At 43.6% G+C, this 72,089-nt stretch overlaps 2 long non-coding RNA genes across 4 annotated transcripts; both read left to right on the top strand.

Annotated features, from left to right (window-relative positions):
* The first annotated feature begins 40,655 nt into the window (after window positions 1–40,655).
* On the top strand, window positions 40,656–63,798 carry LOC130282086 (uncharacterized). 3 transcript variants are annotated; one of them, XR_008846241.1, is made up of 4 exons: window positions 40,656–40,750; window positions 62,453–62,535; window positions 63,128–63,183; window positions 63,745–63,798. It is a non-coding gene; the product is annotated as an uncharacterized LOC130282086 (long non-coding RNA). The 3 variants fall into 3 exon arrangements; XR_008846242.1 differs by lacking the exon at window positions 40,656–40,750 and adding an exon at window positions 41,014–41,148; XR_008846243.1 differs by lacking the exon at window positions 40,656–40,750 and adding an exon at window positions 59,216–59,289.
* Window positions 63,799–65,782: 1,984 nt separating this feature from the next.
* Window positions 65,783–67,115, top strand: LOC130282085 (uncharacterized). Its single transcript, XR_008846240.1, has 3 exons — window positions 65,783–66,004; window positions 66,085–66,244; window positions 66,321–67,115. It is a non-coding gene; the product is annotated as an uncharacterized LOC130282085 (long non-coding RNA).
* Window positions 67,116–72,089: the final 4,974 nt, after the last annotated feature.

Below are 72,089 nucleotides of genomic sequence, written 5' to 3'. Positions count from 1 at the left end.
AGGTTTTAGCTCCCTCCTGCCGTATGCGCTCCCGTATGGGACAAAACGTAGTGTGGACCCAGCCTTACAATAAAGCTGCAAAGAATAGTGCTGGATCTACTGCTTCTTTGTTCTCCTATAGTGTATAGCAGTATTATATTTAGAGGATACAGTGTCTGGCAGGTTTATAATAATACTTGTTTTCATATAGAGGATGAGAATGCGCTGACATAGTGAGGAGTCATCTGGGCATCACATTCTACAGACAGAAGTTTTAGCTCTACCAAGCAGTATGTACCATCTGAATTAGATAAGGGAAGACTATAAAGAAGACGTCACCTGTAGTCACTGATATCATTGTGTATTCTCATCACTATGTCCTATCAAAGCTGGAGTCACTTGTCAGTTCTAGTGTTGCTTGCGAATATTCACGATGTGAATTTTATTCTCGAATATCGCATATTCGCGAATATAGCACTATATATTCGTAATTACGAATATTCGCTTTTTTTTTTTCACAGTACACATCATAGTGATCACCCCTCTCTGCTTCTAGCTTGTGTGCTGTAAAGAAGGCACTAATACTACTGTGTGAGACTGGCGTGCAAATTTTTGCATATGCAAATTTTTGTATATGCGAATTTTCGCATATGCTAATTTTCACATACGCGAATTTTCGCATATGCGAAAATAAAATGCGAATATTACGAATATTCGTCCATATATTCGCGAATTCGAATTTGACCTATGCCGATCAACACTAGTCAGTTCCACAGTTATGATGAGTGAAACTACAACTCCCAGCATAACCTTACCACTGCATAAAGGGGTACTCTACTGGAAAAAAAAAATTTTTAATCAACTGGTGCTACAAAGTTAAACAGATTTATAAATTACTTCTACTTAAAAATCTTAATCCTTCCAGTACTTATCAGCTGCTGTACAAGGGATTCACAGGAATTTCTTTTCTTTTTTTAATTTATTTTCTGTCTGACCACAGTGCTCTGTGCTGACACCTCTGTCCATGTAAAGAACTGTCCATAGTAGGAGCAAATCCCCATTGCAAACCTATCCTGCTCTGGACATTTCCTAACATGGACAGACAGAGCACTGTGGACAGACTGGAAAGAACTACACAACTTCCTGTGGAGAATACAACAGCTTATAAGTACTGTAAGGATTAAGATTTTAAATTGAAGTAATTTAAAAATCTGCTTAACTTTCTGGCACCAGTTGATATAAAAGTAAATATTTTCCAGTGGAGTACCCCTTTAACCCCTTAAGGACCGGAGGTTTTTCCGTTTTTGCATTTTCGTTTTTTGCTCCTTGCCTTTAAAAAATCATAACTCTTTCAAATTTACACCTAAAAATCCATATGATGGCTTATTTTTTGCGCCACCAATTCTACTTTGTAATGACTTCAGTCATTTTGCCCAAAAATCTATGGTGAAGCGGGAAAAAAAATCATTGTGCGACAAAATTGAAAAAAAAAACGCTGTTTTGTAACTTTTGGGGGCTTCCGTTTCTACGTAGTACATTTTTCGGTAAAAATGACACCTGATATGTATTCTCTAGGTCCATACAATTAAAATGATACCCTACTTATATAGGTTTGATTTTGTCGGACTTTTGGAAAAAATCATAACTACATGCAGGAAAATTAATACGTTTAAAATTGTCATCTTCTGACCCCTATAACTTTTTTATTTTTCCGTGTATGGGGCGGTATGAGGGCTCATTTTTTGCGCCGTGATCTGAAGTTTTTAACGGTACCATTTTTGCATTGATAGGACTTATTGATCACTTTTTATTCATTTTTAAATGATATAAAAAGTGACCAAAAATGCACTATTTTGGACTTTGGAATTTTTTTGCGCGCACGCCATTGACCGAGCGGTTTAATTAATGATATATTTTTATAATTCGGACATTTCCGCACGCGGTGATACCACATATGTTTATTTTTATTTTTATTTACACTGTGTTTTTTTTTTCATTGGAAAACGGGGGTGATTCAAACTTTTAATAGGGGAGGAGTTAAATGATCTTTATTCACTTTTTTTTTTCACTTTTTTTTTGCAGTGTTATAGGTCCCATAGGGACCTATAACACTGCACACACTGATCTTCTATGTTGATCACTGGTTTCTCATAAGAAACCAGTGATCAACGATTCTGCCGCATGACTGCTCATGCCTGGATCTCAGGCACTGAGCAGTCATTCGGCGATCGGACAGCGAGGAGGCAGGAAGGGGCCCTCCCGCTGTCCTGTCAGCTGTTCGGGATGCCGCGATTAGCCGCGGCTATCCCGAACAGCTCGACTGAGCTAGCCGGGAACTTTCACTTTCACTTTTAGCCGCGCGGCTCAGCTTTGAGCGCGCGGCTAAAGGGTTAATAGCGCGCGGCGCCGCGATCGGCGCTGCGCGCTATTAGAGGCGGGTCCCGGCTTCACTATGACGCCGGGCCCGCCATGATATGACGCGGGGTTACTGTGTAACCCCGCGTTATATCAGAAGAGCAGGACCAATGACGTACCGGTACGTCATTGGTCCTTAAGGGGTTAAGTAATTCTGGGAGCTGTATATTTAAATGGTGAAAACTTCTTTAACACTTTCCCATTTTGTGGCAACTGGTATATCTGATTATTATACTGGAATTTCTCACAATGCAGGCTAAAAACTTACTGAGGGGGGGGGGGGGAGGTATGGGGTGACACCATTTTCTACCGCACCGGGTGACACCAACCCTAGCAACGCCACTGAATCCCTAAGCACTCTGCAAGATCACCGGACCTTATCTATCCCCTAAATCCGGTCGGATCTTCGCAATTAACAATAAATTCTGAGACTTATATCAAAAGTCAAGGTCCGCAACAACTGTCAGTCACTGAAGTGTATGGAGATTGTATTGATGAGACTGTTACTGTTCATTGGATGTACCGCAAGTCTTTAAGTAAAGTTTATCCATGTTCAAGTTCAACTACCTTGTGGACCTTCAGTCATTTTATGCATGCACCTATTGTTACTGGGAAGGTCGGCGATAGGCCGGAGAATTACCTCAGCATACTAGCCCTCAGCCTGGCGTCACGAACAATAGGGTTTACCTTAACCCCTGATATACTAAAGCAAAACCCTGACTACACTACCACTACCCCAGAGGCCTACCACAAAGCCTTTTTGGCGTCGCACGAACAGGATTCGGGTGTGTGCCTACTACAGTTGCCACTAGTGAAAGTGTACCCCCCCCAGAAAACGAACTTTATTCATGTACTGTGACTTATACTCCGGAGTAAGGGGTTGCGCACACGGTGCTGTGTGGAGGAAGTGCGAATGTAAAGTAGAGCGGAGCTACAAGCTGTGAAAGGAAGAACTGAAATTAGCGCGGGGCCGCCCTGCGCATGTGATCCAGAGACCCCGCCCACCGAAGCCCTCGGTGCCACGGCGGCCATTTTGTTGGAGTCCAGTGCCGGAAACCAACAGAGAGAGAGAGTTCAGCACGGGAAAAGGCGCAGAGTGCAACAACGGGTTGGAAGCTGTAAGGAACCGGAACAGTACGGGACTCTGAGACACCAGATTGCCGAATTGAAGTCCTATATAGAGTCACTTCAGCTGCCGACCAACGCACTCAAATTTCAATTGAAAGCTATTGAGTTTCAAGTCACCGATCTCAAATTTGAAATCTACGCTCTCATGTTCCAGATTAGAGAACAACTGCGTATCTCCTTGGGACCTAGGAATTCAAGATCTATTTAAAGGACCAGCATACCAAATACAGAGATGTCAGAACCTGCAGCGCCACAGTCCCCATCTGAACAGCACGGGGGCAATGCTCCAGTGACCCCACCAATGGGGTCTCCACCCCAAGTCAGGAGGGTGTTGCCGCCTTCAACAGCACGTTCTACCTCACAAAGACGTGCTCTACCTGTGATCCCAGCAAGACCTCCATCACAGGCGGAGCAGGACCCAGCAAGTCCACCTCCAGTCTCTCCCTATGTGTTGGGAGCACCTGTCTTCTTGGGGAACTCTGTGCTTCCCACCTACAATGGTGACCCTTTTATATTGAGAGACTTTAAAGAAAAGTTCTACAGCCTCTTTGGATTTCATGCATTACCCCCTCATTAACAGATACAGCTGCTTCTGGGACAGCTCCAGGGACCCGCCTTGGAGGAACTTCGCACCTGGCCGGCGGCTGATAAAGCTACAGTGGGACAGATTTTTGAAGGACTTTCTCAAGTGTTTGAATCTCCCTCTCCCTCGGAAGTACGCCTCAGACTATATGAACGGAGTCAGAAGCCAGGTGAGACTCTCCAAGCATGTGCAGTAGCTTTCCAGAGCGCGTTAGAGGCGGTACAGAAGTTGGACGACATCACGCCCGATCAGGACAATCGGGTACTGATGGACTGTTTTATAGAAGGGGCACTGAACAAATGGGACAAGGCCCAACTTAGGATGCTGGCTGTGCAAAATCCCGACATAGCTTTCCCAGCTTTTAAGAGACTAGCAGTTAAAGTGATAGAGTCAGGACCTCAGACAGAGGAGGCTAGTGTTCCCGCTACAGAATCTCCGGGGCCCTTGCCCCAGCCACATGTCCCTTCTCAGCCTGCCCTGCCAACAACTTCTTCTAGCCCTTGGACATCTGACCTACAAGACATCAAACAGGACATTGAGCAATTAGCCAAGGCCTTTAAAGAAATGGCTGTACGGCCATATCTTTCTTGATCTGCAACACCACCACCTAAGAAAGCTGACCCCCGCCCTGCTGATCCCCCTAATACCCTTCCTGTGAGACCACCTGGGAGTCAGAGACCTGTCTGTAGTTATTGTAACAAGAATGGACACTGGAAGAGCCAATGTTGGGCTTTAAACGGGCGTCCCCTGGGGTCGAGGACCCCACCTCAGGAGTAGCGGCTGAAGGTCCAGAATCAACCAGCAACAAGAAGGGACTGTCTATGTATGTAGCTTCTTGTCCATATGTACGGGTGATAGTTGAAGGTATCCGCTTAAAAGCTGTTAGATACGGGGTCTCAGGTGTCCACTATTCCGCAGGGGGTTTTCTATAAGTATTGGGGCCCAGAAAGGTTGTGTGAACCTCAGGAAGCGGAGTTTAGAGTGATTGCAGGGAACGGGAAACCAGTACCCAGGCCATGCTACTGGGAGCCCACAGTGCAGGTGGGAAAAGCATGTGTTAGAAAGGCAGGGTGTGATTGTCACCAATGTTAGGGATGAAGGGGCAGCTGATTTCATCTTAGGCATGAATATTATGAGGCACTGTTTTGATGATATTGTCTGTGCACTGCATGCATCTCTCCCTCACTTGTCACCCCCAGGCCGGCGAGCTGCCCAACACCACCTCAAAATCCTCCAAGCAGAACAGAAGTTCGTGAATTATCAAGGAGAAATCTGTTGAGTAAGAATTCAAGATATACGAGCCGTTAGTCTACAGCCGCAGATGGAGACAGTTATTTGGTGCCGTGCCCGACCCGGGGTGAAAAATCAAGATTATCAAGCGCTCTTGGAACCCCTTCTACTTGAAGATTGTCCCTTTGTGCAAGCCGCTAGAAGCCAGGTAACAGTACGCAATGGGAAGGTTCCGGTGAGACTTATTAGCCTCTCTAAAGTTGCCGTCCGACTACCCAAGTATACCCCGGTGGCTACCCTTCACCATTTAGATGTTAGAGATGTGGTCTCGAAGTCACAAGTGGCTCAACGAGGACCTGACCAGAATCCTGTGGAACCTTGGTGGAGCCAACTACAAATAGGAGGTGAAGATACCCCCAAGGAACAGGTGGAAGGAGTCATCCAGGTAGCTAAGAGATATCAAGAAGCTTTCAGCAAGTTCCCCACAGACTTTGGTAGGACCACCATGATCAAACAAAGGATTCTCACTGGGGACAGTCCACCCATTAAGGAGAGACATTGCCCTGTGGCTCCTGGGATGTATCAGACCATAAAGAAAATGCTCGTGGAGATGAAAGAAGCTGATGTCATCCAGGAAAGCCAGAGTCCTTTGTCTGCACCTTTGGTCCTGGTGAAGAAAAAAGATGGGACTATCCGCTTCTGCGTGGACTACCGGAAGTTGAACGGCATAACACATAAGGATGCCTATCCTCTCCCCCGTATTGAAGAATCCTTGACTGCATTGGGGTCTGCCGCCTACTTTTTCACACTGGATATGACGAGTGGTTACTGGCAGGTGCCAACGGCGGAAGAGGATAGAGAGAAGACCGCATTTGTGACCCCCATGGGTCTCTTCGAGTTCAAAAGTATGCCCTTTGGACTGTGCAATGCACCGGCTACTTTCCAACACTTAATGGAGTGATGCTTGGGGCATCTTAACTTCCAGAGTGTTCTGTTGTATTTAGATGACGTCATTGTCTATTCCCGGGCATATCAGGAACACCTGGATCACCTGAAAGAAGTTTTCCAAGTCCTTATCCAACATGGTCTCAAGGTTAAATCTTCCAGATGTCACTTGCTAAAGCCACAAGTACACTATCTGGGACATGTCATCAGTGCTCAAGGAGTCCAGCCTGATCCAGACAAAGTGAGTGCTGTGAAAGAGTGGCCTACACCCTGGACGGTACGAGACGTCCAAAGTTTCCTGGGATTTGCTGGTTATTACGCTTCATCCCCCATTTTGCTCAAATTGCTGGACCCTTAACCGAGTTACTGAGAGGGACTGCCCAGGACAATAATAATGGGAGGCTCCCCATACAGTGGGCTGAAGAACAAGAAGATGCCTTTCGAGTCCTGAAGTACCTCCTCACAGAACCCCCCATTTTGGCGTATCCTGACTACAGCCTGCCGTTCTGTTTATACACAGACGCTAGCTTCGAAGGTCTGGGGGCAGTCTTATCTCAGGTGCAAGATGGCAAAGAGAGGGTGATTGCCTATGCCAGCCGACATCTCCAAGGTGCTGAGAAGAATGACGCCAACTATAGCTCCTTCAAACTGGAGCTCCTGGCCCTGGTCTGGGCCATTACTGAGAAGTTTAAGGACTATTTGGCTGCTACTCCTTTCACGGTCTACACTGATAACAACCCCTTGGCCCATTTGAACACTGCTAAGTTGGGAGCTCTTGAACAGAGCTGGGCCTCTCGGTTTGCCAACTATGATTTCAACATTAAGTACCGCAGCGGAAAAACCAATATTAATGCGGATGTACTTTCTCGCATAGCCCTGGGAGAAGCACCTCCTGCTGAACATGTGTGGGAAGATGTGGAAATGCCTCCCTTCTACCGAAGGTTCGTGAGCCAGAGTGCTCTAACTGCCCAGGTGGGAGACGGACCTGAATCTCCCAAAGTCCCTGAAGATTTGTCTATTTGTCTATGGGTTATCGGGGACCTCTTAGACTAATGCCTCCACAAGAAAGTGCCCACTCGGGTGCACAAGACACAAGGGGACTTTGAATTGAAGCGGCTATGGTGGCAGAGGAATCGCCTGTTCCTACACAAGGGGTTGGTCGACCAAAATTCCCTGGACCCAGTCTCCGGAGACCGCATACACCAGATTGTGGTTCCCAGAAGAGATGCAGCCATGGTCCTGAATGCCTATTATGATCAATCCGGCCACTTCAGGGTCCATAAGACAGAGGCCACCGTCAGAAGGAGATTTTACTGGATTGGCATGCGGGGAGACATCGAGAAATGGTGTGCCGAGTGCTCCGTGTGCAATGTGATTAAGAATCCCCGAAAGGACGCAAGAGCCCCTTTACATCCCATCTGTACGGAGAGGCCGAACCAGATTGTTGCCTTGGATCATGTGAAGCTGGCCCCCACTCGATCTGGCTATTGTCATGCTCTAACCATGGTGGATCATTATTCCAAGTGGGTGGTTGTGGTCCCTGTCAAGGATCTTACCGCCAAGATTGCTGCTCAGCTCTTCTATCGTCATTGGATCCAACCTCTGGGGTGTCCCGAATCGGTCCTCATGGATCGGGGAACCGCCTTTGAAGCCCAGTTGTTCCAAGAACTTTGCCGGTTGCATGACTGCAAGAAGCTCCGGACGACGGCCCACCATCCCCAAGGGAATGGGCTGTGCGAGAGGATCAATCAAGTGTTCATCCAAATGCTCAGAGCTGCCTCTGTCTCAAAGCACGAAGAGTGGCCCCAGCTGTTGCCTGAACTCCTAGAAATTTACAACAACACTGTCCACTGCTCTACGGGGTATATGCCCTTTTTCCCTGATGATGGGCCGACACGGCCAATTGCCAAAGGATCGGACCTTCGGGTTGCAGGCACATTTCAACAATTCTCCTCAGGTTTCCCAAGGTTGGGGGTCAGAGCATCAACGAAGAATTGAGGAAGCCAAAGACATTGTTGAGAAGAAAATGGGTGAAGTTCATGAGCGCCAGCAGAAAGATTATAATCGACATGCTTCGGCTCAGACCTTACAGCTTGGAGATAAAGTGTGGCTCCGAAAATTCCCTAGAACCCATAAATTGGACTCATTGTGGGAAACGGAACCATACACCATTACTGCAGTTCCTTATCCCGAAACGGACGTGTACGAGGTACAGAAAGACTGGTTCGAGCCACAGGTGGTCCACAGAAATAGGATAAAAGTGTGCCTGAAAGAAGATATGCTTGGCCCATCTCCTTCTACTCCTCCTGCTACTTCTACTCCACCTCCAACAAGGCCAGTGAGAGAGTACGTGCTGGGAGAAGGGATCCATCCCACTATGGACGTTCCTTTGTTCCCATCTCAGCAGCCTACCATGTATTGGGGTATACCATTTCCAGCTCCATCCAGCCAGCCGCCACTGGTTGCTCCACCCAGACAGTTGCCAGTAGCCGATCCACCTAGCCAGTTGCCAATATCTGTTGCTCCCTCTCAACCACCATTGGTTGCTACACCAAACATCAGTCCTGCTCCTGTGACTGCTCCAGGTCTTGATGCCCCTACTCCACCTGTCTTCAGAGAACCCCCCAGTCCAATCGAAGATGTTGCTTCTGTTTCCAGCCCTCCAACTGGTCCCTCAGGGACTGAAGTTCTTGAAGAATCCGCAAGTGAATGAACTCCTGATGACTCAGAGGTGGTGTTGCGACGGTCTCTAAGGACTACACAAGGCAAACTACCCATAAGGTACCAGGACTCACATTTAGTACCTGCACACATAGTACCTTTGATAACCCACTTCAATGCTCTGCCTATAACTTTTCAGTACTCTAGATTATTGACTTAAATGTACTACCTCAAGTTTCTCTAGTACATACACCAAAGTAAATGTCTCACTTAAGAAAACACTTTAGGGATTTTAGCCTATTGAAATTCAATTCCTGCCACTGTTAGGTACACTTCTTCTTCTTCTTTGCATGTGTGAGATGCTCTACATGGCCAGTAGGTGCCCTTGCGAGCTAACAAATGAAACACGTAATTCTTAAAGTAACCTAGATAGGTTATGTGAAGTGCTCTAGTGGTAAGTAGCGTGTAGCCGATAGACCCTAGCAGCCAATCTTACTGTGACCTAGCTTACGGCTAGCCAGTATACCTTATGTGTACTAACAGGAAACTCATTGTTGGCGAATAAAATGTGTGAGATAATAAAATTGTTTAGTCAGCTTGAAACTAAAGGTATAGAGAGCTGTGCTAATGTTTAGTTAGCCTCATAAAGATGTGTAGAGAGCTAATAAAATGCCTCAGGAGCTAGAAACTACTTGTTAGATAGCTGCCTAATTGTCTAGTAAGCTTTAAAATGTATAGTAAGCTTAATAAAAATGTTTTAGAAGCTAGAAACGAAAGGTCTAGATAGCTTCATAATTGCTTAGATAGCTTAAGTGTCTTAGAAGCCTTCTTGGATGTCTAGTAGGATTACTAGTCTACAAAATGTTTAAAATGCCTAGAAAATGTCTAGTAGGTTTAAAAGTACCTAATGTATATAAAAGTTTGTCAGGATATAGATTCTGTCTAGTTAGAGATCCTGCTTAAGTCTGTCCTAGTCCCTCTGCCTTAGGGGACAGGCGTCGGGGTCGCCTTATTTTAAGTAAGGGGGTTTGTGATGTCCCGGCACCGGATTGCGTCCGCTGCCTTGTGGTGAGGTCCCCAAAGTCAGAGTCCCTAGGTTTAGGTGGGGTCCTCATCCTTATCTAGCCCCTTGTCACCCCTTTTGTAAATAAAATTATTTAAATTTAATGTATATATTTAGATAGTAAGTTTACTTACCTAGTTAGCGTTGCAGGACCTGCGGGTCACGTGATGTGTTCCAAAGACTCTATGGTTTGTAGTTCAAGGACCTTTGGAGGAAGTCAGGTATTTACCCATCAGGCTATGTAACTGTGAGTGACAGCTGACTTGGACCAATCCAAAACGTCCCTGCCCAGATAAGGGAGCGGCGGCCATTACTCTCTCTTGTTCCTGGGCTGTTGACAGGGAAGGATCTATGCTGCTGTCATAAGTGAGTTTAGACCCGAGCCTTGCAACGACGGCTGATCTTAACAAACCGTGAGTGTATCAATCCCTAAGCACTCTGCCAGATCACCGGACCTTATCTATCCCTTAACCCCTTAAGGACCAAGGACGTACCGGTACGTCCTTGGTCCTGCTCTTCTGATATAACGCGGGGTTACACAGTAACCCCGCGTCATATCATGGCGGGCCCGGCGTCATAGTGAAGCCGGGACCCGCCTCTAATAGCGCGCAGCGCCGATCGCGGCGCCGCACGCTATTAACCCTTTAGCCGCGCGCTCAAAGCTGAGCCGCGCGGCTAAAAGTGAAAGTGAAAGTTCCCGGCTAGCTCAGTCGGGCTGTTCGGGATAGCCGCGGCTAATCGCGGCATCCCGAACAGCTGACAGGACAGCAGGAGGGCCCCTTCCTGCCTCCTCGCTGTCCGATCGCCGAATGACTGCTCAGTGCCTGAGATCCAGGCATGAGCAGTCATCCGGCAGAATCGTTGATCACTGGTTTCTTATGAGAAACCAGTGATCAACATAGAAGATCAGTGTGTGCAGTGTTATAGGTCCCTATGGGACCTATAACACTGCAAAAAAAAAGTGAAAAAAAAAAGTGAATAAAGATCATTTAACTCCTCCCCTATTAAAAGTTTGAATCACCCCCCTTTTCCAATAAAAAAAAAAACACAGTGTAAATAAAAATAAAAATAAACATATGTGGTATCACCGCGTGCGGAAATGTCCGAATTATAAAAATATATCATTAATTAAACCGCTCGGTCAATGGCGTGCGCGCAAAAAAATTCCAAAGTCCAAAATAGTGCATTTTTGGTCACTTTTTATATCATTTAAAAATGAATAAAAAGTGATCAATAAGTCCTATCAATGCAAAAATGGTACCGTTAAAAACTTCAGATCACGGTGCAAAAAATGAGCCCTCATACCGCCCCATACACGGAAAAATAAAAAAGTTATAGGGGTCAGAAGATGACAATTTTAAACGTATTAATTTTCCTGCATGTAGTTATGATTTTTCCCAGGAGTCCGACAAAATCAAACCTATATAAGTAGGGTATCATTTTAATCGTATGGACCTACAGAATACATATCAGGTGTCATTTTTACCGAAAAATGTACTACGTAGAAACGGAAGCCCCCAAAAGTTACAAAACAGCGTTTTTTTTTTTCAATTTTGTCGCACAATGATTTTTTTTCCCGCTTCACCATAGATTTTTGGGCAAAATGACTGAAGTCATTACAAAGTAGAATTGGTGGCGCAAAAAATAAGCCATCATATGGATTTTTAGGTGTAAATTTGAAAGAGTTATGATTTTTTAAAGGCAAGGAGCAAAAAACGAAAATGCAAAAACGGAAAAACCTCCGGTCCTTAAGGGGTTAAATCTGGTTGAATCTTCGCAATTAACCCTAAATTCAGAGACTTTTATCCAAAGTCAAGGTCCGCAACAACTGTCAGTCACTGAAGTATATGGAGATTGTATTAACCCCTTAAGGACTCAGCCCATTTTGGCCTTAAGGACTCAGACAATTTAATTTTTACGTTTTCATTTTTTCCTCCTCGCCTTCTAAAAATCAAAACTCTTTTATATTTTCATCCACAGACTAGTATGAGGGCTTGTTTTTTGCGCGACCAGTTCTCCTTTGTAATGACATAAATCATTATATCATAAAATGTATGGCGCAACCAAAAAACACTATTTTTGTGGGGAAATTAAAACGAAAAACGCAATTTTGCTAATTTTGGAAGGTTTCGTTTTCACGCCGTACAATTTATGGTAAAAATTACGTGTGTTCTTTATTCTGAGGGTCAATACGATTAAAATGATACCCATTATTACATACTTTTATATTATTGTTGCGCTTAAAAAAAATCACAAACTTTTTAACCAAATTAGTACGTTTATAATCACTTTATTTTGATGACCCCTAACTTTTTATTTTTCCGTATAAGCGGCGGTATGGGGGCTCATTTTTTGCGCCATGATCTGTACTTTTTTTTGATACCACATTTGCATATAAAAAACTTTTAATACATTTTTTATAATTTTTTTTAATAAAATGTATTAAAAAAGTAGGAATTTTGGACTTTTTTTTTTTCGTTCACGCCGTTAACCGTACGGGATCATTAACATTTTATTTTAATAGTTTGGACATTTACGCACGCGGCGATACCAAATATGTCTATAAAAAAAATTTACGCTTTTTGGGGGTAAAATAGGAAAAAACGGACGTTTTACTTTTTTATTGGGGGAGGGGATTTTTCACTTTTTTTTTACTTTAACTTTTACATTTTTTTACATTTTTTTTTACACTTGAATAGTCCCCATAGGGGACTATTCATAGCAATACCATGATTGCTAATACTGTATAGGACATAGAACAGATCAGTATTATCGGTCATCTCCTGCTCGATCACAGACCAGAGCAGGAGACGCCGGGAGCCGCACGGAGGAAGGAGAGGGGACCTCCGTGCGGCGTTATGAATGATCGGATCCCCGCAGCAGCGCTGCGGGCGATCCGATCATTCATTCAAATCGCGCACTGCCGCAGATGCCGGGATCTGTATTGATCCCGGCACCTGAGGGGTTAATGGCGGACGCCCGCGAGAACGCGGGCGTCGGCCATTGCCGGCGGGTCCCTGGCTGCGATCAGCAGCCGGGATCAGCCGCGCATGACACGGGCATCGCTCCGATGCCCGCGGTTATGCTTAGGACGTAAATGTACGTCCTGGTGCGTTAAGTACCACCGCACCAGGACGTACATTTATGTCTTGCGTCCTTAAGGGGTTAATGAGACTGTTACTGCTCATTAAATGTACCACAAGTCTTTAAGTAAAGTTTATCCAAGTTCAAGTTCAACTACCTTGTGGACCTTCAGTCATTCTATGCATGCACCTATCGTTACTAGGAAGGGCGGTGATAGGCCGGAGAATTACCTCAGCATACTAGCCCTCAGCCTGGCGTCACGAACAATAGGGTTAACCTTAACCCCTGATATACTAAAGCAAAACCCTGACTACACTACCACTACCCCAGAGGCCTACCACATATATATATATATATATATATATATATATATAGAAGCTATGCACTTGACATGCCTTACATCTGCAATTGATAAAGGGTAGGATAGTACCCGAAACGCATCTTGCTTATGTATGTACATGCAGACTGTCTTTCTAATAAAGTACGGTTTTGCTAATCCAGTTAGTCACTCTCTCTTCATAAGGGATAGCACCATCCTTTGGAGTACCGTTTTTATTTTCTGTATGCAGTTGTATATAAGTAGGATAGGTGGTAAGAGATCTCTTATTGGACAAGTAGAGTCCCTTCTACCCTGACAGTGTAATACTCCTCAGTTCCAATGACAGGCCAGTGGAACTGGTTTCAAGTTTTATCCTTTCCTTTATACAACAAACTTATACAATTCTATTTGTAGATCATTGTTTGAGAACCAGTTTTTTTCATTTAAAGGGGTATTCTGTCTTTATACATCTTATCCCCTATCCAAAGGATAGGGGATAAGATGTATGATCGCAGGGGTCCCACCGCTGGGGACCCCCACGATCTTGGTGCAGCCCCCAGCATTTGTTGATCAAATACTTTATGTCAATCAAATACTTTCCCTGTTTGTACATTGTTTGCCATCCTATTTAAAAGACACTAAGGACACGGTGTGTAAGCTGAATGATGTTGCTGTGCAGGGAGGTACATGTCTAGCGAGTTTGGACGTGGTGTCCCTGTACAGCAACATCAGACATGAACATGGCATAAGGGCAGTCACTCACCAAGGGCACACACCAAGGGCACACAATGTCACACACATAATGAATTTGTTTTGTCACTCTTACGCACAATTTTTTCACGTTCAATGGTAAATTTTACCACCAAATAAAAGGATCGACCATGGGCACAGTATGCGCACCCTCCTATGCAAATTTATTTCTCGGGTGGTGGGAGGACACTGTAGTTTTCACCGAGGCCAATCATAAATTCACTGAGCACATTCTTTTCTGGGGTCGTTTTATTGATAATATTTTGATTTTGTGGGATGGTGGCAGGGATCTCTTTCAGGATTTTGTTTCTACTTTAAATCACAATGAGATTGGCAGGTTATTTACTTCAGAATTTGGACACAATATGATTAATTTTCTTGATCTTACCATTATGATCGACGATAGCAGATGCATTCATACTACAATGTTCTGCAAGGACAGAGCGGTCAACAGTCTTTTGGAGTGGAACAGCTGGCACCCGACAGCGCTTAAACGGGGTATACCAGTGGGCCAGTTCCTAAGAGCAAGGCGGAACTGCTCACAGTATAATACCATTGAACAGGAGTCTCGTAAGTTGACAAGAAGATTTAAGAGTAGAGGTTATCCGAGTAAATGTTTACAGAAAGCCCAGCATAGGGCCAGAAACACCTCTAAAATGGAATTGTTACAGGAGAGGACAAGACCAAGTGAGGAAACACCAAAAGGCTATTCGTTGCATCGGCACTTATGATGATCAATCAGATAAGGTGATGAGCATCATGAAGAGATACTGGCCGATACTGAGGGCGGAAGAAGATCTGAGAGTAGTTTTACACACCTACCCTAATATTACATATCGCAGGGGGCCTAATTTGAGAGATATGGTTGTCCATAGCCATTTTAAGAACAACAGAAAAGAGACCTGGCTGAGAAATTCAAACATGGGCACATGCCCATGCGGCCAGTGCTACTTTTGCTCTAACGTGCCACGTCGAAAGGAGTTTATGAATCCCGCGGATGGGCTCAAATACCAATTGTATGATTTAGTGAATTGCAGAAGTGCAGGCATAGTGTATGCCTGCACCTGCACATGTCCCAAACTATATGTGGGAAAGACTCTTCAAGAGTTTCGGCAACAGATCTCAAAACATCAAAGTGGCATCCGTATGGGTGCCGATACGCCGATTGCTCGATATATAAGAGAGACACATGCTGGAGACCTAGGGAACCTAAAGTTTTGGGGCCTAAGGCAAATAAAACTTGGTCCAAGAGGCGGAAAATTTGAATAAAATCCTCCTTAAAGAGGAATCGAAGGGGATTTTTCGTTTAAAGACCTTAAGTCCTACAGGTCTGAACGAGGGATTCACATATACAGCATTTATCTAATATATACATTTATTCATGAATACTTACCTAGTTGTCCTCCTTAAAACATATTTTGAGCCGTAATATAATAAATATGGATTTTACTACTTGGGTAGAGAATTAAACCCCTTTGTTTCATCTAAAAATGGAACATGGTAATTTTTCAATTTGATCATGGATAATGATCATAGACATCCATAGCCTCTGGCAAATGGCCACTTGTGGAATTTCCCTCCTCCCTCCCCCCCCCCCCCTTTTTCCTAGATTTTCCTGATTCTTGTATGATATCAAATGATTTATTTGCAAGACATCTAAGCCTTGGTTATCTCTTCCACTCTGATTAGAATATGACTGTTGATAGATGCTTACATCCTCTGGCCGATGATCATGTGTTAAGGGATCTCCATAACTGGTCCCCATATAATGTAGTATATTTATAACATAATATTCACTAAATTAATACTCATTATGTATATGATCACTACATAATTTGGCACAGTTACAACATAATATTCACTAAACTAATATCCACAATAATTATTTGTATGACATATGATTTTCAGTTTATAATACTAATACACACCCATAGTTCTTTTCTGCTTTGCAAATTGTCATGGAGATTAGGGCCTGAATATGCGCCCAATATAGGGTTATTACGGTACTGATTGTCTAACTGTTCGCATGGTGAATACGGTAAGAGCCGACTGCCGATGCATAAGTGAAAAGAGACCTCGGCACGGTGTATGCATAGATGCACATGCACGATTTGATACACAGCGATCATGAGAGCGTAGGAGGCCACATGATCGGGACATGACGGACATCCGGAACATCCCTGCAATGACACGGCTGATGTTGACATGAACAACCCAGCTGATTGGCCCTGAAAGAGGTAAGCACCGGCCGAAATCCATCAATAAACATCGTCAGTGGCATCTTATGTCAGAAAGAAAGAAAACGCAGATTGGTCAGCTAGATTCATTCTCAGTATCAGGAACTCTGGACAGTCAGAGAGTCATGGCTGAACCATTTTGGCTGTAGGTGGAAAGAATGGCCATTGGCTAAGGGGATTATGACATGCTTAGGACATAGGATATAAAAAGGGCTCAGTTCCCACTGACACTGAATGCTGTCAGTAATCTCCTTGATAAAGCCACGTGAGTGGCGAAACATGTCGGGGTATAACATCTTGACATTTTAAATGCTTTCCCACCACATCCTTAACTATGTGTCCTGATATTATGCATCTCTAAGCAATTACCAGTGGGCGATATAAGCCAATAAGTCCAGACCTGTGGTGCACAACAGGTACTGGGCAGTATGCAAAAGTGACTTGGATGCATTAAGACAGAAGGAAATAGACAGTTACCATCACATTATGTCACCTTAGTGGGGATTTTGGTGCTGTCAGTTATAGAACTGTATTGGTGAGTGAGACGCATGTCACTTAATAAGGGCCATATAAGTGCCTAAGTTCTCTGCACACCAATATAGGGGTTTAGGAATAATATGCTCCATATAACTACATGGAGACAGCACTCTACTGACATCTAATAAGACATGTTATCAATAATCTACAGACCAAAGGTCGGTCATTAGGGTTCTGTCTGTTCAGTGTTGCAAATATGACATCAACATGATGGGTCAGTGGTTTTAAATGTGGGGTATTGTTTCTCACCTTTACTCTATAATTTTGATTAAAAGTTACGTTTTATTAGAACACATACTCATATAGAGGCTTTTTATTGTTAACCCCTTTCAGGGTTAAATTGTTGTTTATATTTGACACCTCTGTATTCAGGGGCCTTTCGTTGTTAGCCCCCGGCATTCTGTGATGGGCGCTGCCTCCAAGACGGGGACGTGACGTCACGGACACGACCCCCAGTGACGTCACAACATGCCCCCTTCATTTATGTCTATAGGAGGGCTTTATGCCTTTGGATAGGGGATAAGATGTACAAAGCCAGAATACCCCCTTTAAGCACTTCACTACATTCACAAGTGTGTGTTCCCTTTCTTACCGCTTGGTTATTTGCAGACTGCACAATTGTACATCCTTTGGTGGGGCATCAAGGTATCATCTATTGTACTGCCTGCCCTGTCTAAACTATACATACATCATTATGGAATCTTAGTAGTAAAACCTTTTTTTTATTGTTTTGAATTTCTAACATGTCTAAAAATAATTTTTTATAAAGGGAATGTGTCATCATAAAATGACCTGTTTTTTGTAATTTAGGATTTTATTATCTACAATATAAAATAATCCCGAAATCTTCCAGTATTCATTCTCACCACTAAGCCTTAAACTAAACTGAGACGCATCCTGTTCTGTCTGGGATGATAAGGAGGATGCTGCTGGAAAGTGATATGTATAGCATTACAGTAAAAGTTGACAACAATAGATAGAGAAGACAATAGATGAAGCTCACAGCTCAGCCTTCCCCTCTTTGTGGAAGCTCACAGAGAATGCCCAGTAACCTTTCCTGTTCATTTCAGAGAGATAGCTCCTGTCTATTATTGCCATGATGTCCATGGTTATTGCTGTAAAGCATTTCTCTAAATCTTGTTAAAAACAGCTCAGGAAAGATGGCTGTACTATAATAATGTACAAAAAAATGTAAAAAAAATTACAAATAGAAAATAGAAACAGATTATAAAAACATGTTTGAGTATCTTGCTCTTATCAGTAAAAAGAAATCTGGGAAATACTTTTTGTTTACGGTAATCTCTGTATACTTTAGTTTAAGAAGCAAAAGGCCTCAGTTCTTGTGATGGTGAAACAATAAGTATTCTTATCTGTGGGCCATTTGTGGGTTGTTCTATTGAGTTGCCATGACTATTGAGCTTATTATTGATCCATACCTGGAGCATTACCAATAGTTTAGAAAAATATGGACAAAATTAACGTTGAAGGTTATCACAATGGAAAATGTCAATTGTATCCAGTCAGATAAAAGATAACTGTGCGCTACAAATGACGTACATGAACAAGATATGCTTTGTTTGCTATTGGGAAATGGAAGGATTGTGTCAAAGGTCACTTGTGTCTTGTTTGCTGTCACTTTACAGTGCATGTAATAGGAAATAACCTGTACAAATATATTCTGAACACCAATTGCTTGTTTTCAAGAACTCTCACACATGTAAGTTGCTGAAGCGTAGAACTGGTGCCAGATTTATTTCACTGTTTCACAAGTATGAATTTTAAGAAACCATGAGACTTTTTTCCAAGTGTTAGCAAATTTTGGCTTTTGCTTCAAAGTAAGTCTGCTGCTGAATGCACAGATAAGATTGCATTGAGTCAAGCAATAGAAAAGAGATGGTAAAAGCTCTAATACTTTAAAGGGGCATTCCGGCTTTATACATCTTGTATGATCGCAGGGGTCCCGCCGCTGGGGACCCCCATGATCTCGGTGCAGCTGTCTTTGAAGAAAAAAATGCCAGTTTTTTTTTTATTCCTTGAATACCACTTTAAGAGCCTAAACAGCTCCCAAGATGTGGTACAGGAAAAACCAGCACTGCTTAAAGGAAATCTGTCAGCAGTACCAACCTCACTAAAACTGTCACACAGGTTTGTAGTGCAGGTGATGCTGATCAAAACGATACTCACGGCATCCAAATTCGCCCAGCCGTTCCGCCACAATTCGCCTTTTTCTTTTTATGCAAATGAGGGTCTTGGGGCATGGGTGGAGCTCCGAACTGAGATAGGGGCACGCTGATGTCATCTTCGCCGGGCAGGCGCTCCGCCCAGCTCATCAGTATTCATAACCCCCTCCCTGCTCTTTTGCCCCTGTTAGTGTACGGCGCATGTGCCGTTTACCTCCCTGCGCTTGTGCCCCGTGTTAGTGTACGGCGCATGCATGACGTTGGCGTGCCCCTAGCTCGGTTGGGAGCTCCGTCCATGCCCCAAGGTCTCATTTGCATAAAAAGAAAAAGGCGAATTGCCTTTGTGACAGCTTTAGTGCGGGTGATATTGCTGACAGATTTCCTTTAAGTAAAGTGCAATAGTGCAACCAGGAAAAAGGTTTGCTAATTTGCAAACACACTCTCGACAGAATAAATAGAAGGAGATGTAGCAGCAGATTCATTCAGTGGTCAGGACTCACCTCAGTTCCACACCATACCTCGGACGCATTTCGCCGGGAGAGGCTTTATCCGGGAGTGGTGTGGGACTGGGGGAACACTGCATTTATATAAAAGGTAGCCAATGAGAAAGAGGCGTAGCAAATGGACACTTAGTATGTATCTGAGTGCTTCCACGAGTGTAATGTCGGTAGCCAGAAACCACTGAGGCAAATCGGGAGTATTGTGACTGCCGCGTGCAGTGCACTGACGTGCGCAGTTTCAGTCCTCGTCACTATACAGTGACTCGGCCGGAACACATAGATGACCCTGCCCCGCAAAATTATGACCTGGTGAATTGTAGACAAAGCTAATCAATACAATTCACATCTGAGTCCGACTATTTCCTCAAATATCAACAAGAACTTTTTATGATGGGGTGACATTAATGCTTAAAGCTGTAGTTTTGCAATATACAATAATACATAGGTATTATAAAAGTATTCAGATTTATTGGTTATAAGGTTGTAAAAATAAATGAGTAACAAACACAATGATATATGCAAATGAATATCAATTGGATATTAGTAAACATTACATCTTGTTAATTGGCTACATATAGTAGAACAATGCATGTGAGCAGTAAGTAACTTGTTACAATGAAACAAAAGCTACTAGGTTAGGATATCATACAATAAAAAGGTTGCATATCACTCTATCCAGAGGAACCTCATGATATCAAGGTGAGCAATATCTAATTATAGACATCTCAATATGGAATGCTAAATACACTCTCCGCCCCCTTCTAACCAACTACACATCACATGACTCCATGAATGGGCAAATCCATCCAAGGATATAAATATGGAAGAATTATTATATACTTCCCAATTCTGGACTATTATCTATACATGATCTTGGTAAGACATTAAGACAAATAGCAGAGTTTTATTATCTTGCTAGACTATAAAACAAGTTTCCTGTGTGGGAAATATACTTATAACACTTAGTTTGGCGAGTAGGAATTTTATCAATGTCAAAGCAATTATTTAATACTTTGATAGATTATGAGTCTTGATGAAGTCTCACAATATCCTAAAACTATAATCTCAATATGGAGATAATTATTTTATTTAATTAATTTATTCGCCAATCTAAATGGTATAATTCCTTCCACATTATCCCAATTAGTCTTAATTAAATGGAATACCATTTTTGTGTCTCTTACCAAGTCTATGTAAGAACCTCGCTTCAGCTCTTAGGAACGATGAATGGTCCATCTCATCATCATGGATAGCCATTGGTCTGGTACTGTGTGATCAGTCCGTCTGCTGGGATCTCACATGGCTTTCCCACCTGGTTGGACCTCTTTCCTGTGTCTTTGAGTGTTATCTACAGCATAGCACTGTTCAGTACCGTCCACAGTACAGTCCAATCTAGCTACCATCTGGTTTACCAGACTTTTTTATTAGTTAGACACACCCTCCTAAATTGGAATTCCCCAATGAATGTAGGTTGGGCGTGTATCTATGGTAATGACTATGACATCACTATAATACCCAGAATGCATTGAGCATATCACCCATAATGCCTTTCCTGTGGGTGTAATGTCAACTACTCATACGCTAGGGGGTGCTATTGCATAAGCAATTAGCATCATTACAATTAACGGTTAACTGTCAATAACTGATCTTAAACCACATTCCACACTTGACGGATGGAACAATTCATTATAAATTCAGGGATTATTTTTGTCATATAAGTAATTAAAACCTGGATTCTCATAGACAGAGTCACCAACTAGACATCCACATTTATTGGAAAGATAATAATACAATGGATGATTCTCTAACACTGATGTGTGAATATCTAGAGAATGTAACTGGTCCCCCTTATCTTGTCTTATCCAAACAGCCATAAATATCTAAGAAGACAAGAAACATTCTCTTAGGCTGGCCCTTCTTGTAGAGCTGAAACTTCATAATTGTGGCCTACTAAAATTATACACAAAATGGCCGACATGATGCTATTACACTATGAAACATATTAAAGATAATGATTCATTTTGGGGCGTATAATTAGAATAACATCTTACTCATTGGCTAACTTTTATATAAATGCAGTGCTCCCGCAGTCCCACACTACTCCTGGATAAAGCCTCTCCGGCAAAACGTGTCGGAGGTCTGGTGTGGAACTGGTGTGAGTCCTGATCAATCTATGAATCTGCTGCTCCATCTCATGCTATTTATGCTGTCCAGAGTATGTTTGCAAATTAGCAAACCTTTTTTCCTGGTAACACTATCACACTTTATCTTTACCTAAGCCGTGCTGGTTTTTCCTGTACCACATCTTGGGAGTTGTTTAGGCGCTTAAAGGGGTACTCTGCCCCTAGACATCTTATCTCCTATGCAAAGGATAGGGGATAAGATGTCTGATCGTGGGGGTCCCGCTGTAGGGGACCCCCGGGATCTCGGCTGCAACACCACGCTGTCATTACTGCACAGAGCAAACTCGCTCTGTGGGTAATGACGGGCAATACAGGGGCTGGAGCATTCTGACAAAACGGCTCCACCCCCTGTGAGGTGGCTGTCTTGCCTCCTCCCATAGACTTGCATTAAGGGGGCGGGCCATTACATCACAAGGGGTGGAGCAGTGACGTCACAATGCTCCGGCCCCTGTATCGCCCTTCATTATGCACAGAGCGAGTTTGCTCTCTGCAGTAATGACAGCGGGGTACTGCAGCCGAGATCCAGGGGGTCCCCAGCAGTGGGACCCCCGTGATAAGACATCTTATCCCCTATCCTTTGGATAGGGGATAAGATGTCTAGGGGCGGAGTACCCCTTTAAAGGAGTATATACTTATACCTTACTATAGCACTTTATGCTTTCTGTGTTGGACTGCCTTTCTACTCTGCAGCCTCAATTTTTGAACAGACATGCAGTGGACCACTATATCAGGACTTTCATCCCAGTATTCCTGTGTGTGTGTGTGTGTGTATATATATATATATATATATATATATATATATATATTCTCCATTCTTTGTGTGATCCCTCACATGTGTATTTAAAGGGGTACTCCGGTGAAAACCTTTTTTCTTTTAAATCAAATGGTGGCAGAAAGTTAAACATATTTGTAAATTACTTCTATTAAAAAATCTTAATCCTTTCAGTACTTATTAGCTGCTGAATGCTACAGAGGAAATTCCTTTCTTTTTGGAACACTGATGACATCACGAGCACAGTGCTCTCTGCTGACATCTCTGTCCATTTTAGCAACCATGCATAGCAGTTGTATGCTAAGGGCAGCATGGTGGCTCAGTGGTTAGCACTGCTGCCTTGAAGTGCTGAGGACTTGGATTCAAATACCACTAAGAACAACAACAATTTTTATTACAATAACGTCAGCAGAGAGAACTGTGCTCATGATGTCATCAGAGAGCAATCCAAAAGGAAAAGAATTTCCTCTGTAGTATTCAGCAGCTAATAAGTGCAGGAAGGATTAAGATTTTTTAATAAAAGTAATACAAATATGTTTAACTTTCTGCCACCAGTTGATTTTAAAGAAAAAAGGTTTTCACCGGAGTACCCCTTTAATGTTTTTTGTATGCTAATAAAGATTTACTGTTCAATTCTACACTTTACCTTGTTTGGAGTTTTTTTGTGCATTTGCACAACTGTAGGTGTATATTTATCTTACATAAGATGTATAAAGCCGGAATAAGCCTTTAAAATAACATCGGACATTTACCAAAATACATTTTAAAGTATTAGTATATTAACAACAAATAACATAATAAAAAAAATTGCTCTTGAGGTCAAAGTATCAAAAGTATCAGACTATATAAATTTACATTTCACAAGATGCACTTTATTTCCTTGGTGATCTCTGAAAACCCTCTGTACACCCAAGCATTGCTATGAAATGTCAAAGGTATTCTTCTCTTCCTCTCTCTTTCTCAGTAGTCTTGTTCCCACCTCCCCTTTTGTTTTTTTCTCTCTCATCCTCTTATTTTTCATTCTCTTCTTCTTTACACCATCATATAAATGCTTATTTAGATATTCTGTGAACCTACAACTAGTAGGTTGACACCCTCAGACCGGTCCCCTCCAGGTGATACACTATGAGTGTCTGATAAACCAAAAGTAGAGCTCTGCTTTGGGATTAGGCGTCCGCAGGACTCAATGAAAAACATGCTGGCACAAATAGGAATGAGGCTGCTGTAGGTAGTAGTGGGCGGTCAAGTGCTATACCTGTGGGTCTTGCAAGTCCTACACACTCCCGCACCGCAGACCCAGCCTCTATGAAAGGCATCAAATTTAGCGCCGCCACTGATTCAACACACAGCGTGCCCATTTTAAATCAGTGAGCCGGCTGCTGGCACTGACATTTAAATCCCCCTCATCTCCTCTTCCTCCTCCCTCTGATCCTGTGGTGTCAGGGGGTGAGGTGCAGGGTAGATGCAGGGCAGATGTTATGGCCCAAGGGGCACATGGTATTAACCCCTTCTTTTCATGATGCCAGGGTGTGGTTTAGCCTTAACCACCCAAAGGTAATACCGCTGATCCTGGGTTAGACAGGGGCAATGAAGACACCAACCCCAGATTAAGGATAACGGTAGCTTTACTGAGGCAAGACAGTGATATAGTCTTTGCAGTACATCCAAATATCCCAGGGAGGTGACCAGTGACACAGGGGGACCTCACAGGCTTGCTGGGACTTGCAGTAGTTAGACTGACTTTAGTGCAGGCCACGGTGACTACAGACAGAGATGGACAGTGGACATGACAGAGATGGTGACTGACAATAAGATGACTTGACTTACTGATGACGACTTGTGGCTGCAGGAATTTAGGCTTGAGGCCTCCAATGCTCTGGACACAGACACTGAGAGGACTGCAATGGACCTCAGCATAAGTAGCAATGTGCTAAGAGAGATTGTAGCCCCTCCCCTGGTTATATAGGGGGCTGTGCAAGGAGCCCATAGGTCACTTGGGGGGGGGGGTCACCTTGTCACTGGAGCCATCAGGGTAACAATCATGTGGTACAAACATTAAAGCAATAGTACATTAAATGAGGAAAAACTATATACATAATGGGGGTATGCTGCAGGGGAGCCCTGGGGACATGCAGGGACTCTGCCTGACAGGGCAGGAGGACAGTATGGGGCCACATCATCATGTTTTTTGTCTGTCCTGTGTGCCATGGTGGGCTCTCACAGGCTCAGCTGCATGGTTACGGCAGGTCCAACATCCTCCAGTTTGCACTTACGAGTTACGTCCGCCTGCTCCGCGGTGTGGCATCAGGGGCGCCACCCGTCAGTGCAGGAGCCCACAGGACAGGTAAGAAACAGTAGATCAGAGGGAGAGGGAAGAGGGCGGGATTCAAAATTGCACAAAGGGGGTGGAGGGGGGAGGGGGTTAAAATGGTACAGGGGATTAAAATGGCAAAGGGGTAGGAAAATTAAAATGGCACACAGGGGAATGGGGGGCATTTCAGCGGGAGAGAGCAGGATTGGACACATATGTTACGGGAGCGCAACACACACCTTGCAGGAGCAGGTGGTAATGGTTAAAAATGCAGCAACGAGCCCTGCGCAGGGTTCTACACTGTCATGGCATAGTGACCGACATAGGACTGCAGTATACCTGATACTAATATAACTTGGCATCATATTAAAAATAAGGAGCCTGTCAATGCAGTAAGCCCTACAATACATTATGAATTGCAATTTGTTTACATGGAAAAAAAAATAATACCCATTCATTTCCTTAATAAAACTAAAGTTTTATTAAGTTTATCTATAGTAGGGGTAGGGGACATTGCCTACAGTGTTTGACTAGACGCAATGTAATTGGTATTTTCACCCATAATACCCAAGAATTGTTATACCAGGAGTCTTTTGGAAAAGTTAAATTCTGTATCTTTCTTTTTAAATTGCAAAAACCTGCATTACTAAATTATCTCTGTTATCTACCAGAAATAACTTTGTTGACCCATAGTGGCTTTTGTCTTCTCAAGAGCTTTAAAGATGTATTTACTTATGTAAGTGCATACAAAAAGCCCAGATAATTGTCTTTCATATGAAATACATATATTCTATCTGCTCACATTAGGACAACATGGTATAATGGAATGTATTTCTGCTCTTCATGCTGGGGTCAACAGTGCCCTCTGCTGATCTGTGAAAGCACAAGAGTGTTTATGTAATCTGACTGAAAATTCAGAAGGAGAAGACACAACAGTATGACAATAAAGTATGACGATAATATTCCTCCATACTAGCCTCATCACTACGCTTTTAGTTTTCGATAGGAAGATTTTAAAGAAGTTGTTTAATTGTTTGATCTAACCTGTCTGTTTCCAAGAACGTCTTCTCACCATCCTCCCCACCTGATCTATGACTGTGGTTTTAATCCAAGCCATCAATTTACCCTGATTGTAAACCGTTTCTGAAGGTCCCCTCTCTATTGATTTTCCATCTTTCTCTCGCAGTGAGAGGACCATGCTTAGGGCATCAATGGATTCTCTATCTATTATCTAATGGAATTCTTCTCTTAGGAGAGGTATAGATTTTGTGACACTTGATGTGTGTGAAAGAAAGGTCCTTATAGACATGGAACTTAACCACTTCAAACAAGAGCCAGTATGATTGGCTTTATACATGGATCTTAAGGGCTCACAACTCATTTCTTTGAACAAAAAAATAAACTACAACAAAAGATAAAGCTCAGCGCCAATATTCATGTATCGCACAAGATCTGCAGCTGTAATGGATTGTAATATACTGTAGAAGTGACTACCACTAATCGATCACGTCATGTAGGTTGCAAGCCAACAAACAACCAGTTGACTGAGATGTTGTCCAGTTAAGGCTATACTCACGCGGCAGAATTTCGGCATGGAATTCTGCATAAAAATTCTACATGAATGTATAGCCAATTCACTTCAATGGAATTCTTGCAGCAGACATTCTGCTGTGTGAATGGGACAGCAGAATCCAATGGAAGTGTATTGGCTATAAATTCATGCAAAAATCGATGCAGGTATTCTGGCGTGTGAACATAGCCTTAGTTCAGATGGCAGAATTTCTGCACTAAATTCTGCATGAAAATTCAGCTAGAATTTACAGCCAATACACTTCAATGGGATTCCGCTGTCCCATTCACACAGCAGAATTTCTGCTGCAGAAATTTCATTGAAGAGAAATGGCTATAAATTCATGCATAATTTTCATGGAGAATTCCGTGCAGAAATTCTGTTGTGTGGACATGGCCTTAGGCCGCATTCACACAACGGAAATTCCACATATCTGCGTGAATTCTGCATCCGCATTTGTCCTGTGCAGAATTCCGCAGTTTTTAAACACGTGTATACCTAAGAAGAAAGAGCTTCACCACTATCTGACCTCTTGAAAAAGATTGCGAAACATGCATTGAGGTCGGGGGAGGCGCAGGAGCAGATTACAATAGACATGGGTAAGCGGAATGCTGTTCATGACATTATGCATCTGTGTATGATAGATGAATATGTAGTATTGGGGTCTCTATAAATGAGGAATTGGTTTCCAATCCCAAATACACACTATTATGTGGAGTATTATTGATTGTATGGCTCATCTATCTTATGCATGTAATGTATTAACAGGTTAAATATGTATATGTTGCACTGATGTGTGAATACAACACACTAGATAAACTTAACGTTGTGGCTCACTTAAAAAATATATTGCACTGACGATTGTGAGTGATGTCATTTCATAATATCACTTTATATTTTTTATTATTTGCATATAAAATAACGTGAATTAAACTCGGCCGCCACCAGAGTGCTTAGTACATATTAGTACAAAAATTGTAAACTTGTAAAGATTACAGCAATTTAGGGGACCAAACAACAAAGTCCTATAATGTCCTGTGGAGGGTATAGCGTGGTGCAGTTCAAAGATATATTGTTGCCATAGGACTAAATCACCAAAGAACAGGTATGATACAGGCGCCATCAGTGCTGTATGGATACCATGCAACATATGGAGCTAAAAGTATCTATTTCTGAAAGTAACCAACTGTATTTGAATGATTCCTGATGATCGTGACAGTGAGAAACGCATTGAATCCTTATGAATACTTATTGGAACATCAATGACCAGCAACTCCGGGACCAAGTGCAAATAACGGAGGGTGTAAGCCAAAGACGCAGCATCTGAATCATCTTCTAACAATGGACACTCGATATCAGTAGTGGACACCAACGAGGCATACTGAAGCAAGTTCAGGATCTCAGAAGCATTTTTTTCCATCTTAATATATACATGTGAAATGAACTATGTGCACGGGACTAATATCCTGGATGTCTGATGCAAATCACAGTCTGCTGTAAATATACAACTTGTGCGGATCCTTGCCGGATTTCTGCACACACCAGACAGCTAAGGAATCAGCACCCAGGTGGACAATACACATACTGCAATGACACCTGTATGAGACCTGTTCTTTGGTGGTTTAGTGCACTGTATCCTATGGCAACAATATATTTTTGAACTGCACCAGGTTATACCCTCCACAGGACATTATAGGACTTTGTTGTTTGGTCCCCTAAGTTGCTGTAATCTTTACAAGTTTATAATTTTTGTACTAATATGTACTAAGCACTCTGGTGGTGGCCGAGTTTAATTCAAGTTATTTTATATGCAAATAATAAAAATGATAAAGTAATATTATGAAATGACATGACTCACAATTGTCAGTGCAATATAAATATGTATATGGTTTAGTAACTGGCATCCCTCTCCCTTCATGCACTTTAACCTGTTGGGGAACACAGGCGTATGGGTACGCCCTTGCGTCCCTTTACTTATGGACCACTATACAGTGGTGTCCAAACTGTAGCACTCCAGATGTCAATTCAAAGCATTCCGAGACAATCCATGCATGCTGGGAATTGTAGTTTGGCAACATCTGGCCCTTCAGATGTTGCCAAACTACAACTCCCAGCATGCCTGGGCAGTCTGGGCATGCTTGGAGTTGAAGTCTTGCAACATCTGGAGGGCTACAGTTTGAAGACCACTACACAGTGGTCTCCAAATTGTTCTCCTCCAATTGTTGCATAACTTCCACTCCCAACATGTCCTTCGGCTGTCTGGGCATGCTGGGAGTTGTAGTATTGCAATAACTGGTTGGGAAACATTGTCTGTTTCCTAACTCAGTGTTTCCCAACCTGTGTGCCTCCTGCTGTTGCTAAACTATAACTCTGACAAACCATGCATGCTGGAAATTGTAGTTTTGCAACAGCTGGAGGCACATGGGTTGGGAAACACTGGAGTTAGGAAACAGACAGTGGTGCGGAAACACTGCTGTATTCTGTTACCTAACTCAGTGTTTCCCAATCCCAACCAGTGTGCCTCTAGCTGTTGCATAACTACAACTCCCAGCATGCACTGTCTGTCAGTGCATGCTGGGAGTTGTAGTGTCCCCCCCCACGTGAATGTACAGGGTACATTCACATGGGCGGGGGTTTACAGCAAGTTTCCCGCTTCAAGTTTGAGGTGCGGCAAATTTTCCGCTGCAGCGGGAAATTCACTGTGAACCCCCGCTCATGTGAATGTACCCTAAAAACACTACACTACACTACCCCTAAATAAATAAAGAGTAAAACACTACACCATTACAATGTCGCCACCCCCCTTCCCCCAATAAAAATTAAAAACGTCTTGTACGTCAGTGTTTCCAAAACGGAGCCTCCAGCTGTTGCAAAATAACATATCCCAGTATTACTGGACAGCCATTGACTGTCCAGGCCTGTTGGGAGTTTTGCAACAGCTGGAGGCACCCTGTTTGGGGAAAATTGACATACGGTATGTGGTATCCCGGTACCGTATTGCATACAGTACCTAGTGTAGAGGTCCCCAAAGTAAGAGTAACTACGTTCAGGTAGGGTTCCTCAGGTGAGACAGCCACTAGTCGCCTCTCTTTAAGTCTAACTCTAATGTTAATATGTCTATATTTAATAATTACATTTATATTTCATAGGAATGTATAGTACTTACCTTGTTCAGCGTTGCAGGGTCTTCGGTCATGTGACCATGCTAGTAACCTCTATGGTATGTTGTAGGACCTTAGGAGGTCCTTGGATCACCCACAAATCTCTGTAATGGTGATTGACATCAGTATGGACCAATTAGCGTTAGTCCAGCCCCTGCACATATAAGGGAGCTGCGTCCAATTATCGCTCTCTTGGGTTGCTGCTCTCATGGATTGACTAACAGGACGGCATGCTACGCAACTTTCAAAGACACCCTAGGCCTCAAAACCTACGGCCTCAGCAGAACCAAAATCGTGAGTTCAAATCTAAATTCCTGCTAATGCTAGCGTGATTACTGGACCGCAACTAATTCCCCTAAATCCAGTGGAACAGAGCAATAGACTTAAAGACTCTGAATGCTAAAGTCCCAACCATTGTCAATCTTCAAAGGAAAGCTGTTGTTATGCAAAGAGACTGTTATGTTAATGAAGTGTACAGAAAATCTTCAGTAAAAGTTAATACTGTTTACAGAAGCTCTCCGGTTGTGAACAATCTATTATTCTCTACCTCAAACCTATTATCATCTACCTCCCTATCGTTCCTGGGAAGGGCGGCGGTAGGAAAAGCTTTATTGAGGAGCCCTCACCCTGGCGTCACGAATAGCAAGGGTTAACAAGCACCCTTTGGTTACTGCACAACTACACTCCCCATACCCTACACCCCCAGGCTATCACAAGTATTTTTGGTGGAGGAGGCAAGTGAAACACTTGCATCCGGGTACACCCCTATGAAAAATCCCTAATTTAGGCCTCAAATGCGGATGGCGCTTTCTCACTTTAGAGCCCAGTCATATTTTAGGGCCACATATGGGGTATCTCTGTACTCTGGAGAAATTGCACTACAAATTTGGGGGGGGGGGCTTTTACCCCTTATGAAAAGGTAAAGTTGGGGTCTACACCAGCATGTTAGTGTAATTTTTTTTTATTTTTTACACTAACATGCTGGTGTTGCCCCATACTTTTCATTTTCATAAGAGGTAAAAGGAAATAAAGACCCCCAAAATTTGTAACACAATTTCTCCAAGTATGGAAATACCCCATATGTGGGGGTAAAATGCTCTGCGGGCGCACAACAGGGCCAGGAGTAAGATCACACCATGTACATTTGAGGCCTAAACTGGTGATTTGCACAGGGGTGGCTGCTGGTTACAGCGGTTCTGGCATAAACGCAAAAAAAAACCTACATGTGACCCCATTTTGGAAACTGCACCCCTCATGGAACGTAACAAGGGGTTTAGTGAGCCTTAACACCCCACAGGTGTCTGACAGATTTTTGAAACAGTGGTCCGTGAAAATGAAAAATTTTCTTTTTTCTTTTGCACAGCCAACTGTTACAAAGATCTGTCAAATGCCAGTGGGGTGTTAAAGCTCACTGCACCCCTTGTTACGTTTCTTGAGGGGTGTTATTTCCCAAGTAGTATGCCATGTGGGGTGTTTTTCGCTGTTCTGGCACCATAAGGGCTTCCTAAATGTGACATGCCCCCCAAAAACCCTTTCAGCAAAATTCGCTTTCCAAAAGTCCAATGTCACTACTTCCATTCTGAGCCCTCTAGTGGACCTGCAGATCACTTTACATTCACATATGAGGTATTTCCTTACTCGAAAGAAATGGAGTTTAAAATTTGGGGGGACATTTTAACCTATTACTCCTTGTGAAAATGAACAATTTGGGGTAACATCAGCAATTTTTCATTTTCACGTCCAACTTCAACGCAAAGTCGTCAGACACCTGTGGGGTGTTAAGGCTCACTGTACACCTTGTTATGTTCCTTGAGGGGTATAGTTTTCCATATAGTTGCCATGTGGGATGTTTTTCGCTGTTCTGGCACCATAGGGGCTTCCTAAATGCGACATGGCCTCCAAAAACCATTTCAGCAAAATTCGATCTCCAAAATCCCATTGTCGCTCCTTCTCTTCTGAGCCCTCTAGTGCGCCCACAAAGCATTTAACATCCACATATGAGGTATTTCCTTACTCGAGAGAAATTGGGTTACATATTTTGGGAGTCTTTTTCTCCTTTTACCCCTTGTAAATAAAAAAAATTAGGGGCTACAAGAACATGTTAGTTAGTGTTAATTTTCGCCTCCACGTTGCTGCTATTCCTATGAAACACCTAAAGGGTTAACAAACTATCTGAATGTCATCTTGAATATGTTGAGGGGTGCAGTTTTCATAATGTGGTCCACTATGGAGTATTTCTAACATAAAGATCCTCAAATTCACTTAAAAACTGAACTGGTCCCTGAAAAATTAAAATTTACAAATTTACTTGAAAAACTGCTGCTGAACTTTGAAGCCCTGTGATGTCTTCAGAAAGTAAAGACATGTAAACTTTATGATGCAAACATCATAAATCATTAGTTGGTATGTCTATTTTCCTTACCAGCAGAGAGCTTCAAAGTTCGAAAAATGCAAAATTTTATAATTTTTCATGAATTTTTGGAATTTTTCACCAACAAATGATGCAAGTATCGACGAAAATTTACCACTAACATAAAGTAGAATATGTCACGAAAAGACAATCGCGGAATCAAATTCATAAGTACAAGCATCCCAGAGTTATTAATGCTTAAAGTGACAGTGGTCGTAATTGCAAAAAATGCTCTGATCCTTAGGGTCAAAATGGGCTCGGTCCCCAAGGGGTTGAAGTATTGGAATGTTGCAATAAAAGACCCAATTCTGCGTAATATATGTTTTATGGAAATATAAATTAAGTTGTTGTTTTTATTGGTCACATAGTGGTGAAGCTCTTTCTTCTTAGATATACATATTGTCAAGGAGCGGTATGCATATTGCAATAGGATCGTTTGGGAATAGGGCCGTGTAATACAATTACAGCTATGATAGCAATAGGACCATACCCATTAAGAACTATTGTGTATTTAAAGTTTTTAAACACATGCAGAATCAGTGCTGAATTCATGCAGAATCCTTGCAGCAATTTTTGCACAGACTCTGCATGATTCGGCATCTCAGTAAAAAGATTAGTGAAAGCGATAGTTTGTGCAGATTTCATGCAGAATCTGCATGCTTTCCGAGAAAATTCTGCATTGACTTCAATGGGATCCCGCTGCCAAAGTCTGGTCTTATATATTTTTTGGACTGTGGAAAACAGAATATCAGCAGCAGAATTCCGCTGCAGAAATTCTGCTGGTGAACGACATTGTGAAATACCTTTAAAGTTAATAGGCAATAAATTTATGCGGAATTCCACGAGAAAACACATGCAGAATTCCGTGTGGAATTTCCATCATGTGAATGTGGCCTTAGACAGCCCTTTCAGTCAGGAGTGCTACAAGCCTTCCTAAATAGCCAAATTTTAACCATTGATGGTCCTAACTAGAGATGAGCGAACTTTAGAAAAATTTGATTAGGCCGATTCGTGAATATATCGAAAAAAATCAGTTTGATCCAAATTTATTTGCGGCGACTCTATATTAAAAATGGCTATTTCTGGCCTACAGAGAGCCTCATTAGGTGTGTAGAACACTTTGCTGTGTTCTAACACGCATATGTAGTGTGCTGGGGTAGTGAAATAATACCGTTATTCAGAATATCATGCAGACTACAGGCATCACTTTTAGAATCACTCCCGCAGAGTAGCACAATGACAGAGCCTGGAGGGGGCATCAGTATGAGGAGACCATATAGTGGCTGAATGACACCCCCTGGAGGTGTTGGCAGCATGAGGAGACCATACAGTGGCTAAATGACATATCGTGGAGGTGTTGGCAGCATGAGGAGACCATATAGTGGCTGAATGACACAGCATGGAGCTGGCAGCAGCATGAGTAGACACTAGAGCTTCTTCTAAGATTAAAAGATGAATTTTGACATTTAAATTGTAGATTTATGGTAGCTAATGCTACCATAAAAATTTTTTAGGCCCAGGCCCAGCAGCATCAGTAAATCATATATTGGCTGAATGACACAGCCTGGAGGTGGCTGAAGCATGAGCAGACCATATAGTGTCTGAATGGCACAGCCTGGAGTTGGCAGAAGCATGCGACCATGGAAATTTAAGATTTTTAAATAGAAATTTAACATTTCTAAATTGAAATTGAGGATTTTGAAATTGAAATTTTAATTCCAAAGTTTTAGTGTCCTGGGCCCCGGCCTGTGGGTACAAAGGACCAAATATAAGAAGGAGTCACATGTCACATGGCAGCACAATGACAGAACCTGGAGGTGGCATCAGTATGAGTAGACCATATATTGGCAGATTGACACAGCCTGGATTTGGCAGCTGCATGAGTATACACTAGATTTATGATAGCTAGTGCTACCATAAAACATTTTTAGACCAGAAGTATCAGTAAACCATATATAGGCTGAATGACACTGCGCTTGCGCAAGGAAACACGTTGCAGCAAATAAACTGGATTTTATTTTCCTACCTGCCATGTCCTGGGTCCATTCAGCGCCGATGTAATCCTGTACTCCTTACTGAAGCCTTCTCTCGCATGTACACATTGTGGACTCCACACCAGGAGGGCTGCAGGCGGACCATTATATCCAAGCTATTTCCATTGTTGTGTATGTTGCTACACAACTACCTAGGGTGAGCAGTTTTTAATCAGCTTTTACTCTCCCCTCCCCCCCTATCTCCGGTGGTATTACCCTATGGAGCGCCTTCTTTCCTGTTTTTAGAACAGCCTGAAGTTGGCTGGAGCATGATGAGACCATATAGTGTCTGAATGGCACAGCCTGTAGTTGACAGCAGCATGAGTAGACACTAGGGCTTCACAATCCCTAAGATTAAAAAATGAATTTTGAAATTTCAATTGAGGATTTATGGTAGCTTGTGCTACCATACATTTTTTTTAGGCCCAGGCCTAGGCCCAGCAGCATCAGTAAACCATATATTGTCTGAATGACATAGCCTGGAGGTGGCTGAAACATTAGGAGACCATATAGTGTCTGAATGGCACAGCCTGGAGTTGGCAGAAGCATGAAAAGACCATTGAAATTTAAGATTTTTAAATATAAATTTAAGATTTTGAAATTGAAATTTTAACTCCCAAGTTTTAGTGCCCCGGCGTGCCAGCGTGTCACATGTCACATGGCGGTACAATGACAGAGCCTGGAGATGGCATCAGTATGAGGAGACCATATAGTGGCTGAAGGACTGCTTGGAGTTTGTGGCAGCATGAGGAGACCATATAGTGGCTAAATGACAGTGTGGAGGTGTTTGCAGCATGAGGAGACCATATCGTTGCTGAATGACACAGCCTGGAGTTGGCAGCAGCATGAGTAGACACTAGGGCTTCACAATCCCTAAGATTAAAAGATTAATTTTGAAATTTAATTTGAAGATCTATGGTAGCCAGTGCTACCATAAATTTTTTTAAGCCCAGGCCCAGCAGCATCAGTAAACCTTATATTGGCTGAATGACACAACCTGGAGGTGGCTGAATCAATAAAAGATCATATAGTGGCTGAATGGCACAGCCTGGAGTTGGCTGAAGCATGAGGAGACCATATATTGTCTGAATGGCACAGCCTGGAGCTGGAAGAAGCATTAAGAGACCATTGAAATTTAAGATTCTGAAATTGAAATTGAGGATTTTGAAATTAAAATTTTAACTCCAAAGTTTTAGTGTCCTGGGCCCTGGCCTGTGGGTACAAAGGACCAAATATAAGAAGGAGTAACATATAACATGGCAGCACAATGACAGAGCCTGGAGGTGGCATCAGTATGAGTAGACCATATATTGGCAGAATGAAACAGCCTGGAGTTGGCTGAAGTATGAGGAGACCATATGGTGTTTGAATGGCACAGCCTGGAGTTGGCAGCAACATGAGTAGACACTAGGGCTTCACAATGCCTAAGATTAAAAGATTAATTTTGAAATTTAAATTGAAGATTTATAGTAGCTAGTGCTACCTTAAAAACTTTTTTAGGCCCAGCAGCATCAGTGAACCATATATTGGCTGAATGACACAACCTGGAGTTGGCTGAAGCACGAAGAGACCATATAGTGTCTGAATGGCACAGCCTGAAGTTGGATAGAATTATACAGTATTAGAGTTTGGAGTTTGATAGAATTATACAGTATTAGATGCTCAGCAGTTAAAGTCACCCAGCATTGAGAAATCAAATTAAGGAACAACATAAATTATTAATGTGCTCAGGGTGAGCTAAAATATAACTTTTAATAGTTTAATCTAAAAGTCACCAACATTTATAAAGTGCCTGTGCACTGGAGCAATATTTTGTCTGTGTCACCCCCTCTCTGAGAGGGTGTCAATTTGTCCACACCCACAAATCTTAAGCATGTGGGGTCACCGTTGTGTATTGTATTAATGTGGGTAGCAATGGATGTCTCCCTTTTGTTCCTATCATCCCCCACATGTTCTAATACTCTCTTTCTGAACTCCCTCAATGTTTTTCCCACATATAGGAGGGGGCATGTGCAGTGGGCTACATAAATAATGGCTTTGGTTGAACAATTTATATAATGTTTTATAGGTATGGGCACTGTTTGTCCAGGTGACAAGGACTTCGTTTTTTTGATGTATTGACAAGCACAACAGTGCCCACACCTATAACATCCCTCAACTTTACCCAATCTCCCCAACCAATTGGTAGGGGCATCGCTAACTGGCCGTAAATGACTGGCAACTAACATATCCCCTAAACTGCGACTACCTCTGTATGTAATCTGTAGTGTTGGTCCTATTACATCCTGGAGGTCGCAGTCCATTTTCAGTATGTCCCAATGTTGTGTGATAATCCTGCGTATCTCATTAGACATCTTGTCATAAGTACCAATTATCCTCATTGGTTGTTGGACTGGGGGGGAGTATTTGGGTATCAAAAGGTCGTTCCTAGGTGTAGAGATAGCTGTATGTTGTGCCCTGGTGAGTATGCAATTTGGATAGCCCCTGCTCCTGAATCTCCTTTTCATGGCCGCTGATTCCTTCCTGAACTCCCTATTCGACGAACAGTTCCTCCTGAGGCGGAGAAATTGCCCCTTTGGGATCCCCCTTTTTAGGGGGCCCGGTGCATTGCCGTGGAATGAGATTTGCCATAGAATGAGATGGTCCGCCTCCATCACATCCTATTGGCTCTCTCTTGTCACGTGACATATTTAAACGTCACGCAGCGATGCGCACAGCAGTGTCAATTTGGCTATCACAGGGAGAGGATCTCCTCACCCTGTGATAGCTGAAGCTCTAATGAGCTCTCATGGCCTCTGTGGCCTGACAGAAGTTCACACATGTACGCAGCTCATACGGCTGCCTCATATACATTTACTGTTGATCCACAGCACTATCGGGATCCCTATGCCCGATGGCGCTGTCATCAGTGTGCGTCCTCGCGAGCGCCCCACGCCCGCAGCTCTACTCCCCGTCCTCCGCCCCCCGCAGCTCTACTCCCCGTCCCCCGCAGCTCTACTCCCCGTCCCGTTAACGCTCAGGGAGCGGGGAACAGAAAGTAGAGCATCGGGCGCAGGTTAAGTTATTCGGGTAGTGCTGCGCATGCGCAGTACTACTTTACCTGCGCCCGATGCTCTACTTTCTGTTCCCCGCTCCCTGAGCGTTAACGGGATGGGGAGTAGAGCTACGGAGGGACGGGGAGTACAGCTGCGGGCATGGGGCGCTCGCGGGGACGCACACTGATGACAGCGCCATCGGGCGTAGGAATCCCCATAGCGCTGTGGATCGCTCCCTGAGCGTTCACAGGGGACGGGGAGTAGAGCTGCGTAGGACGGGGAGTAGAGCTGCGGGGGATGGGGAGTAGAGATGCGGGGGACGGGGAGTACAGCTGCGTAGAACGGGGAGTAGAGATGCGGGGGACGGGGAGTACAGCTGCGGGGGACGGGGTGTAGAGCTGCGGGCGTGGGGATCCTGATGACAGCGCCATCGGGCATAGGGATCCCGATAGCGCTGTGGATCAACAGTAAATGTATATGAGGCAGCCGTATGAGCTGCGTACATGTGTGAACTTCTGTCGGGCCACAGAGGCCATGAGAGCTCCGTACAGCTTCAGCTATCACAGGGTGAGGAGATCCTCTCCCTGTGATAGCCAAACTGACACTGCTGTGCGCATCGATGCGTAAGGTTTAAATATGTCACGTGACAAGAGAGAGCCAATAGGCTGTGATGGAGGCGGAGCATCTCATTCTATGGCAAATCTCATTCCACGGCAATGCACCGGGTGGCAACTCTCCCACCTCAGGAGGCTGTTCGTCGCGGTCGATTTACGAAAAATAGTGCTTTGTAAGGCACCCTCTGAATCCTTGTACATGTCTACATCCAGGAAATTGAGTTCACTTTCGTTGGTTTCGAAAGTGAAAAACAAGCCCAGGTCGTTGTTATTAATGTGACCTACCAATTGTTCAAATTCAGACCTTGTTCCATTCCATAAGACAAAAATGTAATTGATGAAACGTAACCATATCAGTGCTTGCTCACTGAAATGGACCATCTCATCATGGAACAGGTGTGTCGCCTCCCACCACCCCAATGTGAGATTTGCGTAACTCGGGGCACAGGGGGATCCCATCGCGGTCCCCTTATTTGGTGATAGATGACACCATTAAAGAAAAAGGAGTTCCTGTTCAACACGAAACGTAACAGTTGTAGAATAAAGACATGGTATTCTATACCTCGTGTACTCAAGAAGTATTCACATGCTTGTAATCCCACATTATGATGGATAGAGGAGTACAGAGCCTCCACATCAATATTTGCAAGGATGGACCCCTCTGTCATGGTGATACCTTCTATACGCCGGAGCAGGCCCATCGTATCCCGCAAGTATGATGGGAGGGTGAACACAAACTGCCTCAGAACCTGATCAATATAAATTCCCAACCTTTGCGTCAAACATACTCACCAGGGCACAACATACAGCTATCTCTACACCTAGGAATGACCTTTTGATACCCAAATACTCTCCCCCAGTCCAACAACCAATGAGGATAATTGGTACTTATGACAAGATATCTAATGAGATACGCAGGATTATCACACAACATTGGGACATACTGCAAATGGACGGCGACCTCCAGGATGTAATAGGACCAACAGCACAGATTACATACAGATGTGGTCGCAGTTTAGGGGATATGTTAGTTGCCAGTCATTTACGGCCAGTTAGCGCTGCCCCTACCAATTGGTTGGGGAGATTGGGTAAAGTTGAGTGATGTTATAGGTGCTGTTACCGGTCCATGGGGACTCAGTGTCTACTGGAGGTTTTCTGAGGGATTGCGATTCCTGTCTTGTGTTCAGTGTGAACAGTGTTCATAATTATATCCTGTTGTATCCGTTTTTCTGAGTTGTAACTAGGCATCCCTGTTACCTGTCCATGGGGACTCCATGTCTACTGGAGGTGTTCCGAGGGATTGCAATTATTCCTGTTTAGCTATTGATCCCTGTTACCACTCCATGGGAACTTTGTGTCTACTGGAGGTTCTGCGGGATTATGCTATATTCCTGTCTGTTCCTGGAGTCTGTTAAGACTCATCCATTATCCTTTCTGGTGTTTTGAACTCTATTTGTTTATTAGTTATTTATTCAGATCTTTGGAGTTTTTGTACATGATCACTTGGCTAGTGTTTTCCTCTGTGCTTTACCATAGGTCTATAGTGTCCTCTGAACTTAATCGGTTATAGAGTTCTATGTTCCTGTTATGTTTCTGGTTGTGACCGACTATTTATTAGGATGGGTTTTTAGACCCCTGCACTTTAGCTCAGGGAGGGACCGGCGCCCAGTTGACGATCCACTGTTTAGGGTGGATGGGCACGTAGGCAAGGAGAGCGGTTTTAGGGTCAGTTCAGGGCTCACTCTCCCTGTCCCCCTGGTCGGTCCATGACAATTACACAAAAAATTTTCTCCTGTCATGAAGCTTCTCCCTTTTCCCCCTCTCCTGAGACTGCATTCTTCCTTTTCCCTCTCTCCGGTGAGACTGCATTCCATTCTGAAAATCAGCTCAGCTTTGTCCTATGCCTAACAATACAAGTCTATGGAGGGGGGAGAAGGGAGCTACATCCACCAGCTCTGGGTGAACTACAAATTATAGATGGAACCTGCAGAGCAGAAAGCACCATATACAGGTTAATAAGCATATAAATAGTACTGCTCATAGTGTAAACAAACTAGGCAGCATATCCTCAAAAGTCACGTGAAATGACAGGTACGGTTTAGGGTTAATGTGACAACATAGTAGTGCCTATAGTGCATATATATATATATATATATATATATATATATATATATATGAAATTAGCCTTACTTAGCCCAATCTGTCACGAGAAAGACCTATTTAATTAATGGCATACTTAACATTCAGGGTCCCACTGAAAAAACATGCCAACTACAGTGCCTCCCAGTGTGATTGCCCAAATGGCACTACATAGTTATGGCAGCACTACCTTTAGATGCAAAAATGTAGCCATGACTGTAACCACCTGATGCCTTTCATCTCATGTCAATCAGTGGGCTGTTCTGCAGGTACAATAGCACCTGCCGAATCACTATATACCGAGAATTATATAGATGCCCTTGATAAAGTGATAACAGAATCACTTTGTGCCTTGAAGTGGATAATGGCATGTTAGCCAAATCAAAAGAAAAGAATAGAGGTACTTGTGTACTGATGGAACATGAATGTCTACAGATAGGCAATGAGACACTTTCCAGTCTGTATGCAGCTTTGTACATTTATCAGCAGCATGACAACGAAAAGCATGTTATCAACATGAATATTATTATATGTGTGCTACCTATATTCTTTTTTTTCTTCCTGTTTTGATGTAGTCACCTCTGAACATTTTGCTCAGTAGCATACTGAGGCACTGACTAAACTGTCTATAAAGCAGCAGGCATTGAGCTCTCAGTGGTATCTGTTGTTATGTTATTCGGAGGTTACAAATGCGTGGGCTTGTGTTGACACATTTGGCAGAAAACTGTGTTTGTGGGAAGAGAGACAACAGAGGGGTGGGGAGTCGGAGCGAGAGAGAGGCTCAATAATATAAAAAACTAAGCAGAAGGAAAGCACATAAGAGACAAGGAAGGAGAATAGAAAGAAGAGGAGGAAAGTGAGAGGGCTACAATGATATATTTCACTAAACAAGTGACAGTGATACGGGATAGGTATGGTGAAAAATAGATATGGAACAAATGATGAAAATGAAATGTGAGCTGCTATGGAAGGTATGAGGTGAAAAGAAATATCAGAAAACACAGCTTCTATACAAATGGAAAGTGCAGTGTGAGTGAAAAAGGGAGGGAGCAAAACTGGGAGGGTGAAATAGAGAGAACTCAGGTCCGTAGAGGGACTAGAGCTGACAGCAAAATCTGTTTCACCCAGAACAGAGCCAGATGTCAGGTCAGCGCATTTTGGAAGGACACCAAGTCTCAGAGTGAGGGAGAGAGACTCCTCCAAAGCAGCTTTATGAAACAAAAGGCCGTCTGATTAAATCTCAGGAGCGGCGCCCTGCCCTGTGGCTTGTGTTTGGATGGCTGTGTGCAATCATTACCTCACTGCCAGGGTAGGCTTACTGGAGAAGGGACCCTGTGGCCACTGGGCCAGATCGTACCTTTGCCTTAGTTAACCTCCTCAGTCTTTTTAGGGAAAGGATGGGGGCAAGAAGGGTAAGAATATAAATATTTCTGAATGTCGCAACCAATCTTGCACAATATGTATACCACAAAAGAATCACATGATGGTTTCTAGCTTCAAAAACAAATCAGCAGGCTCTACATATAAAAAAGTGCTGGATAACCCTTACTTTTTTCATAATCCAAAAATGTATGGATAACTGGCTTTCTATGAATTTGCCATATGTGGGTGTAGATTTGGGTTTAGGGCTGTTTTAACCATATAGCAAACTGGGTGGCTGCGATGGGTCCTTCTCCAGCATTTCATATGTCCTTAAGATTTGTAGCAGCTAATGTGGCTACTTGCCTATTGCATATTGATATTAAAGTATATGTCACGATGCCGGCTGGCAGGTAGTGGATCCTCTGTGCCAGAGAGGGATTGGCGTGGACCGTGCTAGAGGATCGGTTCTAAGTCACTACTGGTTTTCACCAGAGCCCGCCGCAAAGCGGGATGGTCTTGCTGCGGCGGTAGTGACCAGGTCGTATCCCCTAGCAACGGCTCAACCTCTCTGGCTGCTGAAGATAGGCGCGGTACAAGGGAGTAGACAGAAGCAAGGTCGGACGTAGCAGAAGGTCGGGGCAGGCAGCAAGGATCGTAGTCAGGGGCAACGGCAGGAGGTCTGGAACACAGGCTAGGAACACACAAGGAAACGCTTTCACTGGCACTAAGGCAACAAGATCCGGCGAGGGAGTGAAGGGGAAGTGAGGTGATATAGGGAAGTGCACAGGTGTAACCACTAATTGGAACCACTGCGCCAATCAGCGGCGCAGTGGCCCTTTAAATCGCAAAGACCCGGCGCGCGCGCGCCCTAGGGAGCGGGGCCGCGCGCGCCGGGACAGAACTGACGGAGAGCGAGTCAGGTACGGGAGCCGGGGTGCGCATCGCGAGCGGGCGCTACCCGCATCGCGAATCGCATCCCGGCCAGAGGCGGTATCGCAGCGCCCCGGGTCCGTGGAACCGACCGGAGCGCTGCAGTGAGAGGAGTGTAGCGAGCGCTCCGGGGAGGAGCGGGGACCCGGAGCGCTCGGCGTAACAGTACCCCCCCCCTTGGGTCTCCCCCTCTTCTTGGAGCCTGAGAACCTGAGGACCAGACTTTTGTCCAGGATATTGTCCTCAGGTTCCCAGGACCTCTCTTCAGGACCACAACCCTCCCAATCCACTAAAAAGAAGGTTTTCCCTCTGACCTTTTTAGATGCTAAAATTTCTTTGACGGAGAAGATGTCCGAGGAGCCGGAGACAGGAGTGGGGGGAACAGATTTGGGAGAGAAACGGTTAATGATAAGTGGTTTAAGAAGAGAAACATGAAAGGCATTAGGAATACGAAGAGAAGGAGGAAGAAGAAGTTTGTAAGAGACAGGATTAATCTGGCGCAAAATCTTGAAAGGACCAAGATAGCGTGGTCCCAACTTATAGCTAGGGACACGGAAGCGGACATATTTGGCGGAGAGCCATACCTTGTCTCCAGGGGAAAAAATGGGAGGAGCTCTTCTTTTCTTATCCGCGAATCTCTTCATGCGTGAAGAAGCCTGTAAGAGAGAATTTTGGGTCTCTCTCCATATGATGGAAAGATCACGAGAAATTTCATCCACAGCGGGCAGACCAGAGGGCAAGGGGGTAGGGAGGGGGGGAAGAGGGTGACGGCCGTACACCACGAAAAACGGGGATTTGGAGGAAGATTCAGAGATTCTGAAATTATACGAGAATTCGGCCCAAGGTAGAAGATCTGCCCAGTCATCCTGGCGGGAGGAAACAAAATGTCGTAAATAGTCACCCAAGATCTGGTTAATTCTTTCTACTTGTCCATTGGATTGAGGATGGTATGCAGAAGAAAAATTTAATTTAATCTTGAGTTGTTTACAGAGAGCCCTCCAGAATTTAGACACAAATTGGACGCCTCTATCCGAGACGATCTGCGTAGGCAACCCGTGAAGACGAAAAATGTGTACAAAAAATTGTTTAGCCAACTGAGGCGCTGAAGGAAGACCAGGAAGAGGGATGAAATGTGCCATTTTGGAGAATCGATCAACGACCACCCAAATAACAGTGTTGCCATGGGATGGGGGTAAGTCCGTAATAAAATCCATACCAATCAGAGACCAAGGTTGTTCGGGAACAGGCAGAGGAAGAAGAAAACCAGCGGGCTTCTGGCGAGGAGTCTTATCCCGGGCACAGATAGTGCAGGCTCGCACAAAGTCCACCACATCAGTCTCTAGAGTCGGCCACCAATAGAAGCGAGAGATGAGTTGCACAGATTTCTTGATGCCCGCATGACCTGCGAGATGGGAGGAGTGACCCCATTTGAGGATTCCGAGGCGTTGGCGTGGAGAAACAAAGGTCTTTCCTGGAGGAGTTTGCCTGATGGAGGCTGGAGAAGTGGAAATCAGGCAGTCAGGAGGAATGATGTGTTGAGGAGAGAGTTCAATTTCAGAAGCATCTGAGGAACGAGAGAGAGCATCGGCCCTAATGTTCTTATCAGCAGGCCGAAAGTGAATTTCAAAATTAAATCGGGCAAAGAACAGAGACCACCTGGCCTGACGAGGATTCAGCCGTTGGGCAGACTCGAGGTATGAGAGGTTCTTGTGATCGGTGTAAATAATAACTGGAAATCTTGATCCCTCCAGCAGATGCCTCCATTCCTCAAGTGCTAATTTAATGGCTAGAAGCTCTCGATCCCCGATGGAGTAGTTCCTCTCCGCCGGAGAGAAGGTCCTAGAAAAAAACCCACAAGTAACAGCATGCCCGGAAGAGTTTTTTTGTAGAAGGACAGCTCCAGCTCCCACTGAGGAGGCATCAACCTCCAATAGGAAGGGTTTAGATGGGTCAGGTCTGGAGAGCACGGGAGCCGAAGAGAAGGCAGACTTGAGTCGTTTAAAGGCGTCTTCCGCTTGAGGAGGCCAAGACTTGGGATCGGCATTTTTTTTGGTTAAAGCCACAATAGGAGCCACAATGGTAGAAAAATGTGGAATAAATTGCCTGTAATAATTGGCGAACCCCAAAAAACGTTGGATGGCACGGAGTCCGGAGGGGCGTGGCCAATCTAAGACGGCAGAGAGTTTATCTGGATCCATTTGTAGTCCCTGGCCAGAGACCAAGTATCCTAGAAAAGGAAGAGATTGGCATTCAAACAGACATTTCTCAATTTTAGCATAGAGTTGATTGTCACGAAGTCTCTGAAGAACCATACGGACATGCTGGCGGTGTTCTTCTAGATTGGCCGAAAAAATTAGGATATCATCAAGATATACAACAACACAGGAGTATAACAGATCACGAAAAATTTCATTAACAAAGTCTTGGAAGACAGCAGGGGCGTTGCACAGGCCAAAGGGCATGACCAGATACTCAAAGTGTCCATCTCTGGTGTTAAATGCTGTTTTCCACTCATCCCCCTCTCTGATGCGGATGAGGTTATAGGCGCCTCTTAAGTCCAATTTAGTAAAGATGTGGGCACCTTGGAGGCGATCAAAGAGTTCAGAGATGAGGGGTAAGGGGTAGCGGTTCTTAACCGTGATTTTATTAAGTCCGCGGTAGTCAATGCAAGGACGTAGAGAGCCATCTTTTTTGGACACAAAGAAAAATCCGGCTCCGGCAGGAGAGGAGGATTTACGGATAAAGCCCTTTTTTAGATTCTCCTGGACGTATTCAGACATGGCAAGAGTCTCTGGGGCAGAGAGAGGATAAATTCTGCCCCGGGGTGGAGTAGTGCCCGGGAGGAGGTCGATAGGACAATCATAAGGCCTGTGAGGAGGTAGAGTTTCCGCTTGTTTTTTGCAGAAAACATCCGCGAAGTCCATATAGGCCTTAGGGAGACCGGTTACTGGAGGAAGCAGAGAGTTACGGCAAGGGTTACTGGGAACCGGTTTTAGACAGTCCTTGGAACAAGAGGGCCCCCAACTCTTGATCTCCCCAGTGGACCAATCCAGGGTTGGGGAATGAAGTTGAAGCCAGGGAAGTCCAAGGAGAATTTCCGAGGTGCAATTGGGGAGGACCAAAAGTTCAATCCTCTCGTGATGAGATCCGATGCTCATTAGAAGGGGCTCCGTGCGGAAACGTATGGAACAGTCCAATCTTTCATTGTTTATACAATTGATGTAAAGGGGTCTGGTGAGACTGGTCACTGGGATGTTGAACCTGTTGACGAGAGAGGCCAAAATAAAATTTCCTGCAGATCCAGAGTCCAAGAAGGCCACAGAAGAGAAGGAGAAGGCAGAGGCAGACATCCGCACAGGCACAGTAAGACGTGGAGAAGCAGAGTGGACATCAAGGATTGTCTCACCTTTGTGCGGAGTCAGGGTACGTCTTTCCAGGCGGGGAGGGCGGATAGGACAATCCCTCAGGAAGTGTTCGGTACTAGCACAGTACAGGCAGAGGTTCTCCATGCGGCGTCGTGTCCTCTCTTGAGATGTCAGGCGAGACCGGTCGACCTGCATAGCCTCCACGGCGGGAGGCACAGGAACAGATTGCAGGGAACCAGAGGAGAGAGGAGCCGAGGAGAAGAAACGCCTCGTGCGAACAGAGTCCATATCTTGGCGGAGCTCCTGACGCCTTTCGGAAAAACGCATGTCAATGCGAGTGGCTAGGTGAATAAGTTCATGAAGATTAGCAGGCATTTCTCGTGCGGCCAGAACATCTTTAATGTTGCTGGATAGGCCTTTTTTAAAGGTCGCGCAGAGGGCCTCATTGTTCCAGGATAATTCAGAAGCAAGAGTACGGAATTGTACGGCGTACTCGCCAACGGAAGAATTACCCTGGACCAGGTTCAACAGGGCAGTCTCAGCAGAAGAGGCTCGGGCAGGTTCCTCAAAGACACTTCGAATTTCCGAGAAGAAGGAGTGTACAGAGGCAGTGACGGGGTCATTGCGGTCCCAGAGCGGTGTGGCCCAAGCCAGGGCTTTTCCAGACAGCAGGCTGACTACGAAAGCCACCTTAGACCTTTCAGTGGGGAACTGGTCCGACATCATCTCCAAGTGTAATGAACATTGGGAAAGGAAGCCACGGCAAAACTTAGAGTCCCCATCAAATTTATCCGGCAAGGATAGTCGTAGTCCAGAAGCGGCCACTCGCTGCGGGGGAGGTACAGGAGCTGGCGGAGGAGATGGTTGCTGGAGCTGTGGTAGTAACTGTTGTAGCATAACAGTCAGTTGAGACAGCTGTTGGCCTTGTTGCGCAATCTGTTGTGACTGCTGGGCGACCACCGTGGTGAGGTCAGCGACAACTGGCAGAGGAACTTCAGCGGGATCCATGGCCGGATCTACTGTCACGATGCCGGCTGGCAGGTAGTGGATCCTCTGTGCCAGAGAGGGATTGGCGTGGACCGTGCTAGAGGATCGGTTCTAAGTCACTACTGGTTTTCACCAGAGCCCGCCGCAAAGCGGGATGGTCTTGCTGCGGCGGTAGTGACCAGGTCGTATCCCCTAGCAACGGCTCAACCTCTCTGGCTGCTGAAGATAGGCGCGGTACAAGGGAGTAGACAGAAGCAAGGTCGGACGTAGCAGAAGGTCGGGGCAGGCAGCAAGGATCGTAGTCAGGGGCAACGGCAGGAGGTCTGGAACACAGGCTAGGAACACACAAGGAAACGCTTTCACTGGCACTAAGGCAACAAGATCCGGCGAGGGAGTGAAGGGGAAGTGAGGTGATATAGGGAAGTGCACAGGTGTAACCACTAATTGGAACCACTGCGCCAATCAGCGGCGCAGTGGCCCTTTAAATCGCAAAGACCCGGCGCGCGCGCGCCCTAGGGAGCGGGGCCGCGCGCGCCGGGACAGAACTGACGGAGAGCGAGTCAGGTACGGGAGCCGGGGTGCGCATCGCGAGCGGGCGCTACCCGCATCGCGAATCGCATCCCGGCCAGAGGCGGTATCGCAGCGCCCCGGGTCCGTGGAACCGACCGGAGCGCTGCAGTGAGAGGAGTGTAGCGAGCGCTCCGGGGAGGAGCGGGGACCCGGAGCGCTCGGCGTAACAGTATACCAAAGTAGTTCCATGCTGACCTGCAGGTTCAAGCCTCTTCTAACCTTATTATGGCATAATAAGCATGAATAATAAACACGCCTGTAATTTCATAAGAAGGAACATTGTAGAGCAGTACTAAGCAGTGTAAGTTATGAATCAAGCAGTGGGGCTAGATCTATAAGCTCAATGCAAGTATAGGTAGCTGTAACCTAATGCTTTAGTAAACTGATGTGTCTCAAGATGGATTATATTTCAGAAAAGCATTGGGGGGGGGGGGGGGGGCAGAAATGGAGCCTAATAAGGGGAGAAAGTTCCTTACATTTGCTGGCACTTATAAATGTATGCAAAGTTTGCTAAAACAACTGTAACTATCTAATCCTTCTGGGTTATATAGTATTTGGCCCACTCAAATTCTGGGGATTGTGTCATCAGAAAATAACCTTGTATATTTCTCTTATGCAGTCAGTAAAAATATTCTCCCAAAAAAAATGCAGCTGTCATTCTGGCCACTAGGACTAAAACTAAGCTGAGACTGTCTGTTCTGTCTGTAATGATAAGGAGGACATTACTGGTAAGTGATCTGTACAGGATTACAGTGAAAGGTGGCAGCAGTAGAAAAGATAAAACAATAGCAACGTAGCCTCCCACTGCCTGTAGAATGACCTTTGCATATGGCTACAGTAGTCAAGGCCAGCTGAGGGTACTGGTTCCTGGCAAAGTCTTTGGTTGTGCCACAAAAGGCTGGTGGGGTTGCTAACAGAAATACTCCAGACACAGCCATATTTTGTAAAAAGGGTGTAGCTTTACTGAAGTCATATGTGCAGAATCTAAACATAGAAACATAGAATGTGTCGGCAGATAAGAACCATTTGGCCCATCCAATCTGCCCAATAATCTGAATCCTATCAATAGTCCCTGGCCCTATCTTATATGAAGGATAGCCTTATGCTTATCCCATGCATGCTTGATCTCCTTCACTGTATTTGTAGCTACCACTTCTGCAGGAAGGCTATTTTATGCATCCACTACTCTCTCAGTAAAGTAATACTTTACTTTAAGTAATTTAAAACTATGTCCTCTTATGGTAGTTTTTCTTCTTTTAAATATGCTCTCCTCCTTTACCGTGTTGATTCCCATTATGTATTTAAAAGTTTCTATCATATCCCCTCTGTCACTTGTTTCTTCCAAGCTATATATATTAAAGGGGTACTCCAGTGGAAAACTTTTTTTTTTTTTTTTTTTTTTATTAACTGATGCCAAAAAGTTAAACAGATTTGTAAATTACTTCTATTAAAAAATCTTAATCTTTCCAGTATTGATAAGCAGCTGTATACTACAGAGAAAATTATTTTCTTTTGGGATTTCTGTTCTGTCACAACCACAGTGCTTTCTGCTGACACCTCTGTCCATTTTAGGAACTGTCCAGAGCAGCATATGTTTTCTATGTGGATTTTCTCCTACTCTGGAGAGTTCCTGAAATGAACAGAGGTGTCACAGAGAGCACTGAGGTCATGACAGAAAAGAAATCCCAAAAGAAAAGAATTTCCTCTGTAGTAAACAGCAGCTGATAAGTACTGGAAGGATTAATAATTTTTTATAGAAGTAATTAAAAAAATCTGTTTAACTTTCTGGCACCAGTTGATTTAAAAAAAAAAAAAAGTTTTCCACCTGAGTACCCCTTTAAGATCCTTTAACCTTTCCTGGTAAGTTTTATCCTGCAATCCATGTACTAGTTTAGTATCTTCTCTGAACTCTTTCTAGAGTATCTATATCCTTCTGGAGATATGGGCCGACATTTATCATTGTCATTGGTGGTATTAACCCTTGAATGTCGTGACACCAGGGTGCGGTTTCCTTAATAGTAATGTTCCTACCGCCAACCGTCCCACATACAGCAGGGAAAAATAACGGAATGTCCACAGCAGATTTCAGGAATAAACTGAAGAAACTTTACTTGCAGAATTTATGAAACAGTCTTTAACATAACAGTCTCTTAATAGTGAACCGGGATAAAGGTTCCTCACAGGTTTGCTGGGACTTGGAAGCAATAAGCTTTTATCCAGGCCACTGTGCTACTAATTTATAGTGTTGAGCGGCATAGGCCATATTCGAATTCGCGAATATTCGCGAATATATGGACGAATATTCGTCATATATTCGCGAATATTCGCATATTCGTCATATTCTCGTTTATTTTCGCGTATGCGAATATTTCGCGCATACGAAAATTACCATATGTGAATATTGGCATATACAAAATCAACACGCGCGTAAATTCGCATATGCGAAAATTAGCATATGCTAATTTTCGCATATGCGCATTTTTTGTATATGCGAATTTTCGCACGTCAGTCCCACACAGTAGTATTACAGCCTTCTTTACACCACACAAGCTGGAAGCAGAGAGGGATGATCACTGTGATGTGTACTGTGAAGAAAAAAAAAAAAAAAAAAAAAAAAAAAACGAATATTCGTAATTACGAATATATAGCGCTATATTCGCGAAATTCGCGAATTCGCGAATATGCGATATTCGCGAATAATATTCGAATTGCGAATATTCGCGAGCAACACTACTAATTTAGAAGATTTGAGCTGGTAGCAGTCACACAGGATTTGATAGATGGAGCTTTGAGTAACTCACGTTTAGTGGCTGCAGGTTTTTAGGCTTTGGCCTAGATGAATTGAATTGATGCTGAGGCGTTTGTGCAGCTTGATAGTCCGGCAGGAAGAGAGCGAGTTTAATGGCTACAGCCTTTTATATAATAATGGGCTGGACTAAGCTCATTGGTCAGCAAACCTGTAAGTTATGAACACAGTGAACTCTGGGTACATCACATGACCTCTAAGGTCCTTGTACATTCAATACATCACAACCATACATCATGTGACCACTAAGGTCCTGTACATATCTATCCTATGCATTTATATTATTTATATATATATATATATATATATATTAAAACGATACACAATTTATATGAGGCGACCAAGGGTAAGCCCTGCAGGAGAGCCCTATATGAATGGAGGGACTCTAGCTGAGGGGTCTTTAGACAAGGAACAGGACAAGGTCCTGTACCGGGACACCACAAACCCCCTTACTTGATATAAGTCGTCCTCGACGTATGTCCCCTAGGATAGAGGAACGGAATGACCATAGGGCCAGATGCATTCCTGAGCATTAATACAAATGTCCATATTAAGGTTGTAGATGAATAACGGTATAGAGTCTTTGTGCATAGTGAAATTTCCATACAGGCTCCAAAATTTTCATGCAACCAAGTTATAAACAAGATATAATACTATATAGAGATAAATAATACTAGTACTGTTTCAAGAACAGGATTATATTATCCTTGGATTTTTTTCTTTCTCTTTTTTTATTTTTAGTTTAACACATAAGACTATGCAATGATGACTATGCATGACATTAAGGATATCTGACTTTTGACTTTCGACTGGCAGATTTTGTACAGTTTAATCTCTGACTACGAAGTATGTATAGAGACGGTGATGCTTCTACATACTTTAACAGATCTCACTGTTTGTTTTTTGACAGCCAATATTATACCAAATATTTATTATACCACATATTTATTTTCTAGAGTTATACACTGGTTGCGGATTGGGTTGCCTGAGGCTTTCTGCCCAATGCCTTAGCTGCTATGGTCTATCGGTACTACACACTAACCCCTAGAACTCTGGACTAGATAACAATTGACATAATGTTACCTTTCTGGATACGTGTATTTTTGGTTAGCTACAAGAGCACCTTCTGGCCACAAAGAGCATCCTGAACATTTACAAGACAAAAGAACATGTTAGTGCGTATCATTAGCGCATAACCGTGGTACGGACTGAGGTAGAGTATGTTACAGTCCCTAAGGCTTAAGTTTTTGTTTTTGTGAGATATACAAGTTATGTTTACTGGATTCTATGAAAGTACACTAGTGAAGTTTATGTAATGTACTATGTGTACACTGTAGTGAATTAATAAAGTCAGTCTTGATATCTAATGGGAATATTTCCTGTAGGCGTTAGTGAAGGGTGACAATATTTGTTACTCCCAGAGAAGCTGGAAGGGCACCTCTAAGTAAACACTATAACACCTGAAAAACAAATAGATACTTTGTGTACAGGAAGTGGATATTTCTGTACAATAACCACGGACATTTTGTTTGACAATATATATCAACAGACATTTTATTTACTAGAACACAATGGCTACTTGACAGCAGCTACAACATTTGTTGCATTCAGGCACATTTACCTGCTGTATATGTGCAAGATTTAGTGCACAAAAATATATTACTGTGAGGATATTTAAAACAAACAAACACATAAGGATCAGCAGTCCACCTACGTTATGAGTCCAAAAACATCACGGCTGTACGGGAGCCAGGCATAAACTTACAGGAATCTCCTCAGACAAGGAGTCTCTCGGCCTGCGGCCAGGTACAAGCTTAGGTAACTGAACAGGTAACTTCATGGCATTGTCCTGCCAGGCACTTCCGGCTCTGAGATATGTAGCAAGAAGCACGAGGTTGGAACTCTCTCATATGGTTAATAGCAGTGTCCCATGAGACATTGGTGAGTCGAGACTGTGAAACTGAGGGGTTAACGCTCACCACAAAGTTGATAGCAGCCGCTGAGGCCACTGGTACTACCATTGGTGCCAGTTGGTCCGGCCTCACCTCATTAAGTGGAGTAGGCCGCGGCACTTCCGTTGGTGCCTGCTGGTCAGGCCACACCTCCGGGCATTGAGTTGGCCTAAGCACATCTGTTGGTGCCCGTTGCTTAGGCTTCACCTTCTCAGAGGGAGTAGGCCTGGGCACATACGTTGGTGCCCATTGCTTTGGCCTCACCTCCTCAGAGGGAGAAGGCCTGGGCAGATCCTCTGCTAGAGCTGCTGCAGAAAAATAAGACCCAATTCCACGGGGATCTGTGTCCCAGTCGTCCAAAGGGAAGTACGTGAATGTAGGCCGATTCTGTGGGGATCTGCGTCCCAGTCGTCCGAAGGGAAGTACGTGAAAGTAATTTGTGTTGGGTTCTTTGGTCTTGTCACAGCTGCAGCCCATTCATCCTGCAGACTTTTGACAGGGGTGTATTCAACAATCTCCCCTCGCTCCAGGGAGTGATAACTTTTGGGCAAATAGTCCCGTTGCACGGACCTTCTGTTGACTAAGACTGTCCCACCGTGTCGGCAGTCCAGAAAGGTCCCGAAGCCTCTGACCTTGTCAAACTTGACCACCAAGGCGCGTCGGCGCTCTAAGGGTGCTTCACCCTCTTGTGGGTAGTCCAACATGCGGATATACAGCGCTTCTAGTTTCTTTGTATCCCTCTGCTGTTCCACGTGGACTTCATATGGGAGGCGTTTCGGGGCCATATCTCTCCCTGTGCATTTAGTTTTTCAATCACATCGGAGATTTCAGCCTCCCTGCGGGCCCTTTCTGCCACTGCTGTGGGGATCAGTGGATGAGTCTTCCCCGGCAGGGGAAAGACATGGTCCCACATATACTGAATTAGTGCAGGCTCGTCGCCAAACACCCAGTTTGGGAGTGGGAGTGATCGTGGGCGTGCAGTGGGCAGAGTTACTTGGGACAAGGGGACCTTTCTCCCTGGGCTGGATGAGGAAGAGAAAGCGGCTTCCGCCGGGGTACTCACATCCGAGTCTTCCGTCGGGATCTCTGAAAATAAAAGGAAAAAGGAGAGGCGCGCTCCTGGTGTGATACCGTTGAAGTAAAAGCGGGTACGTGCGAGTTAGATGCACCTTACCGTGGTTAGTTGTGCTGCGGGCACAACACCTTTGTAAGCCTTCAGATCGCAAGAAGCCGTTGGTATCCCGGGTCCGAGATCCTAGCGTACGGCGGCGTTAGGTAGGTGGCTGCCTCTGCATCCCTAACCGTGACTGGCAAGTCCGGTTCTAACGTGTAGGAATAGGGAGAAAAATTGGGGTGAGATCCGGCACCTCCTCCGATAAAGTAAGTTCGGAAATGAAGATGTAACAAAACTGCCTATATTTAAAAAAGGCTGTTTTATTGGAGGGTGCAACTTAAAAGTTTCGAACCCGAACCGGGTTCTTCGTCAGGCAATGGGATAAAAAACATACAAGGCGCCAGTTTTAAATACACAGATCAGCTGAGTGCTACCGGGTCAGCGGGTCACGGTCAGCATGAAGGTTAAACATAGACATTTTATATATAACAGTAAAAATGAATAAAATTCAATAAAATTGAAATAAAATACATGATGCTGATATGTTGTGAAATAGAACATATACCTAGGAGAGTGTAACCTAGGTATTCGTTGTTTGACATAGTGCTGCGGCTTCCCGACAACATGTCACGTCCTCGGGAATCCGTGTCCCGTTTCTGAGATCCTGATTAGACGTGTGGACATTATTTCAGTCGATTTTCAAATCTTGCATAAGTGTGGTGTATTGATGTATGTTCTTTACAGCTTCGGGGTGTTATTAGTTTTTAACTTGGCAGCGCTGGAGGGCTTTTGTGCGCATGATAGTATTTATATCCATGGACCGGTATCCATGTGGACAGCGCAGGTGAGTATTTTTGTGTAACTGATGCAGATATTAGTATATGGTTATCCTTCTGAGAGTGTCCATTTTTGGGTTTATAATTAGGTAGTTAGGTATGGAGCATTTTTTATGCATGCTTTATTACTGTTCCGGTCCTTCCAGGGTTAGACTGCGCTGGAGACCCATATTTGTCATCCAACGCGGAGGTGGAGGAATAAGGAGAATTAGATTATAGTTTCAACAATTTCATTAAGACCTCGCGGGAAGATGGTTTCTAGTTTATACATCCAAAAAACCTCCCGTTTTTTGAGTGTCTCAAAATGATTAGAACATGTTTCAGATATGACATCAATCGGAGTTATCTTGATTGGTTCTGTTATGGTTGGGTGAGCCATAGAGCAATGTCTAGAGAGGCCGTGCAGTTGGAATTTATTCTTTATGTTCTGTCTATGTTTATTCATTCTGCAGTGCAACGGTTGTATTGTTCGACCCACATACTGTAACCCGCACATGCAGTCGATGAGGTAGATGATATACATCGACTGACAGGTAAGTCTGTGCTTGAGTACGTGTTCCTCTTTTGTTGTATTGGATGTAATTATTTTCACATTATGTTGTATTTCCTTGCAACATTTGCATCTTTTTTGCCCACATCTGAAGCTTCCAACCGGTAAACTATTTTTTAGATTATTTACTTTATGTTGCCGTATTTGACTTGGGGCCAGGAGGTTTTTTAGAGTGGGGGCTCGTCGGAAAGTAATTCTTGGTTTTTCCGGGATCTTGCCTTTCAAATGTATGTCATTTAGTAAAATATGCCAGTTCTTTTTTAGCGCTATCTGGATCTTATTAGCAGAATCACTGTATGTGGTGATAAAATTGTTTTTTTGCATTTCTGCATGTTTTTCTGGTTTCTCCTTATTAATTGGCTTTGCAGGGATCAGACAGTCAGATTGTGATTTACTAGACGCCTTTTTTAAGGCTTGCTTGATGATAGGTTTTGGATATTTCTTTTCTTTAAATCTGCTTTCAAGAATTTTTGCTTCTTGCATAAACGTGAGGTCCTCTGTACAATTTTTCCTGATGCGTTGAAACTGGCTGTATGGTACATTTTTGAGCCACAGTCTGTAGTGTCCACTGTTGAAGTCCAAATAACTATTAACATCGACTGTTTTGAAGAATGTAGAAGTGATAATTTTATTCTCAATGTGAGAGATGGTCAGGCTAGAAAATTAATTTTTTCTGTAGAGGCCTCCTTTGTGAATTTTATGCCCCATTGGTTATTGTTTATGGTTGTAAGGAGAATATCAGTGGGATCTTCAGGACCGTCCCAGATGAAAAACAGGTCGTCAATGTACCTACGGTACATGATGATGTGGGACATGAGGGCAGGATTACTAGTGATGAACTGGGATTCGAAGGCGCCCATGAACAGATTTGCATAGGCTGGTGCGACCTTCAAACCCATCGCGGTCCCTTTGTGCTGTTGGTACGTTGTTTTATTATATGAGAAGTAGTTATTATGAAGAATAAAATTGAGACCTTTGATGAGAAAGTTCTTTTGTTGGGTTTGTAGTGTAGTATCCTCATCTAGGAATTTTTTAACGCAGTCAAGTCCCAGTTTGTGTGGGATGTTTGTATGGAGAGATGTTACATCACTTGTGACCAAATGATAACCAGATTTCCATTTAATATTGAGTAGTGCTTGTATCAGCTGCGTGGAATCACGTAGATAGCTGGGAAGTGCTGTTACGTATGGTTGTAAAAACAGATCAATGTAATGTGCTAAATTGCTGTTGGATGAATTAATGCTGGATATGATGGGACGCCCAGGTGGATTGGTTAATGATTTATGGATTTTTGGTAGAAAGTAGAAATATGGTTTGTTTGCATTACAGGTTTTAAGGTATCTTTCTTCATTTTTGTCCAAGATATTGCTATCAGTGCCTTCTTGAATTAATGCGTGTAGTTGTTTCTCCACAAGTGGGAAGGGGTTGTATCTGATCTCCATGTAAAATTCTTTGTCCGAAAGGATCCTCAGTGCTTCCTTTTCATAGTAATCATGCTCCAATATAACCAGTCCCCCTCCCTTGTCAGCATTACGGATTACTATATTGGCGTTTTTTTGTAATCCTTTAAGAGCCTTAAACTCTTCATTTGTCAGGTTTTTCCTTTTGGTATGTCCCATAGATTTTTTGAGTTCCAGGGAGACTAGCTCATGGAACACATCTATGTTGGGGCCCCTCGCATGCGTGGGATAGAAGGTGGATGGCACTTTTACCGCTTGGTGTATGATACCATCATTAATTATATTGTCAGTATCGGTGCTTTCTCTGGGGTCCTGCCCTGCTTGAAGTCCTTGTTCCTTAATTGCAAAGAATCTCTGTAGTGTCAGCTTTCTGATGAACCTGTTAAGATTCAGAAACAGTTGGAATTCATCCCCTTTATTGGATGGACAGAACGAGAGTCCCTTTTCCAATAGGGATATCTCGGCTGTTGACAGTTGGTGTTTAGATAAATTGAAGATTTTTATTGTTCCATCGTTTCTTTCCTTGGTGCTTTTCTCGTTTCCCTTTCTTCTCTTGTGCTTTCCTCCGCGTTTTCCTCTGTGTCTTCTATTTTTCTTTTGTTCCTCTTTTTCTGAAACATCTGTGGGATTTGTAGTTGATTCATGGGGCAAAACTCTAAAAAAGATTCCGATGTTGTTGTTTCTTCCTCATGATGCGTATCTTCGGCGGGTTTGAATTTCTCCTTTTGAGATATGGAGCTATAGAGTTGCTATTGTCAGTGTTGTCAATTATGACAATATTCTCGTCTCCAACCGGGGACAGTACTAGTGTTGATATGGGTGTAGGCTCAGGAGGCGAGATTGCTTCATGCAGCGAAAAATTTATGAGATCTGTAAATTCCTGTTGAGTTTTTATTTGTGTTAGATCTCGTTGCAATTGTGGGGAGCTTAGTCGTTGCTCCTCCCTTTGTTTGAGTCTGTCCTTGATCTCTCTACTAGCAGTTTCATATTTTCTGCTCAGACTGTGACTGGCCTGAATGAACAGAGATCTAGGGGTGTTTGCCTTCTTATGCTGATGTGTGTTCGGAGTTTTTTCTGGGGTCTGGGTGATGTTCTGAGAAGGAATCATAGTCTGCTGTTGCTTTTTGAGGGGTGAAGATCTGGGGTTGGCTGTATTGCATATGTATGGTGACCCCTCCTTGCTGGTGTCGTTATCCAAAATGTCCGTAGTGATCTCATTACTTCTGTTGACCATGGTTTTACCTTTTGTTTGAGCATTATGAACCACATTGGGTGCTTTTTCTTTGTCACCTTTTCGCACACTATCTGTTTGTTTTTTCCTATATAGTGTGTTTATAAATTGCTTGCTGTTTTGACCCGTGGGTCCAGAATGATCTCGTGTTGGTGATCCACGTTTCTGTGCAATTTTCCCTTGATATGAACTTTTTTTCTTGTCGCTTGTTGTATTGTCAGGATAGTGTTTCTTTTTGGAAAGGCTATTCCATGCCCAGGGATCACCCTGTGCATAATCTAGCCGATCTCGGTGTAGTTTTTGTGCTTTTTTCTCAATAATTTCTGTTTCTAATTTTGATAGTCTGGTTGTAATTTGTGAATTCATTTTTATGTAATGTGTGTGACCAGAGTGCATTCTCAGCTCATTCATAATACACAATACATCATCATTTAGCGCTTTACACATAGATAACCTTTTTTCACATAGAAAATCAAGCATTTTGAAAGTACATGAGTCGGTCAGTTTGTACCACATTTTTGTGTATTCAATGTCATTTTTAAAAGTGGAGCAAAATGTCAGTCTTAGCCCCCTGGGTGTTATTTTTTCTTTTTTATATATGTTGAGAAAATCAATGTCTATTTGGTGCTGCATTTCCTCTTTCATTTTTGCTTCTAATTTGAAGAACAAGTCATTAATAATTTCAAAGTTACTCTCGTCCAGGTCGCTGTTGTCAGTAGCAACCTGGTTACCTGTGGTCTCCTCCGATGTGGGCTCTATTAGTTTGCTTATAAGAGCATCACGCTGCTGTAGTCGGTAGTTGTAGTAATCCATTTTCGGTATCCACTGGAGCTGCAAGCCTCAGAGAACTGCATCTCTCGCCGGAGTGGTATCTACCACCCGTGGGGTAAACTGAAAATAAAAGGAAAAAGGAGAGGCACGCTCCTGGTGTGATACCGTTGAAGTAAAAGCGGGTACGTGCGAGTTAGATGCACCTTACCGTGGTTAGTTGTGCTGCGGGCACAACACCTTTGTAAGCCTTCAGATCGCAAGAAGCCGTTGGTATCCCGGGTCCGAGATCCTAGCGTACGGCAGCGTTAGGTAGGTGGCTGCCTCTGCATCCCTAACCGTGACTGGCAAGTCCGGTTCTAACGTGTAGGAATAGGGAGAAAAATTGGGATGAGATCCGGCGCCTCCTCCGATATAGTAAGTTCGGAAATGAAGATGTAACAAAACTGCCTATATTTAAAAAAGGCTGTTTTATTGGAGGGTGCAACTTAAAAGTTTCGAACCCGAACCGGGTTCTTCGTCAGGCAATGGGATAAAAAACATACAAGGCGCCAGTTTTAAATACACAGATCAGCTGAGTGCTACCGGGTCAGCGGGTCACGGTCAGCATGAAGGTTAAACATAGACATTTTATATATAACAGTAAAAATGAATAAAATTCAATAAAATTGAAATAAAATACATGATGCTGATATGTTGTGAAATAGAACATATACCTAGGAGAGTGTAACCTAGGTATTCGTTGTTTGACATAGTGCTGCGGCTTCCCGGCAACATGTCACGTCCTCGGGAATCCGTGTCCCGTTTCTGTGATCCTGATTAGACGTGTGGACATTATTTCAGTCGATTTTCAAATCTTGCATAAGTGTGGTGTATTGATGTATGTTCTTTACAGCTTCGGGTGTTATTAGTTTTTAACTTGGCAGCGCTGGAGGGCTTTTGTGCGCATGATAGTTGTTATATCCATGGACCGGTATCCATGTGGACAGCGCAGGTGAGTATTTTTGTGTAACTGATGCGGATATTAGTATATGGTTATCCTTCTGAGAGTGTCCATTTTTGGGTTTATAATTAGGTAGTTAGGTATGGAGCATTTTTTATGCATGCTTTATTACTGTTCCGGTCCTTCCAGGGTTAGACTGCGCTGGAGACCCATATTTGTCATCCAACGCAGAGGTGGAGGAATAAGGAGAATTAGATTATAGTTTCAACAATTTCATTAAGACCTCGCGGGAAGATGGTTTCTAGTTTATACATCCAAAAAAACTCCCGTTTTTTGAGTGTCTCAAAACGATTAGAACATGTTTAAGATATGACATCAATCGGAGTTATCTTGATTGGTTCTGTTATGGTTGGGTGAGCCATAGAGCAATGTCTAGAGAGGCCGTGCAGTTGGAATTTATTCTTTATGTTCTGTCTATGTTTATTCATTCTGCAGTGCAACGGTTGTATTGTTCGACCCACATACTGTAACCCACACATGCAGTCGATGAGGTAGATGATATACATCGACTCACAGGTAAGTCTGTGCTTGAGTACGTGTTCCTCTTTTGTTGTATTGGATGTAATTATTTTCACATTATGTTGTATTTCCTTGCAACATTTGCATCTTTTTTGCCCACATCTGAAGCTTCCAACCGGTAAACTATTTTTTAGATCTCGGCCCAGGATCCCCATGTCCGGTGGTGAGGGGACAGTCTCACCGGTGATGCCCCTTTCAGGGTAGCCGGCCACTCGTCGTCCTCTGGTAGAGGGGGTAGGTTGTAGGCCTCCTCAGCCCCAAGGGACAACTGCTGCAAATGGTCGGCAAGATCTTGACAAAGTTGTGCTGCGGCAGCTGCAACTTTCCTCTGAGTCTGCACCATCTTAGGACTCTCTTCACGTGTTGTGGTGGGCTCCACCATTTAGGTACACCTTGCTGCCATCTCGAGACTGTAGAGCTCTGGCCACGTGGCTCCTTTTATATGGGGCTCCCACAAGATGGCCGCCAGCCGGAAGGACGCCATTGGTGCAGCTTTGACTTCCTGTCCCCCAGCAAACACAAGCAGAAAATTTCAGTTCCTTTTCGGCATTGCAACGTGTCCTTGGGGTCCACGCCCAGGGGCGGGTCGCAGACCAGCGTGGGACTTTTTTGCGTGCTTTTCTGGTAACTCTATAGCCCTTTCAGGTACTTGTTGTAGCGGAAAGCGAAGCAAGGCTTCACTGCGAATTTTGCACATGGCCACAAAAAGACAATCTTCACGTCCCCCCTTACTTTTTCGTTCGCCCCAGTTAAGCACAATCTCAACAGCAAAGTCACGTACACTTCTGAGCTTAATTTTAATCACTACATGCGACAATTCCGGACAGTTCATATAGCACATTTCTGAATAGGGTGAAGACTCTGGCTTTTTTCAGGGTAGCAAAGTTCCTTAAAGGGGTACTCTGCCCCTAGACATCTTATCCCCTATCCAAAGGATAGGGGATAAGATGTCAGATCGCTGTGGTCCCGCTACTGGGGAGCCCCGGGATCCCCGCTGCGGCACTGCGCTATCATTACAGCACAGAGCGAGTTTGCTCTGTGCGTAATGACGGGCGATACAGGGGACGGAGCACAGTGACGTCATGGCTCCGCCCCTCGTGACATCACGGCCCGTCCCCTTAATGTAAGTCTATGGGAGGGGGCGTGACGACTGCCAAGCCCCCTCCCATAGACTTGTATTGAAAGGGGCGGGCCGTGACGTCACAAGGGGCAGAGCCGTGATGTAACGATGCTCCGGCCCCTGTATTGCCTGTCATTACCTGCAGAGCGAACTCGCTCTGTGCTGTAATGATAGCGCAGTGCCGCAGCGTCAATCCCGGGGCTCCCCAGCAGCGGGACTGCGGCGATCTGACATCTTATCCCCTATACTTTGGAAAGGGGATAAGATGTCTAGGGGCGGAGTACCCCTTTAAGGCACACACCCGTATTCTGTTCGTAAGACGCCAAAAGAGTTGTGGTGAACCAGGAGAGTAACGGTGACTGGGGTGTTGCAGTGAATGGAGGGACTCTAGCTGAGGGGACTTTAGACAAGGGACAGTACAAGGTCCTGTACCGGGAAACCACATAAAAAGGAGCAAAAAAGGCGCAAAGCCACTAAAAACTCTCTAAATCTACACCAGCCCAGACTAAGCTTAGCTTTAAGGTGAAGAGAGAAATTTCAGAAAATGTGTACCTGCACAAAATTTATGAAATGCTCTGAGACCATTTAATAAATGTGGTGCTCCTACACATTACCAGCACACAAAACAAAGGTGTAAAAAAAGATACTACACTTACACCTACAATGATAAAGGCTGGCCACGGTCTCCAGTGCTGCGCACAATATTCCAAATGTTGTCTCACTAGTGTCTTGTACAGTGGCATGAGCACTTCCCTCTTTCTACTGCTCATTTCTCTCGATCATTTGTCCTTAGATGGACAAGAACATCCACTTCTCCTTACTGCTTTGCTTGCTTAACATTATTAAGAATATGTCTTATATCTCTTCTAGCAGTAGCACCAGGAAGACATCTCACAAAACCATTTTCCTTAAAGGGGTACTCCGCCCCTGGACATCTCATCCCCTATCCAAAGGATAGGGCTTTGGACAGTTGATAAGATGTCTAGGGGCACAGTACCCCTTTAAACTCCACACTTATGGTTGAAGCACCCAGCAACAGCTGCTTCATTTCAGACTTCACCTTATCTTTTTTTGTCCTTAGCTGCAGTCTTGCATTCAATCGCCAAAAACACTGATTGATCCATTCCTATGGGGATGCATCAATCAGTGTTAAAGATCAGTAAATGCAATGTTATAGCCCCTTATGGGAGCTATAATATTGCATAAGAAAAGTGTAAAACAAATCATTACCCCTTTCAATTATCCCTTCCCCTAATAAAAGTTTGAATCACCCGGCATTTCCAAGAATAAAAAAAAAACTGTGTGAATAAAAATAAACATATGTGGTATCACCGCGTGCAGAAATGTCAGAATTATAAAAATATACCGCTTTTTAAACCGCACGTGCAATGGCGTACGCGTAAAGAAATTCCAAAATCCAAAATAGCGCATTTTTGATCACTTTTTATACCACAAAAAAAGTGAATAAAAAGTGTTAAAAAAGTCTGATCAGAACAAAAATGGTACCGCTAAAAACTTCAGATCACGGCGCAAAAAATGAGCCCTCATAGCGCCTTGAACACAGAAAAATTTAAAAGTTATTGGGCTCAGAAAATGACAATTTTAAACGTATAAATTTTCCTGCATGTATTCATGATTTGTTTCTGAAGTGATACAAAATCAAACCTATACAAGTAGGGTATCATTTTAACCGTATGGACCTACAGAATAAAGATAAGGTGTTATTTTTGCCAAAAAATGTACTGCGTAAAAACGGAAGCCCCCAAAACGTATAAAATAGTGTTTTTTCATAAATTTTGTCGCACATTGATTTTTTTTCCCATTTCACCGTAGATTTTTGGGTACAATGACTAATGTCATTACAAAGTAGAATTAGTGACGCAAAAAATAAGCCATCAAATAGAATTTTATGTGAACATTTTAAAGAGTTATGATTTTTTAAAGTTAAGGAGGAAAAATTGAAAATGAAAAAACGGAAAAAGCCCAGGTCCTTAAAGGGTTAAACATCTCAGATTTCAAAAATGTTATTTCCTTCTGCAGTAAGAACTGTCTACAGATCTGACAGCATCCAAACCTCCAAAGAGTGAAACATGAAATAAATGCACAACAATTCCTGCACTGAAGTAAGTCTGCCATTTTTAGGAGGAGAACATTTAAAGCAAACAAATCTTACTTTTTAGATTGTATCCACCTCCAGCCTATCTCCTGCAGTATCTCTTTAATGCACTTTGAATATGCAGCTAATGAGTCTGTGCCTATATGTACACACACTACCTCACAAGCTCCTCCCCCAACAACATATGTCGCCATGTGCTTGCATTTTTGCAGGACAAATGCGTTTTTGCATGCAGTTTGTATGGGAGCATGAATGCTTTTGGTAGGGAAGTGTTCTTGATCATATTGGATCATGTGGTGCCAGTCTGCGAAATTTTTCTATCCGCCATGTGCTTGCATTTTTGCAGGACACATGCATTTTTGCATGCAGTTTGTATGGGAGCATGAATGCTTTTGGTAAGGAAGTGTGCATGATCATTTTAGACCGTGTGGTGCCAGTCTGCTAAATTTTTCTGTCCCCCATGTGCTTACATTTTTGCAGGACACGTGGATTTTTGAACACAGTTTCTATGGGAGCATGAATTTTTTGGCTTTTGTATCGCAACTGTAGCTTTTATTTTTTAAATAATTAAAGTGGAATTTTTTATTTTTTTATTATAGACATAATGGCAAAAAAATTTGAAAAAACTAAAGAGCCCAAGAAGGCCCCAAAAAGGGTGAGTTATCATAATTTGGAATGATTTATGTTATTATTTTTACATTCTTTAAAGGGTAGCTCCCACCATCCTATTTTTTTTTTTGCTAGCCCCCCCCCCCCCCCGCTACGGCACTAGCCCGTTCACTACTCCCCTCCCAGCCCCCCCCCCCTGCCCCGCATACCCCGTTCCCTCATTACTTTCAGTTACTGCAGAGTCCGGCAGCGGGCGTGCAGGGACAGCAGCGGCAACGAGGTGGCGGCGATGTGCGGGAGGAGTGACCTCCCAGCCAGTGGCCGGGGAGCCAATGCGCTCGCTCCCGCCTTTCTGATTGACAGGCAGGGAGCGAGTGCAGCCTAACTGAAAAAGGACTGATTGCCACTACAAAATCAGTCCTTTTTCAGTGGCCGGTTTTTAAATGTAAATTAAACCTTTTTAATGAAAAAAAATAAAAATAAAAGTATATTAGAGATATGTTGTAGTACATAAGTACTACAACATATCAAAAAATAAAGTTGGTGACAGTGCCCATTTAATTGCTATTATATCTGAATATTTTTATTTGTAATTTGTATTTTTCAGAAGCCACCACCAATGGAATATTCAAGTGATGAGGACCCTGGATTTCCTGTTGATTCTACAAGACCCAGTGTGAGTATTAGAATTTTTTAGGATAAAATTATTTATTTTTCCGTATTTTATATAGATTTAATATTTTAATATCATTGTGATAATTGGTATTGAAGTGAACAGGAAATTTTTTCAATGTGTTATACCACCCAACTATTAAAATAATTACCGTATATACTCGAGTATAAGCCGACCCGAGTATAAGCCGAGACCCCTAATTTCAACCCAAAATCCCAGGAAAAGTTATTGACTCGAGTATAAGCCTAGGGTGAGAAATACCTCATCCCCCCCTGTCATCATCCAGACCCGTCATTAACATCCTCATCATCATCCCCTTGTCATCATCCCACACATCCCCCCTTCATCATCCCCTTATCATCCCACACATCCCCCCCTTCATCATCCCCTTGTCATCATCCCACACATCCCCCCTTCATCATCCCCTTATCATCCCACACATCCCCCCTTCATCATCCCCTTGTAATCATCCCACACCCCCCCCTTCATCATCCCCTTGTAATCATCCCACACCCCCCCTTCATCATCCCCTTGTCATCATCCCCACCCCCCTTCATCATCCCCACACCCCCCCTTCATCATCCTCTTCTCATCATTCGCCCTCAGTGGTCTTCAACCTGCGGACCTCCAGAGGTTTCAAAACTACAACTCCCAGCAAGCCCGGGCAGCCATCGGCTGTCCGGACTTGCTGGGAGTTGTAGTTTTGAAACCTCCGGAGGTCCGCAGGTTGAAGACCACTGCGGCCTTCAACATCATCCAGCCCCCTCTCACCCCCTTTAGTTCTGAGTACTCACCTCCGCTCGGCGCTGGTCCGGTCCTGCAGGGCTGTCCGGTGAGGAGGTGGTCCGGTGGGATAGTGGTTCCGGGCTGCTATCTTCACCGGGGGCGCCTCTTCTCCGCGCTTCCGGCCCGGAATAGAGCCGTTGCCTTGACAACGACGCATCTGCGTCGTTGTCAAGGCAACGTGACTATTCTGAGGCCGGGCCCGAAGCGCTTAGAAGAGGCCTCCCCGGTGAAGATAGCAGCCCGGAACCACTATCCCACCGGACGACCTCCTCACCGGACAGCCCTGCAGGACCGGACCAGCGCCGAGCGGAGGTGAGTACTCAGAACTAAAGGGGGTGAGAGGGGGCTGGATGATGTTGAAGGCCGCAGTGGTCTTCAACCTGCGGACCTCCGGAGGTTTCAAAACTACAACTCCCAGCAAGCCCGGACAGCCGATGGCTGCCCTGGCTTGCTGGGAGTTGTAGTTTTGAAACCTCTGGAAGTCCGCAGGTTGAAGACCACTGCGGGTGGGGGAGTTCACTCGAGTATAAGCCGAGGGGGGTGTTTTCAGCACGAAAAATCGTGCTGAAAAACTCGGCTTATACTCGAGTATATACGGTATTAATTTTTTGCAGAAGCATGTAGTGGTTCAGGAACCATCTTCTTCCTCAGATGAGGAATCAGAACATACACCTGGATCCAGAAGCCCAAGTGGGAGTTTTTATTTATTTATTCTGGAGTAATTATGAAATACATTTTTCTATAATTTAATATTTTTTTCTTTGACAGTCAGAATATATTCCATCGTATGTGTCGGCCCCCAGAACTCCCAGGATAGGCCTTCCAAAGAGCCTGAACCAGTATGTATTGCACAATTATATTCCAGTTTTTTCAAAATGTTCTTTTGTATTTTTAATGTTTAAAAAATAAATAAATAAATAGCGTCCCAAGCCTCATCCAAAAAGAGGAAGAGGAGGCCTCGTTGTTCATGGCAGAGGACGTGGTTGTGTGAGTATTTAATATTAATACTTGTTTTTTTTAAGTGTACTTTTGAAGTCAGTTGTCCAGAGCAAGTAATGACATGGATTCTTTTTTTTTTGGCTTGTTTTTAAAGAGCCAATGTGATTACTTGCATAGTCAACTGAATACACCACAGTTTTTGTAAAACTATTTTTTTGTAACAGAAGATTTCTAATCTCAGGGTGGCGCTCAGCCCAGTCGGGCGAATATTGAAGGGGGGCAGGACAAGCCAGAGGTAATCATTGACGATAACCTCTTAATAGCCATGGTCGAGGCTCGCCCTGCTCTTTGGGATTCGTCCGACCCCAACCATGCCAAGCGCAAAACACCAAGGCTCTTTGGAATGAGATTTACAGCGGCATCTGTAATTCCTGGAAGGTCCTTTCCCCTAATGAAAGATGGATTATTGGTAAAAAATAGAAAAAAATATGTTTTTGTTTTATGTTTTTTGTTTATTTTTTTAGATAAATAATTTATTTTTCCTTCTAGGCGACCAGATAAAACATCACTGGGGATCCATCAGGGACCGGCACATATGGGACCTAAGGGAGGAGGAAGAGAGGCCAAGTGGATCAGGTGCCTCCACCAAGACCCCATACATTTACCAGCCCCTCCTCGGGCCCCTCCAAAAATGGCATAACATACGGAAGTATGTCCAATTATATTCATTTATTATTTTAAAATATTTTTGTAAATAAACTAATTAATTTTTTGTTCTCTTTCAGAACACATTCCAGTGTGAGGACACACAAACAGACCCTCAGTGCTCCACCCCCCCCCATCCCTGACCCAGCCCCCGACACTGCTGATCAAGGACAAGAACCTTCTCCCCTACCAGCTTCCTCATCGTCCTGGCCAAGTCGCCAGAGGATTGAAACATCCTTTGGAGATTTGGTCCAGCCGTTGAGGACTGGTAGGAGACAGCATGTGATCCTTGAAGATCTCATAAAGCTTCATGAGATTGGATGATAGAGTGGAAGCCTTGAGGGAGGAGCTTTGCCAGTTATGGCAGGCAGGTGCAGGGCCATCAACTGGTCCCCCTTCAGACTCTCTACTCTATCTCTAGAGCCTGGCTCCCATGATGGAGAAACTGCTCCTTGATATCCAGTGTCCGTTCCGCAAGGAGTCATTCGAGCTTCTGTCTAGACTCTAGACTATGGATCATAACGGATAAACAATTATAAACAGACGTTAAACTCTATTCACCCGTTATTAAACGTCCGTTACAAAACATTATAATGGACGTTTATAACGGATGAATGAACTATAGTGTGAAAGGAGCCTAACCCCTCTTCATTTATGCAAGCAAATTGCATAACTTTACAATTGTTATGACCGTAGCATGAGTGTTTACTCCTTTTCTACTGGAGTTTCCCTTTGTATTAAATTATAATTTATTTATATAGGGCCCTTGGTTCCAGGGCACTTTACATTTGATAAGGGTTAAAATACATAATACAATTACAGGTGCAGTGAACATGACACACAGTATATGACAGACTCATATAGAGATTGCCCACAAGGGCTTACAATCTACAAGAAGAAAGGGGGGGGGGGAGGGGTAAATACTAGATGAGGGGACAGCTGGTCATCTGTGAGCAGGTGGGGAAGTAACTGTTCATGGTGCAGTGAAGTGTCAGCAGGGTTACTGTAGGTCATAGGATTGATTGAATAGGTCGCTTACTTGGGTCTTCAGGTTGCTCTTGAAGGTTTTGATTGTGGTTTAGAGCCAGATATGGCAGGGTAGCAAGTACCAGAGTGTGCCAGAGAAGCACTGGGGGGGGGCAGGTTGTGAATGGCCCCTTATATGTTATGGTAAACAGTATTACCTAAATTTGTTAAGCAATGGGTAGCCAGTGAAGGGATTGGCACGGGGGAGAGGCAGAGGAGAAGCAAGGTGAGTGCAACAGAATTTAGGATAAATTGGGGGAAGCAACTGTGTTTAACACCTTAAGAACTCAGGGTTTTTCAATTTTTGCACTTTCATTTTTTTCTTCTCACCTTCTAAAAATCAAAGCTTTAAAAAATTATTTCTGGGACAAAATTGAAAAAAAACAAACAAATAAACGCTATTTTGGTAATTTTAGCAGCTTCCGCTTCTACGCAGTGCACTTTTTGGTGCAAATTACACTTTATATTTATTCTGTAAGTCCATATGGTTACAAGGATATCCAATTTATAAAGGTTTCATTTAATTTTCCAACTTTAAAAAAGATTATAACTACATGCACCAAAATTTGTATATTTAAAATTGTCATCTTCTGACCCCTATAACTTTTTTAGGTCTCTGCATACGTGGCGGTATGAGGGCAAATTTTTTTGCGCCGTGGCCTGTAGTTTTTATCGGTACTATTTGTTTTGATGGGACTTTTTTATCGCTTTTTATACATATTTTTAGGGTATACAAAATGACCAAAAATACGCAATATTGGAATTTTTAACGTATACGCTATTGACCATGCGGTTTAATTAACATTATATTTTAATAGTTTGGACATTTGTGCACGCGGCGATACTACATATGTTTATTTTCATTATGTTTACATATTTTGAATATGGAATTTTGTAAAAAAAAAAAAAAAAGGGGGTGGTTTAAACTTTTAGTGTGGAGGTTAATTCACATTTATTAACATTTTTTAAAACTTTTTTTACACCATTTTTTTGTCCCCATAGGGGACAATTACATGCAGTCTGATTACATACACTGCTAATTCTATCAATGTTATCTGCGCTCAATTGGCTGGAGCATCACAGGAGAGATCAGAGGACAAGAAGGCAGGTAAAGGCCCTCTCGCCGTCCTCTAAGCTAATTGGGACACAGCGGTTTCACTGCGGTGATCCCGATCAGCCCGACTGAGCTGCCGGTAATGCCTCTTTTATTTTTCATTTTAGACTCAGCGATCAACTTTGATCGCCGCATCTAAGGGGTTCATGCTGGGCATCACCGCGATCGGTGATGCCCGGCATTAAACACAGGTCCCGGCTGTTGATAGCCCCGGGACCACCCTGCTATGAAGCGGGGTCAGCTCGTGACCCCACGTCATAGCAGGGAATCGCCAAAAGGGCGTACAGTTAAGCCCTGCGTCCTGAAGAGGTTAATGGGAGGCCACAGAGTAGGGTGTTGCAGTAGTTCATGTGAGAGAATAAGAGGGTATGTACCAATAGTTTAGTTGAGTCAAAAGTGGAGACATGGCTCATTTTGGCCTTAAGGACCCAGCAAAATTAAGTTTTTGCATTTTTGTTTTTTCCTCCTTTCCCTTCTAAAAATCATATCACTTTCAATTTTGCACCTACAGACCCTACAGGGCTTATTATTTGCATCACCAATTGTACTTTGTAATGACATCACTTATTTAATAACATAATCTGCAGCAAAACAAAAAAACTTATTTGTGGGGTTGAAATAAAAAAAACGTAATTTAGTAACTTTTGGGGGCTTCTGTTTCTACGTAGTGCACTTTTCTGGAAAAATGACACCTTATATTTATTCTATAGGTCCATACAGTTAAAAGGATACCCAATTTATGTCACTTTTTTATTTTTCTGCCTACAGGGCTATATGAGGGATCATTTTTTTTGTGCCGTGGTCTGCAGCTTTTACCGGTACCATTTTTGTTTTGATTAGACTTTTGTTTTGATTAGACTTTTTGATTAGATCGCTTTTTATAAAAAATGTTATGGTATATGAAGTGGCCAAAAATGGACTTTGGACTAGTATTTTTTTTTACCTGTATACCATCGACCGTGCAGTTTAGCTAACCTTATATTTTAATAGTTCGTATTTTTATTACATTATTGTAGTATTGTATTATTCTAATTGTTACACATCCACACCGTTTATCTGGTGTAGGATTCTTGTAGTCCACTGCAGGCATCCTCCATTGTATGCATTTTTATGCTGGGGATCGCCCCTAGCAACAGACTACAAGGGCAGGATCTGCTCCCCCAGTATAAATGCACAACTGCATTTGGTGTTCAGCACCTTCGGCCATTTGAGACCACATTTTTTGTTGTTGTTTAAATATCTAGAACCTTTGCATAAATACTTGAATTCAGTTCTGGGGCCTCCTGTTTCTGTTTATCACGCTGTAGATGTTTCGACTCCTCGATTGGAGTCACCTGTGGTAAATTCAGTTGATTGACCATTACATCTGACCGCTCCACCAAACTAATCAGTCAGGGGGAGAAGGGCCTTGGTAAGTGAGTTGATCAAGCTCTAAATAGAGCGCATTAAAAAAAAAAGAGTAATAATATCCTATTAGAAAGATATGTCTATCAGAAGCGTAACAACAATATTTTGAAAGTGGAGGTGGTTAGATAAAGACTAGTGCTCCATTACTTATTGTTCTCACTTTTCTTTTCTTTTCTCTTGCAGTCGCAGTTAAGGAAGGGTGGGGCCGTGTGGGATTGGGAGTTGGGGGAGGGGGTCATTTGGTGTAGGAAAGGTGATTGGGCTACCTTCTTTTTGAGTTTGTATTGTTTATATTTGTATCTCTACCCATCCTATTTGTCCAGCTACTATCCATCTTGCTTCTTCCCTTTGCCTCAAAACTACTTGAACAACATGTCTCCCTTGAACTGTCCTCCCATCTCTCATCCAACTCACTCTTTGACTACCAGCAATCTGGTTTCCCTCCCCACCACTTTAACAAAACTGCCCTAACCAAGGTGGCCAAAGCCTAACACTGTTATTCTGTGCTCTTTCTCCATGACCTCACCTACTTTTGACATAGTCCACCATTCTGTCCTGCTACAAACTTTCTCATCCCTATGTGTCACAAATTTAGCCCTCTACTGGATCTCCTCATACCTTATCAACCGCACAATCTGTGTCTCCCACTCACACATCACCTCCTCCCCTTGCCCTCTCACTGTTGCCTTGGGACAGATGATAGAATCCCATGACTAGTACCTCTTCTACGCTAATGACACTCAAATCTATCTCTCTGACCCAGACGTCACATCTCTCCTATCCAAAATTCCAGATTGTCAACAATGGCCCTCATTTACTATTGCAAACCCGATATGTTTTGTCGGGTTGTGCGCCAGAAATTTTGTCTGCGCCAGATTTTGCACCAGAATTTGCTCCAGAATTGAAAAAACCCGAATAACTCTCCATTTTGCTTAGAAAACCCCCAAAAGGGGTGTGGTCATCTGGAAAGGGGGCGTGGTCTCTGAAAAGGGGCATGTTCCCGACATGTAACAAAAACCAAACATATTTACTAAGGTTTCCACATAAAACGTGGTGGATTTAAGCTGAGGAAAACCAGACAGATCAGAGCATGTGCAATAAAAGCAAAGTGTAGGGATAAGTGGAAAATGTAGGGAAACCTTAGTAAATACCGTGGAAAAAAAATTGTAAGGAATTAAAACTGACAATACTCTATACAACACTCTTAGTAAATGAGGGCCAATATCTTTTTTATTCTCCTCCACTTGCTCAAACTCAACATGGAGAAAACTGAATTTTTTCCTTTTTTTAAAAAGGTTTGAAAAATTCTAAAATTGTTATTATGGGGTGATAAGTGCAGAACAATGGGGGAAGATGTGAAAGAGTCTGAAAACTATCCAAATGCATTGTGTATACTTACTAGTCCCCCATGTGCTTGCTTTGTTTTGACCAACTTAGAGCATCCACTTAGATGGTTTAACATACTTAGTCCAAAGGATAGGGGATAAGATGTCAGATTGCCGGGGTCCCGCTGCTGGGGACCCCGGGGATCGCTCCTGCAGCACCCCGCTATCATTACTGCGCAGAGCGAGATCGCTCTGCACGTAATGACGGGCAATACAGGGGCCGGAGCATCGTTACGTCACGGCTCCGCCTCTCATCGCCCCTCGTTGCCCGCCCCCGTCAATACAAGTCTATGGGAGGGGGCGTGGCGGCCATTGGCTCCTCACCCTGTCAATCACTCTTGTGCCCTCTGGCTACATTTAACCAGCAGACACAGGAGGCTGAACCTTCCTCTGCACTCCGTAGGCTCTGGCGCACAAGTGATGTCATCAGATACTGGAGTGCAGAGGAAGAGGAAGGAACAGAAGAGGCCGTGCTGAGGGAGATGCTGGAGCTGTCTATGGCAGGAATCTGCTGCCAACTTTATGTGGGGGACTTCTGCTGCCTACCTAATGTGGGGGTCTTCTGCTGCCTACCTACTGTGGGGGGCAAAGGAAAAGCAAAAAATAGAACAATCTCGGACACCTGTAATAATTAGATTGCCAGATGAGTCCAATTTAAGGAAAAAGTACTAAAGGTGGGTAACATAGTTCATAAGGTCGAAAAAAGACCAGAGTCCATCAACTTTAACCTATAACCCAAATGAGTTCCTACTGAGTTGATCCAGAGGAATACAAAAAAAAAACTCATACTCGAGGTAAAAATTAATTCCCAACTCCATATATGGCATCAGAATAGATCCCTGGATCAACCTTTTGTCCATATAGATCTAGAATCCATAACCTGGAATGTTACAGAGTTCACCATGACCACCTCCTCT

This window comes from Hyla sarda, chromosome 7 (assembly GCF_029499605.1).
Source record: "Hyla sarda isolate aHylSar1 chromosome 7, aHylSar1.hap1, whole genome shotgun sequence".
Taxonomy (NCBI): Eukaryota; Metazoa; Chordata; class Amphibia; order Anura; family Hylidae; genus Hyla; species Hyla sarda.
Note: the sequence above shows the minus strand (reverse complement) of the source record. Positions and strands in the feature narration are given on the sequence as shown.